This window comes from Coregonus lavaretus (genome assembly GCF_964263955.1).
Source record: "Coregonus lavaretus genome assembly, chromosome: 7".
In the NCBI taxonomy this organism is placed as follows: Eukaryota; Metazoa; Chordata; class Actinopteri; order Salmoniformes; family Salmonidae; genus Coregonus; species Coregonus lavaretus.
Window position 1 is genome coordinate 22,662,336 of NC_139994.1, and position 72,089 is coordinate 22,734,424.

The 72,089-nt window shown below is 45.0% G+C and overlaps 2 protein-coding genes across 2 annotated transcripts; both read left to right on the forward strand.

Moving 5' to 3' along the window:
* Positions 1–18,399: 18,399 nt before the first annotated feature.
* On the forward strand, positions 18,400–32,114 carry LOC311131810 (uncharacterized protein; the record flags this gene model as incomplete). Its single annotated transcript, XM_084164941.1, has 5 exons — positions 18,400–25,992; positions 26,060–26,091; positions 26,372–26,494; positions 29,039–29,266; positions 31,823–32,114. 5 exons carry the CDS (start codon positions 18,400–18,402, stop codon positions 32,112–32,114), a joined length of 8,268 nt encoding a protein of 2,755 aa, XP_084021067.1.
* A 5,085-nt stretch (positions 32,115–37,199) lies between these two features.
* LOC311132404 (uncharacterized protein) lies at positions 37,200–43,975 on the forward strand. Its single transcript, XM_084165684.1, has 7 exons — positions 37,200–39,704; positions 41,364–41,512; positions 41,981–42,111; positions 42,204–42,265; positions 42,419–42,519; positions 42,680–42,816; positions 42,945–43,975. The coding sequence occupies exons 1-7, from the start codon at positions 37,210–37,212 to the stop codon at positions 43,038–43,040; spliced, it is 3,171 nt and encodes a 1,056-aa protein (XP_084021810.1). The 5' UTR covers positions 37,200–37,209; the 3' UTR covers positions 43,041–43,975.
* The last annotated feature ends 28,114 nt before the right edge of the window (positions 43,976–72,089 follow it).

Below are 72,089 nucleotides of genomic sequence, written 5' to 3' on the forward strand. Positions count from 1 at the left end.
GCTGCAGCACCTACGACAACTGCAGCTCCTACGACAACTGAAGCTCCTACGACAACTGAAGCTCCTACGACAGCTGCAGCTCCTACGACAATTGAAGCTCCTTCGACAGCTGCAGCTCCTATGACAACTGCAGCTCCTACGACAACTGCAGCTCCTACGACAACTGCAGCTCCTACGACAACTGAAGCTCCTACGACAGCTGCAGCTCCTACAACAACTGAAGCTCCTACGACAACTGAAGCTCCTACGACAACTGCAACTGCAGTACTGACTACAACAACCACAACTGTAGCTCCTATAACCACTACAACGGTAGCACCTACAACAACAACTGTAGCTCCTACGGCAACAAATTTAGCTCCTACTACCACTACAATTGCAGCACCTACTACGATAACCACTGCAACTCCTACTACAACAACTGTAGCTCCTACGGACACTACAACAGTAGCACCTACAACGACAACTGAAGCTCCACCAACAACAACTGCAGTTCCTACGACCACTACACCTGCAGTACCTACTACAACAAACACAACTACAGCTCCTACTACAACAACTGTAGGTCCTACGACCACCACACCTGCAGCATCGACTATGGCAACTACAACTGCTGCTCCTGTGACAACAACATCTACAGTTCCTACTACAACATCGGTAGCTCCTACACCAACTACAACAGCTTTAGCTCCTACAACAAATACTGTAGCTCCTACGACCTCTACAACTGCAGCACCTACTACGACAACTGCAGCACCTACTACGACAGCTGCAGCACCTACGACAACTGCAGCTCCTACGACAACTGCAGCTCCTACGACAACAGAAGAACCTACGACAGCTGCAGCTCCTACGACAACTGAAGCTCCTACGACAGCTGCAGCTCCTACAACAACTGAAGCTCCTACGACAACTGAAGCTCCTACGACAACTGCAACTGCAGTACTTACTACAACAACCACAACTGTAGCTCCTATAACCACTACAATGGTAGCACCTACAACAACAACTGTAGCTCCTACGGCAACAAATTTAGCTCCTACTACCACTACAATTGCAGCACCTACTACGATAACCACTGCAACTCCTACTACAACAACTGTAGCTCCTACGGACACTACAACAGTAGCACCTACAACGACAACTGAAGCTCCGCCGACAACAACTGCAGTTCCTACGACCACTACACCTGCAGTACCTACTACAATAAACACAACTACAGCTCCTACTACAACAACTGTAGGTCCTACGACCACCACACCTGCAGCATCGACTATGGCAACTACAACTGCTGCTCCTATGACAACAACATCTACAGCTCCTACTACAACATCGGTAGCTTCTACACCAACTACAACAGCTTTAGCTCCTACAACAAATACTGTAGCTCCTACGACCTCTACAACTGCAGCACCTACTACGACAACTGCAGCACCTACTATGACAGCTGCAGCACCTACGACAACTGCAGCTCCTACGACAACTGCAGCTCCTACGACAACTGAAGAACCTACGACAGCTGCAGCTCCTATGACAACTGAAGCTCCTATGACAGCTGCAGCTCCTACTACAACTGAAGCTCCTACGACAACTGAAGCTCCTACGACAACTGAAACTGCAGTACTTACTACAACAACCACAACTGTAGCTCCTATAACCACTACAACGGTAGCACCTACAAAAACAACTGTAGCTCCTACGGCAACAAATGTAGCTCCTACTACCACTACAATTGCAGCACCTACTACGATAACCACTGCAACTCCTACTACAACAACTGTAGCTCCTACGACCACCACACCTGCAGCATCGACTATGGCAACTACAACTGCTGCTCCTATGACAACAACATCTACAGCTCCTACTACAACATCGGTAGCTCCTACACCAACTACAACAGCTTTAGCTCCTACAACAAATACTGTAGCTCCTACGACCTCTACAACTGCAGCACCTACTACGACAACTGCAGCACCTACTACGACAGCTGCAGCACCTACGTTAACTGCAGCTCCTACGACAACTGCAGCTCCTACGACAACTGAAGAACCTACGACAGCTGCAGCTCCTACGACAGCTGCAGCTCCTACGACAACTGAAGCTCCTACGACAGCTGCAGCTCCTACAACAACTGAAGCTCCTACGACATCTGAAGCTCCTACGACAACTGCAACTGCAGTACTGACTACAACAACCACAACTGTAGCTCCTATAACCACTACAACGGTAGCACCTACAACAACAACTGTAGCTCCTACGGCAACAAATGTAGCTCCTACTACCACTACAATTGCAGCACCTACTACGATAACCACTGCAACTCCTACTACAACAACTGTAGCTCCTACGGACACTACAACAGTAGCACCTACAACGACAACTGAAGCTCCGCCAACAACAACTGCAGTTCCTACGACCACTACACCTGCAGTACCTACTACAACAAACACAACTACAGCTCCTACTACAACAACTGTAGGTCCTACGACCACCACACCTGCAGCATCGACTATGGCAACTACAACTGCTGCTCCTGTGACAACAACATCTACAGCTCCTACTACAACATCGGTAGCTCCTACACCAACTACAACAGCTTTAGCTCCTACAACAAATACTGTAGCTCCTACGACCTCTACAACTGCAGCACCTACTACGACAACTGCAGCACCTACTACGACAGCTGCAGCACCTACGACAACTGCAGCTCCTACGACAACTGCAGCTCCTACGACAACAGAAGAACCTACGACAGCTGCAGCTCCTACGACAACTGAAGCTCCTACGACAGCTGCAGCTCCTACAACAACTGAAGCTCCTACGACAACTGAAGCTCCTACGACAACTGCAACTGCAGTACTTACTACAACAACCACAACTGTAGCTCCTACTACCACTACAATTGCAGCACCTACTACGATAACCACTGCAACTCCTACTACAACAACTGTAGCTCCTACGGACACTACAACAGTAGCACCTACAACGACAACTGAAGCTCCGCCGACAACAACTGCAGTTCCTACGACCACTACACCTGCAGTACCTACTACAATAAACACAACTACAGCTCCTACTACAACAACTGTAGGTCCTACCACCACCACACCTGCAGCACCGACTATGGCAACTACATCTGCTGCTCCTATGACAACCACATCTACAGCTCCTACTACAACATCGGTAGCTTCTACACCGACTGCAACAGCTTTTGCTCCTACAACAAATACTGTAGCTCCTATGACCTCTACAACTGCAGCACCTACTACGACAACTGCAGCACCTACTACGACAGCTGCAGCACCTACGACAACTGCAGCTCCTACGACAACTGAAGCTCCTACGACAACTGAAGCTCCTACGACAGCTGCAGCTCCTACGACAACTGAAGCTCCTACGACAGCTGCAGCTCCTATGACAACTGCAGCTCCTACGACAACTGCAGCTCCTACGACAACTGCAGCTCCTACGACAACTGAAGCTCCTACGACAGCTGCAGCTCCTACAACAACTGAAGCTCCTACGACAACTGAAGCTCCTACGACAACTGCAACTGCAGTACTGACTACAACAACCACAACTGTAGCTCCTATAACCACTACAACGGCAGCACCTACAACAACAACTGTAGCTCCTACGGCAACAAATGTAGCTCCTACTACCACTACAATTGCAGCACCTACTACGATAACCACTGCAACTCCTACTACAACAACTGTAGCTCCTACGGACACTACAACAGTAGCACCTACAACGACAACTGAAGCTCCGCCAACAACAACTGCAGTTCCTACGACCACTACACCTGCAGTACCTACTACAACAAACACAACTACAGCTCCTACTACAACAACTGTAGGTCCTACGACCACCACACCTGCAGCATCGACTATGGCAACTACAACTGCTGCTCCTGTGACAACAACATCTACAGCTCCTACTACAACATCGGTAGCTCCTACACCAACTACAACAGCTTTAGCTCCTACAACAAATACTGTAGCTCCTACGACCTCTACAACTGCAGCACCTACTACGACAACTGCAGCACCTACTACGACAGCTGCAGCACCTACGACAACTGCAGCTCCTACGACAACTGCAGCTCCTACGACAACAGAAGAACCTACGACAGCTGCAGCTCCTACGACAACTGAAGCTCCTACGACAGCTGCAGCTCCTACAACAACTGAAGCTCCTACGACAACTGAAGCTCCTACGACAACTGCAACTGCAGTACTTACTACAACAACCACAACTGTAGCTCCTATAACCACTACAACGGTAGCACCTACAACAACAACTGTAGCTCCTACGGCAACAAATGTAGCTCCTACTACCACTACAATTGCAGCACCTACTACGATAACCACTGCAACTCCTACTACAACAACTGTAGCTCCTACGGACACTACAACAGTAGCACCTACAATGACAACTGAAGCTCCGCCGACAACAACTGCAGTTCCTACGACCACTACACCTGCAGTACCTACTACAATAAACACAACTACAGCTCCTACTACAACAACTGTAGGTCCTACGACCACCACACCTGCAGCATCGACTATGGCAACTACAACTGCTGCTCCTATGACAACAACATCTACAGCTCCTACTACAACATCGGTAGCTTCTACACCAACTACAACAGCTTTAGCTCCTACAACAAATACTGTAGCTCCTACGACCTCTACAACTGCAGCACCTACTACGACAACTGCAGCACCTACTACGACAGCTGCAGCACCTACGACAACTGCAGCTCCTACGACAACTGCAGCTCCTACGACAACTGAAGAACCTACGACAGCTGCAGCTCCTACGACAACTGAAGCTCCTACGACAGCTGCAGCTCCTACAACAACTGAAGCTCCTACGACAAATGAAGCTCCTACGACAACTGCAACTGCAGTACTTACTACAACAACCACAACTGTAGCTCCTATAACCACTACAACGGTAGCACCTACAAAAACAACTGTAGCTCCTACGGCAACAAATGTAGCTCCTACTACCACTACAATTGCAGCACCTACTACGATAACCACTGCAACTCCTACTACAACAACTGTAGCTCCTACGACCACCACACCTGCAGCATCGACTATGGCAACTACAACTGCTGCTCCTATGACAACAACATCTACAGCTCCTACTACAACATCGGTAGCTCCTACACCAACTACAACAGCTTTAGCTCCTACAACAAATACTGTAGCTCCTACGACCTCTACAACTGCAGCACCTACTACGACAACTGCAGCACCTACTACGACAGCTGCAGCACCTACGGCAACTGCAGCTCCTACGACAACTGCAGCTCCTACGACAACTGAAGAACCTACGACAGCTGCAGCTCCTACGACAACTGAAGCTCCTACGACAGCTGCAGCTCCTACAACAACTGAAGCTCCTACGTCATCTGAAGCTCCTACGACAACTGCAACTGCAGTACTGACTACAACAACCACAACTGTAGCTCCTATAACCACTACAACGGTAGCACCTACAACAACAACTGTAGCTCCTACGGCAACAAATGTAGCTCCTACTACCACTACAATTGCAGCACCTACTACGATAACCACTGCAACTCCTACTACAACAACTGTAGCTCCTACGGACACTACAACAGTAGCACCTACAACGACAACTGAAGCTCCGCCGACAACAACTGCAGTTCCTACGACCACTACACCTGCAGTACCTACTACAATAAACACAACTACAGCTCCTACTACAACAACTGTAGGTCCTACCACCACCACACCTGCAGCACCGACTATGGCAACTACATCTGCTGCTCCTATGACAACCACATCTACAGCTCCTACTACAACATCGGTAGCTTCTACACCGACTACAACAGCTTTTGCTCCTACAACAAATACTGTAGCTCCTATGACCTCTACAACTGCAGCACCTACTACGACAACTGCAGCACCTACTACGACAGCTGCAGCACCTACGACAACTGCAGCTCCTACGACAACTGAAGCTCCTACGACAACTGAAGCTCCTACGACAGCTGCAGCTCCTACGACAACTGAAGCTCCAACGACAGATGCAGCTCCTATGACAACTGCAGCTCCTACGACAACTGCAGCTCCTACGACAACTGCAGCTCCTACGACAACTGAAGCTCCTACGACAGCTGCAGCTCCTACAACAACTGAAGCTCCTACGACAACTGAAGCTCCTACGACAACTGCAACTGCAGTACTGACTACAACAACCACAACTGTAGCTCCTATAACCACTACAACGGCAGCACCTACAACAACAATTGTAGCTCCTACGGCAACAAATGTAGCTCCTACTACCACTACAATTGCAGCACCTACTACGATAACCACTGCAACTCCTACTACAACAACTGTAGCTCCTACGGACACTACAACAGTAGCACCTACAACGACAACTGAAGCTCCGCCGACAACAACTGCAGTTCCTACGACCACTACACCTGCAGTACCTACTACAATAAACACAACTACAGCTCCTACTACAACAACTGTAGGTCCTACCACCACCACACCTGCAGCACCGACTATGGCAACTACATCTGCTGCTCCTATGACAACCACATCTACAGCTCCTACTACAACATCGGTAGCTTCTACACCGACTACAACAGCTTTTGCTCCTACAACAAATACTGTAGCTCCTATGACCTCTACAACTGCAGCACCTACTACGACAACTGCAGCACCTACTACGACAGCTGCAGCACCTACGACAACTGCAGCTCCTACGACAACTGAAGCTCCTACGACAACTGAAGCTCCTACGACAGCTGCAGCTCCTACGACAACTGAAGCTCCTACGACAGCTGCAGCTCCTATGACAACTGCAGCTCCTACGACAACTGCAGCTCCTACGACAACTGCAGCTCCTACGACAACTGAAGCTCCTACGACAGCTGCAGCTCCTACAACAACTGAAGCTCCTACGACAACTGAAGCTCCTACGACAACTGCAACTGCAGTACTGACTACAACAACCACAACTGTAGCTCCTATAACCACTACAACGGCAGCACCTACAACAACAACTGTAGCTCCTACGGCAACAAATGTAGCTCCTACTACCACTACAATTGCAGCACCTACTACGATAACCACTGCAACTCCTACTACAACAACTGTAGCTCCTACGGACACTACAACAGTAGCACCTACAACGACAACTGAAGCTCCGCCAACAACAACTGCAGTTCCTACGACCACTACACCTGCAGTACCTACTACAACAAACACAACTACAGCTCCTACTACAACAACTGTAGGTCCTACGACCACCACACCTGCAGCATCGACTATGGCAACTACAACTGCTGCTCCTGTGACAACAACATCTACAGCTCCTACTACAACATCGGTAGCTCCTACACCAACTACAACAGCTTTAGCTCCTACAACAAATACTGTAGCTCCTACGACCTCTACAACTGCAGCACCTACTACGACAACTGCAGCACCTACTACGACAGCTGCAGCACCTACGACAACTGCAGCTCCTACGACAACTGCAGCTCCTACGACAACAGAAGAACCTACGACAGCTGCAGCTCCTACGACAACTGAAGCTCCTACGACAGCTGCAGCTCCTACAACAACTGAAGCTCCTACGACAACTGCAGCTCCTACGACAACTGCAACTGCAGTACTTACTACAACAACCACAACTGTAGCTCCTATAACCACTACAACGGTAGCACCTACAACAACAACTGTAGCTCCTACGGCAACAAATGTAGCTCCTACTACCACTACAATTGCAGCACCTACTACGATAACCACTGCAACTCCTACTACAACAACTGTAGCTCCTACGGACACTACAACAGTAGCACCTACAACGACAACTGAAGCTCCGCCGACAACAACTGCAGTTCCTACGACCACTACACCTGCAGTACCTACTACAATAAACACAACTACAGCTCCTACTACAACAACTGTAGGTCCTACGACCACCACACCTGCAGCATCGACTATGGCAACTACAACTGCTGCTCCTATGACAACAACATCTACAGCTCCTACTACAACATCGGTAGCTTCTACACCAACTACAACAGCTTTAGCTCCTACAACAAATACTGTAGCTCCTACGACCTCTACAACTGCAGCACCTACTACGACAACTGCAGCACCTACTACGACAGCTGCAGCACCTACGACAACTGCAGCTCCTACGACAACTGCAGCTCCTACGACAACTGAAGAACCTACGACAGCTGCAGCTCCTACGACAACTGAAGCTCCTACGACAGCTGCAGCTCCTACAACAACTGAAGCTCCTACGACAAATGAAGCTCCTACGACAACTGCAACTGCAGTACTTACTACAACAACCACAACTGTAGCTCCTATAACCACTACAACGGTAGCACCTACAAAAACAACTGTAGCTCCTACGGCAACAAATGTAGCTCCTACTACCACTACAATTGCAGCACCTACTACGATAACCACTGCAACTCCTACTACAACAACTGTAGCTCCTACGACCACCACACCTGCAGCATCGACTATGGCAACTACAACTGCTGCTCCTATGACAACAACATCTACAGCTCCTACTACAACATCGGTAGCTCCTACACCAACTACAACAGCTTTAGCTCCTACAACAAATACTGTAGCTCCTACGACCTCTACAACTGCAGCACCTACTACGACAACTGCAGCACCTACTACGACAGCTGCAGCACCTACGGCAACTGCAGCTCCTACGACAACTGCAGCTCCTACGACAACTGAAGAACCTACGACAGCTGCAGCTCCTACGACAACTGAAGCTCCTACGACAGCTGCAGCTCCTACAACAACTGAAGCTCCTACGACATCTGAAGCTCCTACGACAACTGCAACTGCAGTACTGACTACAACAACCACAACTGTAGCTCCTATAACCACTACAACGGTAGCACCTACAACAACAACTGTAGCTCCTACGGCAACAAATGTAGCTCCTACTACCACTACAATTGCAGCACCTACTACGATAACCACTGCAACTCCTACTACAACAACTGTAGCTCCTACGGACACTACAACAGTAGCACCTACAACGACAACTGAAGCTCCGCCAACAACAACTGCAGTTCCTACGACCACTACACCTGCAGTACCTACTACAACAAACACAACTACAGCTCCTACTACAACAACTGTAGGTCCTACGACCACCACACCTGCAGCATCGACTATGGCAACTACAACTGCTGCTCCTGTGACAACAACATCTACAGCTCCTACTACAACATCGGTAGCTCCTACACCAACTACAACAGCTTTAGCTCCTACAACAAATACTGTAGCTCCTACGACCTCTACAACTGCAGCACCTACTACGACAACTGCAGCACCTACTACGACAGCTGCAGCACCTACGACAACTGCAGCTCCTACGACAACTGCAGCTCCTACGACAACAAAAGAACCTACGACAGCTGCAGCTCCTACGACAACTGAAGCTCCTACGACAGCTGCAGCTCCTACAACAACTGAAGCTCCTACGACAACTGAAGCTCCTACGACAACTGCAACTGCAGTACTTACTACAACAACCACAACGGTAGCTCCTATAACCACTACAACGGTAGCACCTACAACAACAACTGTAGCTCCTACGGCAACAAATGTAGCTCCTACTACCACTACAATTGCAGCACCTACTACGATAACCACTGCAACTCCTACTACAACAACTGTAGCTCCTACGGACACTACAACAGTAGCACCTACAACGACAACTGAAGCTCCGCCGACAACAACTGCAGTTCCTACGACCACTACACCTGCAGTACCTACTACAATAAACACAACTACAGCTCCTACTACAACAACTGTAGGTCCTACCACCACCACACCTGCAGCACCGACTATGGCAACTACATCTGCTGCTCCTATGACAACCACATCTACAGCTCCTACTACAACATCGGTAGCTTCTACACCGACTACAACAGCTTTTGCTCCTACAACAAATACTGTAGCTCCTATGACCTCTACAACTGCAGCACCTACTACGACAACTGCAGCACCTACTACGACAGCTGCAGCACCTACGACAACTGCAGCTCCTACGACAACTGAAGCTCCTACGACAACTGAAGCTCCTACGACAGCTGCAGCTCCTACGACAACTGAAGCTCCTACGACAACTGAAGCTCCTACGACAACTGCAACTGCAGTACTGACTACAACAACCACAACTGTAGCTCCTATAACCACTACAACGGCAGCACCTACAACAACAACTGTAGCTCCTACGGCAACAAATGTAGCTCCTACTACCACTACAATTGCAGCACCTACTACGATAACCACTGCAACTCCTACTACAACAACTGTAGCTCCTACGGACACTACAACAGTAGCACCTACAACGACAACTGAAGCTCCGCCAACAACAACTGCAGTTCCTACGACCACTACACCTGCAGTACCTACTACAACAAACACAACTACAGCTCCTACTACAACAACTGTAGGTCCTACGACCACCACACCTGCAGCATCGACTATGGCAACTACAACTGCTGCTCCTGTGACAACAACATCTACATCTCCTACTACAACATCGGTAGCTCCTACACCAACTACAACAGCTTTAGCTCCTACAACAAATACTGTAGCTCCTACGACCTCTACAACTGCAGCACCTACTACGACAACTGCAGCACCTACTACGACAGCTGCAGCACCTACGACAACTGCAGCTCCTACGACAACTGCAGCTCGTACGACAACAGAAGAACCTACGACAGCTGCAGCTCCTACGACAACTGAAGCTCCTACGACAGCTGCAGCTCCTACAACAACTGAAGCTCCTACGACAACTGAAGCTCCTACGACAACTGCAACTGCAGTACTTACTACAACAACCACAACTGTAGCTCCTATAACCACTACAACGGTAGCACCTACAACAACAACTGTAGCTCCTACGGCAACAAATGTAGCTCCTACTACCACTACAATTGCAGCACCTACTACGATAACCACTGCAACTCCTACTACAACAACTGTAGCTCCTACGGACACTACAACAGTAGCACCTACAACGACAACTGAAGCTCCGCCGACAACAACTGCAGTTCCTACGACCACTACACCTGCAGTACCTACTACAATAAACACAACTACAGCTCCTACTACAACAACTGTAGGTCCTACGACCACCACACCTGCAGCATCGACTATGGCAACTACAACTGCTGCTCCTATGACAACAACATCTACAGCTCCTACTACAACATCGGTAGCTTCTACACCAACTACAACAGCTTTAGCTCCTACAACAAATACTGTAGCTCCTACGACCTCTACAACTGCAGCACCTACTACGACAACTGCAGCACCTACTACGACAGCTGCAGCACCTACGACAACTGCAGCTCCTACGACAACTGCAGCTCCTACGACAACTGAAGAACCTACGACAGCTGCAGCTCCTACGACAACTGAAGCTCCTACGACAGCTGCAGCTCCTACAACAACTGAAGCTCCTACGACAACTGAAGCTCCTACGACAACTGCAACTGCAGTACTTACTACAACAACCACAACTGTAGCTCCTATAACCACTACAACGGTAGCACCTACAAAAACAACTGTAGCTCCTACGGCAACAAATGTAGCTCCTACTACCACTACAATTGCAGCACCTACTACGATAACCACTGCAACTCCTACTACAACAACTGTAGCTCCTACGACCACCACACCTGCAGCATCGACTATGGCAACTACAACTGCTGCTCCTATGACAACAACATCTACAGCTCCTACTACAACATCGGTAGCTCCTACACCAACTACAACAGCTTTAGCTCCTACAACAAATACTGTAGCTCCTACGACCTCTACAACTGCAGCACCTACTACGACAACTGCAGCACCTACTACGACAGCTGCAGCACCTACGGCAACTGCAGCTCCTACGACAACTGCAGCTCCTACGACAACTGAAGAACCTACGACAGCTGCAGCTCCTACGACAACTGAAGCTCCTACGACAGCTGCAGCTCCTACAACAACTGAAGCTCCTACGACATCTGAAGCTCCTACGACAACTGCAACTGCAGTACTGACTACAACAACCACAACTGTAGCTCCTATAACCACTACAACGGTAGCACCTACAACAACAACTGTAGCTCCTACGGCAACAAATGTAGCTCCTACTACCACTACAATTGCAGCACCTACTACGATAACCACTGCAACTCCTACTACAACAACTGTAGCTCCTACGGACACTACAACAGTAGCACCTACAACGACAACTGAAGCTCCGCCAACAACAACTGCAGTTCCTACGACCACTACACCTGCAGTACCTACTACAACAAACACAACTACAGCTCCTACTACAACAACTGTAGGTCCTACGACCACCACACCTGCAGCATCGACTATGGCAACTACAACTGCTGCTCCTGTGACAACAACATCTACAGCTCCTACTACAACATCGGTAGCTCCTACACCAACTACAACAGCTTTAGCTCCTACAACAAATACTGTAGCTCCTACGACCTCTACAACTGCAGCACCTACTACGACAACTGCAGCACCTACTACGACAGCTGCAGCACCTACGACAACTGCAGCTCCTACGACAACTGCAGCTCCTACGACAACAAAAGAACCTACGACAGCTGCAGCTCCTACGACAACTGAAGCTCCTACGACAGCTGCAGCTCCTACAACAACTGAAGCTCCTACGACAACTGAAGCTCCTACGACAACTGCAACTGCAGTACTTACTACAACAACCACAACTGTAGCTCCTATAACCACTACAACGGTAGCACCTACAACAACAACTGTAGCTCCTACGGCAACAAATGTAGCTCCTACTACCACTACAATTGCAGCACCTACTACGATAACCACTGCAACTCCTACTACAACAACTGTAGCTCCTACGGACACTACAACAGTAGCACCTACAACGACAACTGAAGCTCCGCCAACAACAACTGCAGTTCCTACGACCACTACACCTGCAGTACCTACTACAACAAACACAACTACAGCTCCTACTACAACAACTGTAGGTCCTACGACCACCACACCTGCAGCATCGACTATGGCAACTACAACTGCTGCTCCTGTGACAACAACATCTACATCTCCTACTACAACATCGGTAGCTCCTACACCAACTACAACAGCTTTAGCTCCTACAACAAATACTGTAGCTCCTACGACCTCTACAACTGCAGCACCTACTACGACAACTGCAGCACCTACTACGACAGCTGCAGCACCTACGACAACTGCAGCTCCTACGACAACTGCAGCTCGTACGACAACAGAAGAACCTACGACAGCTGCAGCTCCTACGACAACTGAAGCTCCTACGACAGCTGCAGCTCCTACAACAACTGAAGCTCCTACGACAACTGAAGCTCCTACGACAACTGCAACTGCAGTACTTACTACAACAACCACAACTGTAGCTCCTATAACCACTACAACGGTAGCACCTACAACAACAACTGTAGCTCCTACGGCAACAAATGTAGCTCCTACTACCACTACAATTGCAGCACCTACTACGATAACCACTGCAACTCCTACTACAACAACTGTAGCTCCTACGGACACTACAACAGTAGCACCTACAACGACAACTGAAGCTCCGCCGACAACAACTGCAGTTCCTACGACCACTACACCTGCAGTACCTACTACAATAAACACAACTACAGCTCCTACTACAACAACTGTAGGTCCTACGACCACCACACCTGCAGCATCGACTATGGCAACTACAACTGCTGCTCCTATGACAACAACATCTACAGCTCCTACTACAACATCGGTAGCTTCTACACCAACTACAACAGCTTTAGCTCCTACAACAAATACTGTAGCTCCTACGACCTCTACAACTGCAGCACCTACTACGACAACTGCAGCACCTACTACGACAGCTGCAGCACCTACGACAACTGCAGCTCCTACGACAACTGCAGCTCCTACGACAACTGAAGAACCTACGACAGCTGCAGCTCCTACGACAACTGAAGCTCCTACGACAGCTGCAGCTCCTACAACAACTGAAGCTCCTACGACAACTGAAGCTCCTACGACAACTGCAACTGCAGTACTTACTACAACAACCACAACTGTAGCTCCTATAACCACTACAACGGTAGCACCTACAAAAACAACTGTAGCTCCTACGGCAACAAATGTAGCTCCTACTACCACTACAATTGCAGCACCTACTACGATAACCACTGCAACTCCTACTACAACAACTGTAGCTCCTACGACCACCACACCTGCAGCATCGACTATGGCAACTACAACTGCTGCTCCTATGACAACAACATCTACAGCTCCTACTACAACATCGGTAGCTCCTACACCAACTACAACAGCTTTAGCTCCTACAACAAATACTGTAGCTCCTACGACCTCTACAACTGCAGCACCTACTACGACAACTGCAGCACCTACTACGACAGCTGCAGCAACTACGGCAACTGCAGCTCCTACGACAACTGCAGCTCCTACGACAACTGAAGAACCTACGACAGCTGCAGCTCCTACGACAACTGAAGCTCCTACGACAGCTGCAGCTCCTACAACAACTGAAGCTCCTACGACAACTGAAGCTCCTACGACAACTGCAACTGCAGTACTGACTACAACAACCACAACTGTAGCTCCTATAACCACTACAACGGTAGCACCTACAACAACAACTGTAGCTCCTACGGCAACAAATGTAGCTCCTACTACCACTACAATTGCAGCACCTACTACGATAACCACTGCAACTCCTACTACAACAACTGTAGCTCCTACGGACACTACAACAGTAGCACCTACAACGACAACTGAAGCTCCGCCAACAACAACTGCAGTTCCTACGACCACTACACCTGCAGTACCTACTACAACAAACACAACTACAGCTCCTACTACAACAACTGTAGGTCCTACGACCACCACACCTGCAGCATCGACTATGGCAACTACATCTGCTGCTCCTGTGACAACAACATCTACAGCTCCTACTACAACATCGGTAGCTCCTACACCAACTACAACAGCTTTAGCTCCTACAACAAATACTGTAGCTCCTACGACCTCTACAACTGCAGCACCTACTACGACAACTGCAGCACCTACTACGACAGCTGCAGCACCTACGACAACTGCAGCTCCTACGACAACTGCAGCTCCTACGACAACAGAAGAACCTACGACAGCTGCAGCTCCTACGACAACTGAAGCTCCTACGACAGTTGCAGCTCCTACAACAACTGAAGCTCCTACGACAACTGAAGCTCCTACGACAACTGCAACTGCAGTATTGTCTACAACAACCACAACTGTAGCTCCTATAACCACTACAACGGTAGCACCTACAACAACAACTGTAGCTCCTACGGCAACAAATGTAGCTCCTACTACCACTACAATTGCAGCACCTACTACGATAACCACTGCAACTCCTACTACAACAACTGTAGCTCCTACGGACACTACAACAGTAGCACCTACAACTACAACTGAAGCTCCGCCGACAACAACTGCAGTTCCTACGACCACTACACCTGCAGTACCTACTACAATAAACACAACTACAGCTCCTACTACAACAACTGTAGGTCCTACCACCACCACACCTGCAGCACTGACTATGGCAACTACATCTGCTGCTCCTATGACAACCACATCTACAGCTCCTACTACAACATCGGTAGCTTCTACACCGACTACAACAGCTTTTGCTCCTACAACAAATACTGTAGCTCCTATGACCTCTACAACTGCAGCACCTACTACGACAACTGCAGCACCTACTACGACAGCTGCAGCACCTACGACAACTGCAGCTCCTACGACAACTGAAGCTCCTACGACAACTGAAGCTCCTACGACAGCTGCAGCTCCTACGACAACTGAAGCTCCTACGACAGCTGCATCTCCTACGACAGCTGCAGCACCTACGACAACTGCAGCTCCTACGACAACTGAAGCTCCTACGACAACTGAAGCTCCTACGACAGCTGCAGCTCCTACGACAACTGAAGCTCCTACGACAGCTGCATCTCCTACGACAACTGCAGCTCCTACGACAACTGCAGCTCCTACGACAACTGCAGCTCCTACGACAACTGAAGCTCCTACGACAGCTGCAGCTCCTACGACAACTGAAGCTCCTACAACAACTGAAGCTCCTAAGACAACTGCAGCTCCTACGACAACAACTGTAGCTCCTACTACCACTACATCTGCAATACCTACTTTAACAACCACAACTACAGATCCCACTACAAAAACTGAAGCTCCTACGACAACAACAATAGCAGCCCCTACGACAACAACTGCAGCTCTTACTACAACAATTGTAGGTCCTTCGACTACTACAAAAGAAGAAACTACACTGACAACTGTATCTTCTTCGACAACTGCAGCTCCTACAACTGCAGCTCCTACGACAACAACTGTAGCTCCTATGACAACCACACCAGCAGTACCAACTACAATTACCACAAATACAGCTCTTACTACAACACCTACAGTTCTTACGGCCATTACAACTGCAGAACCTACTACGACAACCACTGTAGCTCCTACGGCAACAAATGTAGCTCCTACTACCACTACAATTGCAACACCTACTACGATAACCACTGCAACTCCTACTACAACAACTGTAGCTCCTACGGACACTACAACAGTAGCACCTACAACGACAACTGAAGCTCCGCCAACAACAACTGCAGTTCCTACGACCACTACACCTGCAGTACCTACTACAACAAACACAACTACAGCTCCTACTACAACAACTGTAGGTCCTACGACCACTACACCTGCAGTACCTACTACAACAAACACAATTACAGCTCCTACTACAACAACTGTAGGTCCTACGACCACCACACCTGCAGCATCGACTATGGCAACTACAACTGCTGCTCCTATGACAACAACATCTACAGCTCCTACTACAACATTGGTAGCTCCTACACCAACTACAACAGCTTTAGCTCCTACAACGAATACTGTAGCTCCTACGACCTCTACAACTGCAGCACCTACTACGACAACTGCAGCACCTACTACGACAGCTGCAGCACCTACGACAACTGCAGCTCCTACGACAACTGCAGCTCCTACGACAACTGAAGAACCTACGACAGCTGCAGCTCCTACGACAACTGAAGCTCCTACAACAGCTGCAGCTCCTACAACAACTGAAGCTCCTACGACAACTGAAGCTCCTACGACAACTGCAACTGCAGTACTGTCTACAACAACCACAACTGTAGCTCCTATAACCACTACAACGGTAGCACCTACAACAACAACTGTAGCTCCTACGGCAACAAATGTAGCTCCTACTACCACTACAATTGCAGCACCTACTACGATAACCACTGCAACTCCTACTTCAACAACTGTAGCTCCTACGGACACTACAACAGTAGCACCTACAACGACAACTGAAGCTCCGCCGACAACAACTGCAGTTCCTACGACCACTACACCTGCAGTACCTACTACAATAAACACAACTACAGCTCCTACTACAACAACTGTAGGTCCTACCACCACCACACCTGCAGCACCGACTATGGCAACTACATCTGCTGCTCCTATGACAACAACATCTACAGCTCCTACTACAACATCGGTAGCTTCTACACCGACTACAACAGCTTTTGCTCCTACAACAAATACTGTAGCTCCTATGACCTCTACAACTGCAGCACCTACTACGACAACTGCAGCACCTACTACGACAGCTGCAGCACCTACGACAACTGCAGCTCCTACGACAACTGAAGCTCCTACGACAACTGAAGCTCCTACTACAGCTGCAGCTCCTACGACAACTGAAGCTCCTACGACAGCTGCAGCTCTTATGACAACTGCAGCTCCTACGACAACTGCAGCTCCTACGACAACTGCAGCTCCTACGACAACTGAAGCTCCTACGACAGCTGCAGCTCCTACAACAACTGAAGCTCCTACGACAACTGAAGCTCCTACGACAACTGCAACTGCAGTACTGACTACAACAACCACAACTGTAGCTCCTATAACCACTACAACGGTAGCACCTACAACAACAACTGTAGCTCCTACGGCAACAAATGTAGCTCCTACTACCACTACAATTGCAGCACCTACTACGATAACCACTGCAACTCCTACTACAACAACTGTAGCTCCTACGGACACTACAACAGTAGCACCTACAACGACAACTGAAGCTCCGCCAACAACAACTGCAGTTCCTACGACCACTACACCTGCAGTACCTACTACAACAAACACAACTACAGCTCCTACTACAACAACTGTAGGTCCTACGACCACCACACCTGCAGCATCGACTATGGCAACTACAACTGCTGCTCCTGTGACAACAACATCTACAGCTCCTACTACAACATCGGTAGCTCCTACACCAACTACAACAGCTTTAGCTCCTACAACAAATACTGTAGCTCCTACGACCTCTACAACTGCAGCACCTACTACGACAACTGCAGCACCTACTACGACAGCTGCAGCACCTACGACAACTGCAGCTCCTACGACAACTGCAGCTCCTACGACAACAGAAGAACCTACGACAGCTGCAGCTCCTACGACAACTGAAGCTCCTACGACAGTTGCAGCTCCTACAACAACTGAAGCTCCTACGACAACTGAAGCTCCTACGACAACTGCAACTGCAGTATTGTCTACAACAACCACAACTGTAGCTCCTATAACCACTACAACGGTAGCACCTACAACAACAACTGTAGCTCCTACGGCAACAAATGTAGCTCCTACTACCACTACAATTGCAGCACCTACTACGATAACCATTGCAACTCCTACTACAACAACTGTAGCTCCTACGGACACTACAACAGTAGCACCTACAACGACAACTGAAGCTCCGCCGACAACAACTGCAGTTCCTACGACCACTACACCTGCAGTACCTACTACAATAAACACAACTACAGCTCCTACTACAACAACTGTAGGTCCTACCACCACCACACCTGCAGCACTGACTATGGCAACTACATCTGCTGCTCCTATGACAACCACATCTACAGCTCCTAATACAACATCGGTAGCTTCTACACCGACTACAACAGCTTTTGCTCCTACAACAAATACTGTAGCTCCTATGACCTCTACAACTGCAGCACCTACTACGACAACTGCAGCACCTACTACGACAGCTGCAGCACCTACGACAACTGCAGCTCCTACGACAACTGAAGCTCCTACGACAACTGAAGCTCCTACGACAGCTGCAGCTCCTACGACAACTGAAGCTCCTACGACAGCTGCATCTCCTACGACAGCTGCAGCACCTACGACAACTGCAGCTCCTACGACAACTGAAGCTCCTACGACAACTGAAGCTCCTACGACAGCTGCAGCTCCTACGACAACTGAAGCTCCTACGACAGCTGCATCTCCTACGACAACTGCAGCTCCTACGACAACTGCAGCTCCTACGACAACTGCAGCTCCTACGACAACTGAAGCTCCTACGACAGCTGCAGCTCCTACGACAACTGAAGCTCCTACAACAACTGAAGCTCCTAAGACAACTGCAGCTCCTACGACAACAACTGTAGCTCCTACTACCACTACATCTGCAATACCTACTTTAACAACCACAACTACAGATCCCACTACAAAAACTGAAGCTCCTACGACAACAACAATAGCAGCCCCTACGACAACAACTGCAGCTCTTACTACAACAATTGTAGGTCCTTCGACTACTACAAAAGAAGAAACTACACTGACAACTGTATCTTCTTCGACAACTGCAGCTCCTACAACTGCAGCTCCTACGACAACAACTGTAGCTCCTATGACAACCACACCAGCAGTACCAACTACAATTACCACAAATACAGCTCTTACTACAACACCTACAGTTCTTACGGCCATTACAACTGCAGAACCTACTACGACAACCACTGTAGCTCCTACGGCAACAAATGTAGCTCCTACTACCACTACAATTGCAGCACCTACTACGATAACCACTGCAACTCCTACTACAACAACTGAAGCTCCTACGGACACTACAACAGTAGCACCTACAACGACAACTGAAGCTCCGCCAACAACAACTGCAGTTCCTACGACCACTACACCTGCAGTACCTACTACAACAAACACAACTACAGCTCCTACTACAACAACTGTAGGTCCTACGACCACCACACCTGCAGCATCGACTAAGGCAACTACAACTGCTGCTCCTATGACAACAACATCTACAGCTCCTACTACAACATCGGTAGCTCCTACACCAACTACAACAGCTTTAGCTCCTACAACAAATACTGTAGCTCCTACGACCTCTACAACTGCAGCACCTACTACGACAACTGCAGCACCTACTACGACAGCTGCAGCACCTACGACAACTGCAGCTCCTACGACAACTGCAGCTCCTACGACAACTGAAGCTCCTACGACAGCTGCAGCTCCTACAACAACTGAAGCTCCTACGACAACTGAAGCTCCTAGAACAACAGCAACTGCAGTACTGTCTACAACAACCACTACTGTAGCTCCTATAACCACTACAACGGTAGCACCTACAACAACAACTGTAGCTCCTACGGCAACAAATGTAGCTCCTACTACCACTACAATTGCAGCACCTACTACGATAACCACTGCAACTCCTACTACAACAACTGTAGCTCCTACGGACACTACAACAGTAGCACCTACAACGACAACTGAAGCTCCGCCAACAACAACTGCAGTTCCTACGACCACTACACCTGCAGTACCTACTACAACAAACACAACTACAGCTCCTACTACAACAACTGTAGGTCCTACGACCACCACACCTGCAGCATCGACTATGACAACTACAACTGCTGCTCCTATGACAACAACATCTACAGCTCCTACTACAACATCGGTAGCTCCTACACCAACTACAACAGCTTTAGCTCCTACAACAAATACTGTAGCTCCTACGACCTCTACAACTGCAGCACCTACTACGACAACTGCAGCACCTACTACGACAGCTGCAGCACCTACGACAACTGCAGCTCCTACGACAACTGCAGCTCCTACGACAACAGAAGAACCTACGACAGCTGCAGCTCCTACGACAACTGAAGCTCCTACGACAGCTGCAGCTCCTACAACAACTGAAGCTCCTACGACAACTGAAGCTCCTACGACAACTGCAACTGCAGTACTTACTACAACAACCACAACTGTAGCTCCTATAACCACTACAACGGTAGCACCTACAACAACAACTGTAGCTCCTACGGCAACAAATGTAGCTCCTACTACCACTACAATTGCAGCACCTACTACGATAACCACTGCATCTCCTACTACAACAACTGTAGCTCCTACGGACACTACAACAGTAGCACCTACAACGACAACTGAAGCTCCGCCGACAACAACTGCAGTTCCTACGACCACTACACCTGCAGTACCTACTACAATAAACACAACTACAGCTCCTACTACAACAACTGTAGGTCCTACCACCACCACACCTGCAGCACCGACTATGGCAACTACATCTGCTGCTCCTATGACAACCACATCTACAGCTCCTACTACAACATCGGTAGCTTCTACACCGACTACAACAGCTTTTGCTCCTACAACAAATACTGTAGCTCCTATGACCTCTACAACTGCAGCACCTACTACGACAACTGCAGCACCTACTACGAAAGCTGCAGCACCTATGACAACTGCAGCTCCTACGACAACTGAAGCTCCTACGACAGCTGCAGCTCCTACGACAACTGCAGCTCCTACGACAACTGCAGCTCCTACGACAACTGAAGCTCCTACGACAGCTGCAGCTCCTACGACAACTGATGCTCCTACAACAACTGAAGCTCCTAAGACAACTGCAGCTCCTACGACAACAACTGTAGCTCCTACTACCACTACATCTGCAATACCTACTTTAACAACCACAACTACAGCTCCCACTACAAAAACTGAAGCTCCTACAACAACAACAATAGCAGCCCCTACGACAACAACTGCAGCTCTTACTACAACAATTGTAGGTCCTTCGACTACTACAAAAGAAGAACCTACACTGACAACTGTATTTTCTTCGACAACTGCAGCTCCGACAACTGCAGCTAATACGACAACAACTGTAGCTCCTACGACAACTGCAGCTCCTACGACAACTGCAGCTCCTACGACAACTGCAGCTCCTACGACAACTGAAGCACCTACGACAGCTGCAGCTCCTACGACAACTGAAGCTCCTACGACAGCAGCTGCACCTACGACAACTGAAGCTCCTACGACAACTGAAGCTCCTACGACAGCTGCAGCTCCTACAACAACTGAAGCTCCTACGACAACTGAAGCTCCTAAGACAACTGCAGCTCCTACAACAACTGAAGCTCCTACGACAACTGAAGCTCCTACGACAACTGCAACTGCAGTACTTACTACAACAACCACAACTGTAGCTCCTATAACCACTACAACGGTAGCACCTACAACAACAACTGTAGCTCCTACGGCAACAAATGTAGCTCCTACTACCACTACAATTGCAGCACCTACTACGATAACCACTGCAACTCCTACCACTACACCTGCAGTACCTACTACAATAAACACAACTACAGCTCCTACAACAAATACTGTAGCTTCTATGACCTCTACAACTGCAGTACCTACTACGACAACTGCAGCACCTACTACGACAGCTGCAGCACCTACGACAACTGCAGCTCCTACGACAACTGAAGCTCCTACGACAACTGAAGCTCCTACGACAACTGAAGCTCCTACAACAACTGAAGCTCCTAAGACAACTGCAGCTCCTACGATAACATCTGTAGCTCCTACTACCACTACACCTGCAGTACCTACTACAACAAACACAACTACAGCTCCTACTACAACAACTGTAGGTCCTACGACCACCACACCTGCAGCATCGACTATGGCAACTACAACTGCTGCTCCTGTGACAACAACATCTACAGCTCCTACTACAACATCGGTAGCTCCTACACCAACTACAACAGCTTTAGCTCCTACAACAAATACTGAAGCTCCTACGACCTCTACAACTGCAGCACCTACTACGACAACTGCAGCACCTACTACGACAGCTGCAGCACCTACGACAACTGCAGCTCCTACGACAACTGCAGCTCCTACGACAACTGCAGCTCCTACGACAACTGAAGCCCCTACGACAGCTGCAGCTCCTACGACAACTGAAGCTCCTACGACAGCAGCAGCACCTACGACAACTGAAGCTCCTACGACAACTGAAGCTCCTACGACAACTGAAGCTCCTACGACAGCTGCAGCTCCTACAACAACTGAAGCTCCTATGACAACTGAAGCTCCTAAGACAACTGCAGCTCCTACCACAACAACTGTAGCTCCTACTACCACTACATCTGCAATACCTACTTTAACAACCACAACTACAGCTCCCACTACAAAAACTGAAGGTCCTACGACAACAACAATAGCAGCCCCTACGACAACAACTGCAGCTCTTACTACAACAGTTGTAGGTCCTTCGACTACTACAAAAGAAGAACCTACACTGACAACTGTATCTTCTTCGACAACTGCAGCTCCTACAACTGCAGCTCCTACGACAAAAACTGTAGCTCCTATGACAACCACATCAGCAGTACCAACTACATTTACCACAAATACAGCTCTTACTACAACACCTACAGTTCTTACGGCCATTACAACTGCAGAACCTACTACGACAACCACTGTAGCTGCTACGGCAACAAATGTAGCTCCTACTACCACTATAATTGCAGCACCTACTACGATAACCACTGCAACTCCTACAACAACAACTGTAGCTCCTACGGACACTACAACAGTAGCACCTACAACGACAACTGAAGCTCCGCTGACAACAACTGCAGTTCCTACGACCACTACACCTGCAGTACCTACTACAACAAACACAACTACAGCTCCTACTACAACAACTTCAGGTCCTACGACCAGCACACCTGCAGCACCGACTATGGCAACTACAACTGCTGGTCCTATGACAACCACATCTACAGCTCCTACTACAACATCGGTAGCTCCTACACCGACTACAACTGCTTTAGCTCCTACAACAAATACTGTAGCTCCTACGACCTCTACAACTGCAGCACCTACTACGACAGCTGCAGCACCTACGACAACTGCAGCTCCTACGACAACTGAAGCTCCTACGACAACTGAAGCTCCTACTACAGCTGCAGCTCCTACGACAACTGCAAATAAAGTACTTACTACAACAACCACAACTGTTGCTCCTATAACCACTACAACAGTAGCACCTACAACAACAACTGTAGCTCCTACGTCAACAAATGTAGCTCCTACTACCACTACATTTGCATCAACTACTACGATAGCCACTGCAACTCCTACTACAACAACTATAGCTCCTACGGACACTACAACAGTAGCACCTACAACGACAACTGAAGCTCCGCCAACAACTGCAGTTCCTACGACCACTACACCTGCAGTATTTACTACAACAAACACAACTACATCTCCTACTACAACAACTGTAGGTCCTACTACCACCACACCTGCAGCACCGACTATGGCAACTACAACTGCTGCTCCCATGACAACCACATCTACAGCTCCTACTACAATATCGGTAGCTTCTACACCGACTACAACAGCTTTAGCTCCTACAACAAATACTGTAGCTCCTACGACCTCTACAACTGCAGCACCTACTACGATAACCAATGCAACTCCTACTACAACAACTGTAGCTCCTACGGACACTACAACAGTTGCACCTACAACGACAACTGAAGCTCCGCCGACAACAACTGCAGTTCCTACGACCACTACACCTGCAGTACCTACTACAACAAACACAACTACAGCTCCTACTACAACATCGGTAGCTTCTACACCGACTACAACAGCTTTAGCTCCTACAACAAATACTGTAGCTCCTACGACCTCTACAACTGCAGCACCTACTACGACAACTGCAGCACCTACTACGACAGCTGCAGCACCTACGACAACTGCAGCTCCTACGACAACTGCAGCTTCTACGACAACTGAAGCTCCTACGACAGCTGCAGCTCCTACGACAACTGAAGCTCCTACGACAGCCGCAGCTCGTACGACAACTGAAGCTCCTACGACAACTGCAGCTCCTACGACAACTGCAGCTCCTACGACAACTGAAGCTCCTACGACAGCTGCAGCTCCTACGACAACTGAAGCTCCTACGACAACTGAAGCTCCTAAGACAACTGCAGCTCCTACGACAACAACTGTAGCTCCTACTACCACTACATCTGCAATACCTACTTTAACAACCACAACTACAGCTCCCACTACAAAAACTGAAGCTCCTACAACAACAACAATAGCAGCCCCTACGACAACAACTGCAGCTCTTACTACAACAATTGTAGGTCCTTCGACTACTACAAAAGAAGAACCTACACTGACAACTGTATTTTCTTCGACAACTGCAGCTCCGACAACTGCAGCTATTACGACAACAACTGTAGCTCCTACGACAACTGCAGCTCCTACGACAACTGCAGCTCCTACGACAACTGCAGCTCCTACGACAACTGAAGCACCTACGACAGCTGCAGCTCCTACGACAACTGAAGCTCCTACGACAGCAGCTGCACCTACGACAACTGAAGCTCCTACGACAACTGAAGCTCCTACGACAGCTGCAGCTCCTACAACAACTGAAGCTCCTACGACAACTGAAGCTCCTAAGACAACTGCAGCTCCTACCACAACAACTGTAGCTCCTACTACCACTACATCTGCAATACCTACTTTAACAACAACAACTACAGCTCCCACTACAAAAACTGAAGCTCCTACGACAACAACAATAGCAGCCCCTACGACAACAACTGCAGCTCTTACTACATCAATTGTAGGTCCTTCGACTACTACAAAAGAAGAACCTACACTGACAACTGTATCTTCTTCGACAACTGCAGCTCCTACAACTGCAGCTCCTACGACAACAACTGTAAATCCTATGACAACCACACCAGCAGTACCAACTACAATTACCACAAATACAGCTCTTACTACAACACCTACAGTTCTTACGGCCATTACAACTGCAGAACCTACTACGACAACCACTGTAGCTGCTACGGCAACAAATGTAGCTCCTACTACCACTACAATTGCAGCACCTACTACGATAACCACTGCAACTCCTACTACAACAACTGTAGCTCCTACGGACACTACAACATTAGCACCTACAACGACAACTGAAGCTCCGCCGACAACAACTGCAGTTCCTACGACCACTACACCTGCAGTACCTACTACAACAAACACAACTACAGCTCCTACTACAACAACTTCAGGTCCTACGACCAGCACACCTGCAGCACCGACTATGGCAACTACAACTGCTGGTCCTATGACAACCACATCTACAGCTCCTACTACAACATCGGTAGCTTCTACACCGACTACAACAGCTTTAGCTCCTACAACAAATACTGTAGCTCCTACGACCTCTACAACTGCAGCACCTACTACGACAGCTGCAGCACCTACGACAACTGCAGCTCCTATGACAACTGAAGCTCCTACGACAACTGAAGCTCCTACTACAGCTGCAGCTCCTACGACAACTGCAAATAAAGTACTTACTACAACAACCACAACTGTTGCTCCTATAACCACTACAACAGTAGCACCTACAACAACAACTGTAGCTCCTACGTCAACAAATGTAGCTCCTACTACCACTACATTTGCATCAACTACTACGATAGCCACTGCAACTCCTACTACAACAACTATAGCTCCTACGGACACTACAACAGTAGCACCTACAACGACAACTGAAGCTCCGCCGACAACAACTGCAGTTCCTACGACCACTACACCTGCAGTACCTACTACAACAAACACAACTACAGCTCCTACTACAACATCGGTAGCTTCTACACCGACTACAACAGCTTTAGCTCGTACAACAAATACTGTAGCTCCTACGACCTCTACAACTGCAGCACCTACTACGATAACCAATGCAACTCCTACTACAACAACTGTAGCTCCTACGGACACTACAACAGTAGCACCTACAACGACAACTGAAGCTCCGCCGACAACAACTGCAGTTCCTACGACCACCTCACCTGCAGTACCTACTACAACAAACACAACTACAGCTCCTACTACAACAACTGTAGGTCCTACGACCACCACACCTGCAGCACCCACTATGGCAACTACAACTGCTGCTCCTATGACAACCACATCTACAGCTCACACTACAACATCGGTAGCTTCTACACCGACTACAACAGCTTTAGCTCCTACAACAAATACTGTAGCTCCTACGACCTCTACAACTGCAGCACCTAGTACGACAGCTGCAGCACCTATGACAACTGCAGCTCCTACGACAACTGAAGTTCCTACGACAACTGAAGCTCCTACGACAGCTGCAGCTCCTACGACAACTGCAAAAAGCGTACTTACTACAACAACCACAGCTGTAGCTCCTATAACCACTACAAGAGTAGCACCTACAACAACTACTGTAGCTCCTACGTCAACAAATGTAGCTCCTACTACCACTACATTTGCAGCACCTACTACGATAGCCACTGCAACTCCTAATACAACAACTGTAGGTCCTACGACCACCACACCTGCAGCACCGACTATGGCAACTACAACTGCTGCTCCTATGACAACCACATCTACAGCTCCTACTACAACATCGGTAGCTTCTACACCGACTACAACAGCTTTAGCTCCTACAACAAATACTGTAGCTCCTAAGACCTCTAAAACTGCATCACCTACTATGACAACTGCAGCACCTACTACGACAGCTGCAGCCCCTACGACAACTGCAGTTCCAACGACAACTGCAGCTCCTACGACAACTGAAGCTCCTACGACAGCTGCAGCTCCTACGACAACTGCAGCTCCTACGACAACTGAAGCACCTACGACAGCTGCAGCTCCTACGACAACTGAAGCTCCTACGTCAACTCCAGCTCCTACGACAACTGAAGCTCCTACGACAACTGCAGCTACTACGACAACTGAAGCTCCTACGACAACTGCAGCTCCTACGACAACAACTGTAGCTCCTACTTCCACTACATCTGCAATATCTACTTTAACAACCACAACTACAGCTCCCACTACAAAAACTGAAGCTCCTACGACAACAACAATAGCAGCCCCTACGACAAGAACTGCAGCTCTTACTACAACAATTGTAGGTCCTTCGACTACTACAAAAGAAGAACCTACACTGACAACTGTAGCTTCTACACCCACTACAACAGCTTTAGCTCCTACAACAAATACTCTAGCTCCTACGACCTCTACAACTGCAGCACCTACTACGACAGCTGCAGCACCTACGACAACTGCAGCTCCTACGACAACTGAAGCTCCTACGACAACTGCAGCTCCTACCACAACAACTGTAGCTCCTACTACCACTACATCTGCAATACCTACTTTACCAACCACAACTACAGCTCCCACTACAACAACAATAGCAGCCCCTACGACAACAACTGCAGCTCTTACTACAACAATTGTACGTCCTTCGACTACTACAAAAGAAGAACCTACACTGACAACTGTATCTTCTTCGACAACTGCAGCTCCTACAACTGCAGCTCCTACGACAACAACTGTAGCTCCTATGACAACCACACCAGCAGTACCAACTACAATTACCACAAATACAGCTCTTACTACAACACCTACAGTTCTTACGGCCATTACAACTGCAGAACCTACTACGACAACCACTGTAGCTCCTACGGCAACAAATGTAGCTCCTACTACCACTACAATTGCAGCACCTACTACGATAACGACTGCATCTTCTACTACAACAACTGTAGCTCCTACGGACACTACAACAGTAGCACCTACAACGACAACTGAAGCTCCGCTGACAACAACTGCAGTTCCTACGACCACTACACCTGCAGTACGTACTACAACAAACACAACTGCAACTCCTACTACAACAACTGTAGGTCCTACGACCACCACACCTGCAGCACCGACTATGGCATCTACAACTGCTGCTCCTATGACAACAACATCTACAGCTCCTACTACAACATCGGTAGCTTCTACACCGACTACAACAGCTTTAGCTCCTACAACAAATACTGTAGCTCCTACGACCTGTACAACTGCAGCACCTACTACGACAACTACAACACCTACTACGACAGCTGCAGCACCTACGACAACTGCAGCTCCTACGACAACTGCAGCTCCTACGACAACTGAAGCTCCTACGTCAACTCCAGCTCCTACGACAACTGAAGCTTCTACGACAACTGCAGCTACTACGACAACTGAAGCTCCTACGACAACTGCAGCTCCTACGACAACAACTGTAGCTCCTACTACCACTACATCTGCAATATCTACTTTAACAACCACAACTACAGCTCCCACTACAAAAACTGAAGCTCCTACGACAACAACAATAGCAGCCCCTACGACAAGAACTGCAGCTCTTACTACAACAATTGTAGGTCCTTCGACTACTACAAAAGAAGAACCTACACTGACAACTCTATCTTCTTCGACAACTGCAGCTCCTACAACTGCAGCTCCTACGACAACAACTGTAGCTCCTATGACAACCACACCAGCAGTACCAACTACATTTACCACAAATACAGCTCTTACTACAACACCTACAGTTCTTACGGCCATTACAACTGCAGAACCTATTACGACAACCACTCTATCTCCTACTGCAACAAATGTAGCTCCTACTACCACTACAATTGCAGCACCTACTACGATAACCACTGCAACTCCTACTACAACAACTGAAGCTCCGCCGACAACAACTGCAGTTCCTACGACCACTACACCTGCAGTACCTACTACAACAAACACAACTACAGCTCCTACTATAACAACTGTAGGTCCTACGACCACCACACCTGCAGCACCGACTATGGCAACTACAACTGCTGCTCCTATGACAACAACATCTACAGCTCCTACTACAACATCGGTAGCTTCTACACCAACTACAACAGCTTTAGCTCCTACAACAAATACTGTAGCTCCTACGACCTCTACAACTGCAGCACCTACTACGACAGCTGCAGCACCTACGACAACTGAAGCTCCTACGACAACTGAAGCTCCTACGACAACTGAAGCTCCTACGACAGCTGAAGCTCCTACGACAACTGAAGCTCCTATGACAACTGTACCTCCTACGACAACAAATGTAGGTCCTACGACCACTACAACTGCAGTACTTACTACGACAAAAACAACTACAGCTCTTACTATAATAAATGTAGCTCCTACGACAACCACAACAACAGCACCTACAACAACCACTGCTAATCTTACTACAACAACTACAACTCCTACGACAACCCCAATTGCAGCTCCTACTACAACTGTAGCTCCTACGACCACCACAACTGCAGCACCTACAACGACAACTGTAGCTTTTACACCAACTGAAGCTCCTACGACAACAACTGCAGCTCCCATGATAACCCCAACTGCAGGTCCTACTACAACAACTGGAGCTACTATGACCACTAAAACTACAACAACTCCAGGTCATACAACAACTGCAGCCTCTACATCAAAAACTGTAACTCCTACTACAACAACTGTAGTTCCTACGACAACTGCTACAGCTCTAACTACAATAGCTCCTACGATAACGACAACTGCAGCTCCTACTACAGCAACTGTAGCTCCTACGACCACTACAACTACAGCACCTACTACAACAACTGCATCTCTTACTACAACAACTTTAGGTCCTTCGACCACTACAACTGCAGCTCCTACGACAACCACAACTGCAGCTCCTATGACAACAACTGTAGTTCCTACGACCACTAAAACAGCAGCAACTACAACGACAGCTGTATCTCCTACGACAACTGCAGCACTTACGACAACTGTAGCTCCTATGACCACTACATCTGCAGTACCTACTACAAAAACCACAACTACAACTCCTACTACAACAACTGTAGCTCCTAAGACAGCAACAACAACAACCACAACTGTAGCTCCTACGACCACTACAACTGCAGCACCTACTACGACAACTGTAGCTCCTATGACAGCAACTGTATATCTTACGACCACTACAACTGCAGTACCTACTACGACAACCACAACTACAGCTCCTACTACAACAACTCTAGCACCTACGACAACCATTGCAGCTCCTACCACATCAACCGTAGCTCCTACAACCACTATAACTGCAGCACTTTCAACAACTGCAGCTCCTATTACACCATCTGTAGCTCCTACAACCATTACAACAGCAGCACCTACAACGACAACTGTAGCTGCTACAACAACAACTGTAAATGCTACATCAACAACTGTAGCTCTTCCAACCACTACAACTGCAGTACCTACTACAATAACCACAACTAGAGTTCTTACTACAACAAATGTAGCTCCTACGACCACTACAACTGCAGCACCTTCTACGACAACTTCAACTGCAGCACCTACAATGACAACTGCAGCTCCTTCACCAACTGAAGCTTCTACGACAACTGCAGGTCCTATAACAACAACTGAAGCTCCTACGACAACCACAACTGCAGCTCCTACGACAACCACACCTGCAGCACCCACTACAACAAATGTGGTTCACACAACCACTACATCTGCAGTACCTACTACAACAACCACAACTACAGCTCCTACTACAACAACTGTAGGTCCTACGACCACTACAACTGCCGCACCTACTTCGATAACTACAACTGCATCTCCTACGGCAAACACACCTGCAGCTCCTACTACAGCATCTGTAGCTTCTATGCCCACTACAACTGTCACACCTACTACGATAACTACAACTGCATCTCCTATGACAAACACACCCGCAGCTCCTACTACAGCATCTGTAGCTTCTATTCCTACTACAATAGCAGCACCTACAATGACAACTGTATCTCATACAACAACAACTGTAGTTCCTATGACCAATACAACTGCAGCACCAACTAAGACAACTGCAGCTCTTATGACAACCACAATAGCAGCCCCTACGACAACCACAAATGCAGCTCCTAGGACCACTATAAATGCAGCACCTGCTACGACAACCACAAATGCAGCGTCTATGACAACCACTAGTGCAGCTCCTACTACAACAACAACTGTAGCTTCTACATCCACTACAAGTGTGGTACCTACTACAACAACCACAACTGTAGCTGCTACAACAACAACTGTAGCTCCATCAACCAGTACAACTGCAGTACCTACCACAACAACCACAACTACTGCTATTACTACAACAAATGCAGCTCCTACGACAACCACTGCAGCTCTTACTACAAAAACTGTAGGTCCTGCGACCACTATAAATGCTGCACCTACTACGACAACCACAAGTGCAGCTCCTACTACAACAACTGTAGCTCCTACAACCACTATAACAGCATCATCTGCTACGACAACCACAAGTTCAGCTCCTACTACAACAAATGTAGCTCCTATGACAAATGTGGCTTCTACGACCACTACAAATGCAGAACCTACTCCAACAACCATAACTGCAGCTCCTACCACAACAATAGCAGCTGCAATGAAAACCACAACTGCAGCTCTTAATACAACAATGGCAGCTGCTATGACAACCACAACTGCAGCTTCTTGGACATCTACAGCTGCATCTCCTATGACAACTGCAGCTCTTACGACATACACAACTGCAGCACCTACTACAGCACCTGTACCTCCTACAACCACTACATCTGCAGCCCCTACTACAACACCTGTAGCTCGTACGACCACTATATCTGAAGTACCTATTACAACAACCACAACTGCAGTTCCTAATACAACAACTGTAGCACCTATGACAACCACACCTGCAGCTCCTACGACAAGAACTGTAGCTCCTACGACCACTACAACCGCAGCACTTACTATGACAACTGCTGCTCCTATGACAACTGCAGTTCTAACGACAACAACTTTAGCTTCTATTACAACAACTTTGTATCATACGACTACAAATGGAGGTCCTACGACCACTAAAACTGCAGCTCCTACGACAACCACAACTGCAGCTCCTACGACTACTGCAACTCCTACTAAAACATCTGTAGCTCCTACGACCACTACAACAGTGACTCCTACAATGACAACTGGAGTTCCTACAACAACAACTGTAGGTCCTACAACAACTGTAGCTGCTAAAACAACAAATGTAGCTCCTACGACAACTACAACTGCAGCTCCTACAACAACCACAACTGCAGCTCCTACTACAACAACTGTAGCTCCTACGACCACCACAAAAGCAGCAACTGCAATGACAACTATACCTCCTACAACAACTGCAGCACCTACGATAATTGCAGCTCCTACGACAACTGCAGCTACTACAACAACAACTGTAGCTCCTACAACAGTAACCGTAACTCCTATGACCACTACACCTGCTGTACCTACTACAACAACCACAACTACAGCTCCTACTACAACAATTGTAGGTCCTACGACCACTACAACTGCCGCACCTACTTCGATAACTACAACTGCATCTCCTACGGCAAACACACCTGCAGCTCCTACTACATTATCTGTAGCTTCTATGACCACTACAAGAGCAGCACCTACAATGACAACTGTATCTCCTACAACAACAACAACTGTAGCTCCTGCGACCAATAAAACTGCAGCACCAACTACGACAATTGCAGCTCTTATGACAACCACAACAGCAGCCCCGAAGACAACCACAAATGCAGCTCCTAAGACCACTATAAATGCAGCACCTGCTACGACAACCACAAATGCAGCGTCTATGACATCCACAAGTGCAGCTCTTACTACAACAACTGTAGCTCCTACATCCACTACAAGTTCAGCATATGCTACGACAATCACAAGTTCAGCTGCTACTACAACACATGAAGCTGCTATGACAACTTTAGCGTCTATGACCACTACAATTGCAGAACCTACTCCGACAACCATAACTTCAGCTCCTACTACAACAATGGCAGCCGCTACAAGAACCACAACTGCAGCTCCTATGACAACCACAACTACAGCTCCAACTACAACAATGGCAGCTGCTATGACAACCGCAACTGCAGCTACTACCACATCTACAACTGTAGCTCCTACGATATCCACAACTGTAGTTCCTATGACAACCAAAACTGCACCTACTACGACAACCACAACTACAGCTCCTACTACAACAATGGCAGCTGCTATGACAACCGCAACTGCAGCTACTACCACATCCACAACTGTAGCTCCTACGACATCCACAAATGTAGGTCCTACGAACACTACAACTGCCACACCTACTTCGATAACTACAACTGCATCTCCTACGGCAAACACACCTGCAGCTCCTACTACAGCATCTGTAGCTTCTATGCCCACTAAAACTGTCACACCTACTACGATAACTACAACTGCATCTCCTACGGCAAACACACCTGCAGCTCCTACTACAGCATCTGTAGCTTCTATGCCTACTACAATAGCAGCACCTATAATGACAACTGTATCTCATACAACAACAACTGTAGCTCCTACGACCAATAAAACTGCAGCACCAACTATGACAATTGCAGCTATTATGACAAACACAACAGCAGCCCCGAAGACAACCACAAATGCAGCTCCTAAGTCCACTATAAATGCAGCACCTGCTACGACAACCACAAATGCAGCGTCTATGACAACCACTAGTGCAGCTCCAACTACAACAACAACTGTAGCTCCTATATCCACTACAAGTGTGGTACCTACTACAACAACCACAACTGTAGCTGCTACAACAACAACTGTAGCTCCTTCAACCAGTACAACTGCAGTACCTACCACAACAACCACAACTACAGCTATTACTACAACAAATGCAGCTCCTACGACAACCACTGCAGCTCTTACTACAAAAACTGTAGGTTTTGCGACCACTATAAATGCTGCACCTACTACGACAACCACAAGTGCAGCTCGTACTACAACAACTGTAGCTCCTACAACCACTATAACAGCATCATCTGCTACGACAACCACAAGTTCAGCTCCTACTACAACAAATGTAGCTCCTATGACAAATTTGGCTTCTACGACCACTACAAATGCAGAACCTACTCCAACAACCATAACTGCAGCTCTTAATACAACAATGGCAGCTGCAATGAAAACCACAACTGCAGCTCTTAATACAACAATGGCAGCTGCTATGACAACCACAACTGCAGCTTCTTGGACATCTACAGCTGCATCTCCTATGACAACTGCAGCTCCTACGACATACACAACTGCAGCACCTACTACAGTACCTGTACCTCCTACAACCACTACATCTGCAGACCCTACTACAACACCTGTAGCTCGTACGACCACTATATCTGAAGTACCTATTACAACAACCACAACTGCAGTTCCTAATACAAGAACTGTAGCTCCTACGACCACTACAACTGCAGCACTTACTATGACAACTGCTGCTCCTATGACAACTGCAGTTCTAACGACAACAACTTTAGCTTCTATTACAACAACTTTGTATCATACGACAACAAATGGAGGTCCTACGACCACTAAAACTGCAGCTCCTACGACCACTACAACAGTGACTTCTACAATGACAACTGGAGTTCCTACGACAACAACTGTAGGTCCTACAACAACTGTAGCTGCTAAAACAACAAATGTAGCTCCTACGACAACTACAACTGCAGCTCCTACAACAACCACAACTGCAGCTCCTACTACAACAACTATAGCTCCTACGACCACCACAAAAGCAGCACCTGCAATGACAACTATACCTCCTACAACAAGTGCAGCTCCTACGATAATTGCAGCTCCCACGACAACTGCAGTTACTACAACAACAACTGTAGCTCCTACAACAGTAATTGTAACTCCTATGACCACTACACCTGCTGTACCTACTACAACAACCACAACTACAGCTCCTACTACAACAACTGTAGGTCCTATGACCACTACAACTGCCGCACCTACTTCGATAACTACAACTGCATCTCCTACGGCAAATACACCTGCAGCTCCTACTACATTATCTGTAGCTTCTATGACCACTACAAGAGCAGCACCTACAATGACAACTGTATCTCCTACAACAACCACAACTGCAGTTCCTAATACAACAACTGTAGCTCCTACGACAACCACACCTGCAGCTCCTACGACAAGAACTGTAGCTCCTACGAGCACTACAACTGCAGCACTTACTATGACAACCGCAGCTCCTATGACAACTGCAGTTCTAACGACAATAACTTTACCTTCTATTACAACAACTTTGTATCATACGACAACAAATGTAGGTCCTATGACCACTAAAACTGCAGCTCCTATGACAACCACAACTGCAGCTCATACGACTACTGCATATCCTAATAAAACATCTGTAGATCATACGACCACTACAACAGTGACTCCTACAATGACAACTGGAGTTCCTACGAAAACAACTGTAGGTCCTACAACAACTGTAGCTGCTAAAACAACAAATGTAGCTCCTATGACAACTACAACTGCAGCTCCTACAACAACCACAACTGCAGCTCCTATCACTACAACTGTAGCTCCTACGACCACCACAAAAGCAGCACCTGCAATGACAACTGTACCTCCTACAACAACTGCAGCTCCTACGATAATTGCAGGTCCCACGACAACTGCAGCTACTATAACAACAACTGTAGCTCCTACAACAGTAACTGTAACTCCTATGACCACTACACCTGCTGTACCTACTACAACAACCACAACTACAGCTCCTACTACAACAACTGTAGGTCCTATGACAACAACAACTGTAGCTCCGGTGACCAATAAAACTGCAGCACCAACTACGACAATTGCAGCTCTTATGACAACCACAATAGCAGCCCCGAAGACAACCACAAATGCAGCTCCTAAGACCACTATAAATGCAGCACCTGCTACGACAACCACAAATGCAGCGTCTATGACATCCACAAGTGCAGCTCCTACTACAACAACTGTAGCTCCTACATCCACTACAAGTTCAGCATATGTTACGACAATCACAAGTTCAGCTGCTACTACAACACATGAAGCTGCTATGACAACTTTAGCTTCTATGACCACTACAATTGCAGAACCTACTCCGACAACCATAACTTCAGCTCCTACTACAACAATTGCAGCTCTTATGACAACCACAACAGCAGCCCCGAACACAACCACAAATGCAGTTCCTAAGACCACTATAAATGCAGCACCTGCAACGACAACCACAACTGCAGCTCCTATGACAACCACAACTACAGCTGCTACTACAACAATGGCAGCTATGACAACCACAACTGCAGCTACTACCACATCCACAACCGTAGCTCCTACGACATCCACAAATGTAGGTCGTACGACCACAACAACTGCCGCACCTACTTCGATAACTACAACTGCATCTCCTACGGCAAACACACCTGCAGCTCCTACTACAGCATCTGTAGCTTCTATGCCCACTACAACTGTCACACCTACTACGATAACTACAACTGCATCTCCTATGACAAACACACCTGCAGCTCCTACTACAGCATCTGTAGCTTATATGCCTACTACAATTGCAGCACCTACAACAACAACTGTAGCTCCTACGACCAATACAACTGCTGCACCAACTAAGACAACTGCAGCTCTTACGACAACCACAATAGCAGCCCCTACGACAACCACAAATGCAGCTCCTAGGACCACTATAAATGCAGCACCTGCTACGACAACCACAAATGCAGCGTCTATGACAACCACAAGTGCAGCTCCTACTACAACAACAACTGTAGCTCCTACATACACTACAAGTGTGGTACCTACTACAACAACCACAACTGTAGCTGCTACAACAACAACTGTAGGTCCTTCAACCAGTACAACTGCAGTACCTACCACAACAACCACAACTACAGCTATTACTACAACATATGTAGCTCCTACGACAACCACTGCAGCTCTTACTACAAAAACTGTAGGTCCTGTGACCACTATAAATGCTGCACCTACTACGACAACCACAAGTGCAGCTCCTACTACAACAACTGTAGCTCCTACAACCACTATAACAGCATCATCTGCTACGACAACCACAAGTTCAGCTCCTACTACAACAAATGTAGCTCCTATGACAAATTTGGCTTCTACGACCACTACAAATGCAGAACCTACTCCAACAACCATAACTGCAGCTCCTACCACAACAATAGCAGCAATGAAAACCACAACTGCAGCTCTTACTACAACAAAGGCAGCTGCTATGACAACCATAACTGCAGCTTCTTGGACATCCACAGCTGCATCTCCTATGACAACTGCAGCTCCTACGACATACACAACTGCAGCACCTACTACAGCACCTGTACCTCCTACAACCACTACATCTGCAGCCCCTACTACAACACCTGTAGCTCGTACGACCACTATATCTGAAGTACCTATTACAACAACCACACCTGCAGCTCCTACGACAAGAACTGTAGCTCCTACGACCACCACAACTGCAGCACTTACTATGACAACTGCAGCTCCTATGACAATTGCAGTTCTAACGACAACAAATGTAGCTTCTATTACAACAACTTTGTATCATACGACAACAAATGGAGGTCCTACGACCACTAAAACTGCAGCTCCTACGACAACCACAACTGCAGCTCCTACGACTACTGCAACTCTTACTAAAACATCTGTAGCTCCTACGACCACTACAACAGTGACTCCTACAATGACAACTGGAGTTCCTACGACAACAACTGTAAGTCCTACAACAACTGTAGCTGCTACAACAACAAATGTAGCTCCTACGACCACTACAACTGCAGTTCATACCACAACAACTGTAAGTCCTACGACCACTAGAAATGCAGCACCTACTATGACAACTACAACTGCAGCTCCTACAACAACAACTGTAGCTCCTACTACAACAACTGTAGCTCCTACGACCACCACAAAAGCAGCACCTGCAATGACAACTGTACCTCCTACAACAACTGCAGCTCCTACGATAATTGCAGCTCCCACGACAACTGCAGCTACTACAACAACGACTGTAGCTCCTACAACAATAACTGTAACTCCTATGACCACTACACCTGCTGTACCTACTACAACAACCACAACTACAGCTCCTACTACAGCAAATGTAGCTCATATGACCACTAAAACTGCAGCACCTACTATGATAACTACAACTGCAGCTCTTACAATGACCACACCTTCAGCTCCTACAATGGCATCTATAGCTTCTACGCCCACTACAATTGCAACACCTACTACGATAATTGCAGCTCTTACGATAACTGCAGCTCCTACGACAACCACAAATGCAGCTCCAACAATCGCAACTCCAGCTCTTAAAACCACCACCACCACTGTTGCTTCTACTACGATAATTAATACTGCAGGTCCTACAACCACCACCACAACTGCAGCACCTACAACAACGACTACAACTGCAGCACCTAGAAGTACAACCACAATTGTACTTCCTACCTCGACAACCACAACTGCAACTTATACCTCAACTTCTACAGCTTCAGTGACATCAACAACTAGGTAAGCAAGATAATTTTGTATAATTATTTTATACAATGCAATTAACACTTTGTCAATCAAGGAACCTTTGCAACAATTAACCATGTATATCCATGCTTGTGTCGTTAACTACTGATGTTTTCATAAAAGCATCCCAAAATGTCAGCCTTTCTTTAGAAAAGCTCTTTGTGTACCTCAGTCGGTCGAAAGGCGCGATATAAATCCAATCCATTATTATTAATGTGCTTGCTGAAGGCAAGACCACTAGATTTCTTACATACTTACGCACTTAAACACTTTAAGCTATAAACACGGAACCAACTTTCAAATCTGCAGACGGCCCAAACTTAGATTGCTTTCAAAAATATTTTAGATAGCATTTATACTTTTCGTACTACAACAAAAAACTAATAAAGCAACACATCACGGCACAACGCCTCTCCCCTGTGACCTACTTGTTGTGTGTATGTACTGACATGTATGTTTAACTGACAGATGCACACACACACACACACGTGAATGTTTTTACATGTATGTAAATTGTAAAGTATTTTGTCTGTTATGTATTTTTCGTTATATGTCGGAACCCAGTAAGACTAGCTGTCGCCTAATGGGGATCATAATAAATCAAATCAAACAATATTTCAAATCAGCTCCCAATGGCAATATTAAGGGACATAGACTTACATTTTAGTCATTTAGCAGACGCTCTTATCCAGAGCGACTTACAGTTAATGCATACATATTTATTTTTTTATCTTTTTTCATACCCCCTGTGGGAATCAAACCCACAACCCTGGCGTTGCAAACGCCATGGTCTATCAACTGAGCTACATCCCTGACGGCCGGCTATGACAGAGCCTGGATTCGAACCAGGCTCTCTAGTGGTACAGCTAGCACTGCGATGCAGTGCCTTAGACCACTGCGCCACTCAGGAGATTACATGGGGAACATTTGGCCACGCTACTCCTCCTAAACCGTTTAAGCTATCAACACCAAACCAACGTTGATATGTTCAGACTGACCAAACTTAGATTGCTTTTATACATCTTTTGATACTATTTATACTTGTTGAACTATAACCATTTTAAAGTTGCATAAAACCTCCATAGTCTTTCATGGGAAATATTTGGATTCGCCACTTCTCTTAAACCATTGATGTTACAAAGACCAATGTACAGACTGACCCATCTTTGATAGCTTGTCAAAAGCTTCAAAATCTCTAAAACTTGTATAAACATTAAGCAATTAATTTGCATAAATTAGCATAACACTTCATGGATTCAATGCCAACCATGAGAACGCAGTGGTAAACATTTAAAATGCTGCTGCTCCTTAACCATTTCAGCTACAAATATTTAAAACAGCTTTAACATTTTCAAAACTTTATAAACTATAACAATTGAAATTAGTATAAATTAGCATATAATAACCCACCAAAAATAATAGTAACTCTTGAACCGTTCAATCTAGAGAGACCTAACCAACTTTCAGTCTATCCTATCTTATCATATCATATCAATCAATCAATATTTCCATCTACCTACTTTTTCCAATTACAACCAGTTACTACCATTACTATAACTTATTTCACAACAATAAATACTTTAAGACAAGCTAGCAAGCACACACATTTTCTTTAGGAAATGTACTTTTCCATTTATTATTATTTTCTCTTAGATTTGGCACAGTGGTGGTTTTTGTTAGACTGATGTTCCAGCTCAAAAAACCAGTCCCCACTGAGGATGCTGTCCTTGGTGCCATCAAGAATCAACTGTCTCGTCAATTCAGGACCACTCAAACCACCTACCAGAATGCAACTTATATCAGTGAGTTCAACAAATGAGGCTTATATCATAAAGACATTTATTTCCACTCTATAAAATAATTTCTTAATAAGTAAACATTCAACTGCTCCTGCTATCTAAATTCTACTTGAATGTTTTTCAATGTTGTTGAAACTCCTAAGTTGTAACAGTTCAGGAAATATATTTAAAAAAAGGATATGTATATGTATGTGTGTATATATATATATATATATATATATATATATGTGTGTGTACATATATATGTGTGTGTACATATATATGTGTGTGTATATATATATACATATATTTGTGAGAAAAAAAACATATGGGGGATTGGAAGTGATGCAGACAATTACATTGATGGAAGTTACAATCTATCGGCAATATTAAAGCTGATCTACCCAAAGAAGAAAAAAATAAAAAAAATAAAAAGTTGTAGCAGTTCATTTTGTCTGTTGCTATAGTGACCTTTTTTTTGTGTGCTCACAGAACTTACAGATACTTCATTTGCCATCGACCTTGGTTTCAAAATCACCAATGTAACCCTGGAGTCTCTAAGTAATAGACTCACATTCACCAATGAGACCTACGTCCAGATACAGGATTCAATTAACAGACTAGTAAGATACTGTGCTTCTATACAAAATATACATCCATGGTCATGTTCAGGTCACGATAGTAATTGACAACTTGATGTTTTGTCCCCTTTTAGCTCCATACAATTCTCAGTGAACCAGACGGCAAACAGTTTCCCTTTCCCAAAGCCAACTTCATGTAAGTACAACGTCATGCCCGTGAACCAACCCAGCGTTCTCAACTGCACTCTTTAGAATTTCTGCAGATTTCATACAGCTGCTGTTTGTACAGCTAAACAGGATGAAGGGAACATGTTCAACTCTCACACAAAACCCATTTTTACGTCCACAGCGCTGATGGCACTCAAATCAGGGCAAATGTGATATATGTATACAAAGAGGAAGATGTCAACCTCCCTAGTGGTTTACTACAGGAAGTCTTAAAAGTCTCAGGTATGCTGCTTTTGTCATTTCTATGATTTTTATGACAGTGAGTTATCAAACACCATGTAACGTGTGTAATAATCAATCTCGAAAACACTTATATATCTATGTTATATGACATATTACAAGTTTATATTCCCTCTAAAATATATTTTCATTTATATTCTAGGTCTCCTGACCACCACTGTTGCCCCAACAACAACTACCAGTACCACAAGTGTTGGAGGTTTTCCTGGCTGGGCTTTGGCCATTATCATCCCTTGTGGCATCGCTATCATTCTGGTACCCCTGTGGATCCTGCTATGTGTACGTATAGGCTTGTGTTCACATGTGTACTGTGAAAATAGTTTACAAAGTATTTCATCAAATAAGCTGTTTAATTTCTGCAATGATATTTTGCATGTGAATCATACTTCCCCATTTTTGTTTTGCAGTGCATGCTATGTGGCTGCTGTGCAGCTGTAAGGAGACGCTGGCACAGACGAAGATCTTACAATGTACAGTACACCACCAGAAACGGCCTCTTCTGAGGTGACAACACTAACATCGGTGGGCAACTGTCATCACAAGAACAGCTAATTATCTATCTATCTATATCTGCTAATCAGGACACTTCAGTGGGGACTTTTTTTATCATAAAAATAACATTCATAATAGGCTTAATAGGCCACATGTTTGCTGTGCATTGTATTATTCATCTGATTGTTAATCAAAATTACAGCTGAGCTGAACAGTATGTATGTTTATGTATTTATTAGCTATGTAATTTATGTAGTTTCAAGCTGTGCTGTCCACTGACTGAAACGCTTATCACATATTTATTTAATGTATAATAAGGTAGATTAAAATATTTATTTCCTCTCTTGATTAACTATTAACTAATTAATTTTAAACTGCAATACAGTATTTGTTTCTTCATCGTACAGTTTGACAAATGTAATAAAGACTTTGCAAATCAGTACTGAGTAAAACATTTATGAATAGGTTTGACTCATGAGGGTGATTACAGACAGCACATCTAAACATCAAAGGAAGTCAAGATTGTCTGACCTTGCACCTTACGCTCAGAAATATCTAACACAATTTAATATCTATGTGAAACACAACATTATTAAAGGTCTAGTGCAGTCAAAAACGTGATGTCCTGTGCTTTATATATATTTCCACACTATGAGGTTGAATAGGCGAGAGTGTGGTAAATTGAGCCATTGTTTACATTCAGCATCACTCCATCAAGGGAAATATCGTATTCTTTCTAATAAAGATATCTACGTATATTTCAGGATGTTATGTATCCCTGGAAATAATCAGAATTTCTGTAAACATTTTGAAAACATAGCTTGTCCATGTTGTGGTGTCTTGGCACAATTTACCCTGGGTATGGGTTAAGTTGAGCCACGGGACAGGGTAAATTAAGCCGTCTACACATTTCTGTACTGAATGAAATATTACCACTACCCTTTTAAAACCATGTCTATCTTTATTTCCCAAACACAATTCAACACAATCACTTTTTTAGGGCGGCAGGTAGCTTAGTGGTTAAGAGCGTTGTGCCAGTATCAGAAAGGTCGCTGGTTCTAATCCCTGAGCCGACTAGGTGAAAAAATCTGTCTGTGCCCTTGAGCAAGGCACTTAACCCTATTTGCTCTGGATAAGAGTGTCTGCTAAATGACAAAATATAAATATATAACCCTTGACACCTAACAAACACTTTGTACTTTTCACATAGGCCAGGCCCTGTTCTTACCTCATATCCCAGCGATAATGCATTGCATTACGCCTGGGAAGTAAACACTTCAATTTGCTCAACTTTCCATTGGCTCAACCATTGGCTTACCCCATGGACATTGGCTCAACTTACCCCAAGGCAAACATTTTGACTATGTTAGCCCACACAGCTACAAGGACGCACTTTCATGCTAGGTTTATAATCTCATATTGAAGCTTATAGAGACCCCAACTGATGTACACTTGTGGTCAAAAGTTTTGAGAATGACACAAGTATTGGTCTTCACAAAGTTTGCTGCTTCAGTGTTTTTAGATATTTTTGTCAGATGTTACTATGGTATACTGAAGTATAATTACAAGCATTCCATAAGTGTCAAAGGCTTTTATTGACAATTACATAACGTTTATGCAAAGAGTCAGTATTTGCAGTATTGACCCTTCTTTTTCAAGACCTCTGCAATCCGCCCTGGCATGCTGTCAATTAACTTCTGGGCCACATCCTGACTGATGGCAGCCCATTCTTGCATAATCAATGCTTGGAGTTTGTCAGAATTTGTGGGTTATTGTTTGTCCTCCCGCCTCTTGAGGATTGACCACAAGTTCTCAATGGGATTAAGGTCAGGGGAGTTTCCTGGCCATGGACCCAAAATGTTGATGTTTTGTTCCCTGAGCCACTTAGTTATCACTTTTGCCTCATGGCAAGGTGCTCCGTCATGCTGGAAAAGGGAGTGTTCGTCATCAAACTGTTCTTGGATGGTTGGGAGAAGTTGCTCTCGGAGGATGTGTTGGTACCATTCTTTATTCATGGCTGTGTTCTTAGGCAAAATTGTGAGTGAGCCCACTCCCTTGGCTGAGAAGCAACCCCACACTTGAATGGTCTCAGGATGCTTTACTGTTGGCACGACACAGGACTGATGGTAGCGCTCACCTTGTCTTCTCTGGACAAGGTGTTTTCCGGATGCCCTAAACAATCGGAAAGGGAATTCATCAGAGAAAATGACTTTACCCCAGTCCTCAGCAGTCCAATCCCTGTACCTTTGGCAGAATATCAGTCTGTCCCTGATGTTTTTCTTGGAGAGAAGTGGCTTCCTCGCTGCCCTTCTTGACACCAGGCCATCCTCCAAAAGTCTTTGCCTCACTATGCGTGCAGATGCACTCACACCTGCCTGCTGCCATTCCTGAGCAAGCTCTGCACTGGTGGTGCCCCGATCCCACAGCTGAATCAACTTTAGGAGACAGTCCTGGCACTTGCTGGACTTTCTTGGGCGCCCTGAAGCCTTCTTCACAACAATTGAACCTCTCTCCTTGAAGTTCTTGATGATCCGATAAATGGTTGATTTAGGTGCAATCTTACTAGCAGCAATATCCTTGCCTGTGAAGCCCTTTTTGTGCAAAGCAATGATGACAGCACGTGTTTCCTTGCAGGTAACCATGGTTAACAGAGGAAGAACAACGATTTCAAGCACCACCTTCCTTTTAAAGCTTCCAGTATGTTATTCTAACTCAATCAGCATAACAGAGTGATCTCCAGCCTTGTCCTCGTCAACACTTTCACCTGTGTTAACAAGAGAATCACTGACATGATGTCAGCTGGTCCTTTTGTGGCAGGGCTGAAATGCAGTGGAAATGTTTTTTGGGGATTACGTTCATTTTCATGGAAAAGAGGGACTTTGCAATTAATTGCAATTCATCTGATCACTCTTCATAACATTCTGGAGTGTATGCAAATTGCCATCATAAAAACTGAGGCAGCAGACTTTGTGAAAATTAATATTTGTGTAATTCTCAAAACTTTTGACCACGACTGTATAGAAAAATCTTTAAATGATCTTCTTTGGTTTAGATACAAGCATCATGAAACCTCAAACACAACACATTAATTTGACTTCGTGAAAATCAGTTTTTTGGACCTAAATTGCTTACCACTTTTTCCATGTGGTCTCTTCCTTCACAGACTCCATGACATTATGACCTCTTCCTAAATATTAGGTGAAATTATTAATTTTGTAGGTGGCTCAACTTAACCCACTCTCCGCTAATTCTGTGACATTGTGAAAATTATGATAATGCCCTTTTAGTGTAAGAGCTGTTTGAAAAGACCGCCTGACATTTGAGCATGTTTTGGTGGGATGGAGTTTTGGCCTGCCTGGTAACATCACCAGGTGGTAAATTAGTTGATAAACCAATAAGAAAGAGAGTTCCAAATCTCTCCGCCAATAATGGTGTCACGACTTCCTCCGAAGCTGCCTCCTCTCCTTGTTCAGGCAGGCTTCGGTGTTCGTCGTCACCGGCCTTCTAGCCACTGCCGCTCCATATCTCATCATTCCATTTGTTTTGTCTTGTCTATTACACACACCTGGTTCATATCCCCTCATTAGTACACGTATAAGTGTTCCCTCTGTTTAATGTGAGGAGAGAGTAGCTCGGTTGAGCTACGTGTACGTTGTATTGCCGGGGTATATTTTCCCTGTGTGACTGTTTTGTTCCAGTGCGCCTGTTTGACGCTATCCAGCATTACTCTGTACTACGGAATAAACTCTGTATTCTGTGATTTACCCTCAAGCGCCTGACTCCTTCAAATCACCTCTTACAAATGGCTAGTTTTCAGTTTTCCCCTTCCCACTTAGACCACTCCCAGACAGTCCGAGCAAAATTCTTGCTTGAGAAATTGCTCTTTGCTAAGAAGCTATTTGTGTTTCTTTTTGACCATTTTAATTGAAAACAATCACAGCAAGGTACTTAATTGTTACCCAGAAATGATTTGATATTGAGAACGGCTGAATTGGGCCTTAAAAAAAACAAAAAACTTGTAGGTATTATGGTTGGGCAGTGATAGATAAGGGTGATGCTAGGGGTAAGTCATAACAGTAGCTGCTAGGGGTAAGTCATAACCTACATATGTATTTAGATTGTAGTTAGGTATTGTTGGTAGTTATCGTGGGTTGTTGTATGTAATTATTGTAGGTTAGTATTGTATTCGGCGGCGCCGGGCGTAGCACGAAGCTAGCTGGCTAACCCTCCACCTGGACTAGCTGGCGAGTAGCAATTAGCAACGGTATAGTTAGTTCACGCCTGGGAGTGCCTGTGGTTACACCAGCTGGCTGCCTACAATGATTACATACAATAATTGCCTACTATTCAGCTGTTTTCTAACCTCATGTCTGAACCGTTAACGTTAGGTAGCAAGTGGCTACTGTGCTTGAAATTTAGCTAGCTTGTTGCTACCTGGATAGCTACTGGTAAACAATAGCTGGAACGACCTAGCGAACAGACGCGAACTGGCTGAGTCAATTCAGTGGCTAGCTTTGCACTTGGCTAGCTAACAGTAGCTGCTAGGGGTAAGTCATAACCTACATTTGTGTTTTTTTTTTTTACATATTGATAGCCCGAGTCGTTCAGGGAATTCGGGACATGGGTGACTAGTTAACGTTAGTTTGGCTCTCTCTGTGTGTTCGTGCCGTTCGTGCTGCGCCTAGTTAGCTAGCTGAGTTAGTCTATTCATAGAAAACATTGAACCGCTGTAGTTTACAACAATTATAGTTTCTGAGGTGGAAGTTGGGAGAGTTATATTTGGGAGTTGTGGTGAGGGAGGCCCGCTCTCTCCTTTCCCAGATGTTTAGTTCATTTCATTCCGATCTCCTCTGCATTATTGTAGCCATTTGCTGCAGCCTGTCAACTATGCCTCTGCCTATCCCTGTTCTCTCCTCTCCGCACAGGCTACACAAACGCCTCACACCGCATGGCTGCTGCCTCTCTAACCTGGTGGTCCCTGCACGCACCACTCACCTGGAGTTCCAGGTCTCAGGCAGCCTCTGGAACTGCCGTTCTGCTGCCAACAAGGCAGACTTCATCCCAGCCTATGCTACCCTCCAATCCCTCGACTTCTTGGCGCTGACGGAAACATGGATTACCACTGAAACACTGCTACTCCTACTGCTCTCTCCTCGTCTGACCATGTGTTCTCGCATACCCCGAGAGCATCTGGTAAGCGGGGTGGTGGCACAGGAATCCTCATATCTCCCAAGTGGACATTCTCAATTTTTCCCCTAACCCATCTGTCTATCTCCTCATTTGAATTCCATGCTGTCACAGTCACTAGCCCATTTAAGCTTAATATCCTTGTCATCTATCGCCCTCCAGGTTCCCTTGGAGAGTTCATCAATGAGCTTGACGCCTTGATAAGCTCCTTTCCTGAGGATGGCTCACCCCTCACAGTTCTGGGGGATTTCAACCTCCCTACGTCTACATTTGACTCATTTCTCTCTGCCTCCTTCTTTCCACTCCTCTCCTCTTTTGACCTCACCCTCTCACCGTCCCCCCCTACTCACAAGGCAGGCAATACGCTTGACCTCATCTTTACTAGATGCTGTTCTTCTACTAATCTCACTGCAACTCCCCTCCATGTCTCCGACCACTACTTTGTATCCTTCTCTCTCTCGCTCTCCTCCAACACTACTCACTCTGCCCCTACACAGATGGTAATGCGCCCTCGCAACCTTCGCTCTCTCTCTCCCGCTACTCTCCCCTCTTCCATCCTATCATCTCTTCCCTCTGCTCAATCCTTCTCCCTCCAATCTCCTGATTCTGCCTCCTCAACCCTCCTCTCCTCCCTTTCTGCATCCTTTGACTCTCTATGTCCCCTATCCTCCCGGCCGGCTCGGTCCTCCCCTCCAGCTCCGTGGCTTGATGACTCATTGCGAGCTCACAGAACAGAGCTCCGGGCAGCTGAGTGGAAATCGAAGAAAACTAGACTCCCTGCGGACCTGGCATCTTTTCACTCCCTCCTCTCTACATTTTCTTCATCTGTTTCTGCTGCTAAGGCCACTTTCTACCACTCTAAATTCCAAGCATCTTCCTCTAACCCTAGGAAGCTCTTTGCCACATTCTCCTCCCTGCTGAATCCCCCCCCCCCCCCCCCCCTCTCCTCCCTCTCTGTGGATGACTTCGTCAACCACTTTGAAAAAAAGGTTGACGACATCCGATCCTCGTTTGTTAAGCCAAATGACACTGCTGGTCCTGCTCACACTGCCCTACCCTATGCTTTGACTTCTTTCTCCCCTCTCTCTCCAGATAAAATCATGCGACTTGTGACGGCAGGCCGCCCAACAACCTGCCAGCTTGACCCTATCCCCTCCTCTCTTCTCCAGACCATCTCCGGTGACCTTCTCCCCTACCTCACCTCGCTGATCAACTCATCCTTGACCGCTGGCTATGTCCCTTCCGTCTTCAAGAGAGCGAGAGTTGCACCCCTTCTCAAAAAACCAACACTCGATCCCTCTGATGTCAACAACTACAGACCAGTATCCCTTCTTTCTTTTCTCTCCAAAACTATTGAGCGTGCCGTCTCCAGCCAACTCTCTTGCTATCTCTCTCAGAATGACCTTCTTGATCCAAACCAGTCAGGTTTCAAGACTGGTCATTCAACTGAGACTGTTCTTCTCTGTGTCACGGAGGCTCTCCGCACTGCTAAAGCTAACTCTCTCTCCTCTGCTCTTATCCTTCTAGACCTGTCTGCTGCCTTTGATACTGTGAACCATCAGATCCTCCTCTCCACCCTCTCCGAGCTGGGCATCTCCGGCGCGGCTCACTCTTGGATTGCGTCCTACCTGACCGGTCGCTCCTACCAAGTGGCGTGGCGAGAAGCTGTCTCCGCACCACGTGCTCTCACCACTGGTGTCCCCCAGGGCTCAGTTCTAGGCCCTCTCCTATTCTCGCTATACACCAAGTCACTTGGCTCTGTCATATACTCACATGGCCTCTCCTATCATTGCTACGCTGACGATACACAACTAATCTTCTCCTTTCCCCCTTCTGATAACCAGGTGGCGAATCGCATCTCTGCATGTCTGGCAGACATATCAGTATGGATGACGGATCACCACCTCAAGCTGAACCCTGGCAAGACGGAGCTGCTCTTCCTCCCGGGGAAGGACTGCCCGTTCCATGATCTCGCCATCACGGTTGACAACTCCGTTGTGTCCTCCTCCCAGAGCGCGAAGAGCCTTGGCGTGACCCTGGACAACACCCTGTCGTTCTCTGCTAACATCAAGGCGGTGACCCGATCCTGTAGGTTCATGCTCTACAACATCCGGAGAGTATGACCCTGCCTTACACAGGAAGCGGCACAGGTCCTAATCCAGGCACTTGTCATCTCCCGTCTGGATTACTGCAACTCGCTGTTGGCTGGGCTCCCTGCCTGTGCCATTAAACCCCTACAACTCATCCAGAATGCCGCAGCCCGCCTGGTGTTCAACCTTCCCAAGTTCTCTCACGTCACCCCGCTCCTCCGCACACTCCACTGGCTTCCAGTTGAAGCTCGCATCTGTTACAAGACCATGGTGCTTGCCTATGGAGCTGTGAGGGGAATGGCACCTCCGTACCTTCAGGCTCTGATCAGTCCCTACACCCAAACGAGGGCATTGCGTTCATCCACCTCTGGCCTGCTGGCTCCCCTTCCTCTGCGGAAGCATAGTTCCCACTCAGCCCAGTCAAAACTGTTCGCTGCTCTGGCACCCCAATGGTGGAACAAGCTCCCTCACGACGCCAGGACAGCGGAGTCACTCACCACCTTCCGGAGACATTTGAAACCCCACCTCTTTAAGGAATACCTGGGATAGGTAAAGTAATCCTTCTACCCCCCCCTTACCCCAACCCACCCCCCCCCCCCTAAAAATAAACAAAATAAAAAAATAAAAAAAACATTGTAAAGTGGTTGTACTACTGGCTATAAGGTGAATGCACCTATTTGTAAGTCGCTCTGGATAAGAGCGTCTGCTAAATGACGTAAATGTAAATGTAAAGCTTGAATTGCCTCCGATGTTCTGAGACAATATGAAAATAGGCTATTTCAAAATGCTTAGAACTATTGCCCTCCGTGATAATGGAAATATATGAATACGGGTAATATTGTGATTCTTGCCATCCCCCAGTGATCAGAGAAAATGAACTATCCCTAACTAAAGGCTACTTAGTGGCTATATGGCAATGGGTCTTACACCTGTCCCCGCCCATGCAGCTCCAGTGGACGACAGCTTCCTTCAACACACGCAATATCGCCTCTCCCACAAATTAACAATTTGCAGCTGTGCTCATTTACATTTTTGTTCTTAGTATATCACCTGCAAAAGTTACTGGCTGCAAAAGTTTAGCTTGCCAAGTCAAACAGTGCCCTCTTAGTAAATCTGGGCCTATATCTGCAGATAAAGGTGGTGTACAGTGAGGGAAAAAAGCATTTGATCCCCTGCTGATTTTGTACGTTTGCCCACTGACAAAGACATGATCAGTCTATAATTTTAATGGTAAGTTAATTTGAACAGTGAGAGACAGAATAACAACAAAAAAATCCAGAAAAACGCATGTCAAAAATGTTATAAATTGATTTGCATTTTAATGAGGGAAATAAGTATTTGACCCCTCTGCAAAACATGACTTAGTACTTGGTGGCAAAAACCTTGTTGGCAATCACAGAGGTCAGATGTTTCTTGTAGTTGGCCACCAGGTTTGCACACATCTCAGGAGGGATTTTGTCCCACTCGTCTTTGCAGATCTTCTCCAAGTCATTAAGGTTTCGAGGCTGACGTTTGGCAACTCAAACCTTCAGCTCCCTCCACAGATTTTCTATGGGATTAAGGTCTGGAGACTGGCAGGACCTTAATGTGCTTCTTCTTGAGCCACTCCTTTGTTGCCTTGGTCGTGTGTTTTGGTTTATTGCCATGCTGGAATACCCATCCACAACCCATTTTCAATGCCCTGGCTGAGGGAAGGAGGTTCTTACCCAAGATTTGACGGTACATGGCCCCGTCCATTGTCCCTTTGATACGGTGAAGTTGTCCTGTCCCCTTAGCAGAAAAACACCCCCAAAGCATAATGTTTCCACCTCCATGTTTGACGGTGGGGATGGTGTTCTTGGGGTCATAGGGAGCATTCCTCCTCCTCCAAACAGGGCGAGTTGAGTTGATGCCAAAGAGCTCGATTTGGTCTCATCTGACCACAAAACTTTCACCCAGTTCTGCTCTGAATCATTCAGATGTTCATTGGCAAACTTCAGACGGGCCTCTATATGTGCTTCCTTGAGCAGGGGGATCTTGCGGGCGCTGCAGGATTTCAGTCCTTCACGGCGGAGTGTGTTATCAATTGTTTTCTTGGTGACTATGGTCCCAGCTGCCTTGAGATCATTGACAAGATCCTCCCGTGTAGTTCTGGGCTGATTCCTCACCGTTCTCATGATCATTGCAACTCCACAAGGTGAGATCTTGCATGGAGTCCCAGGCCGAGGGAGATTGACAGTTCTTTTGTGTTTCTTCCATTTGCGAATAATCGCACCAACTGTTGTCACCTTCTCACCAAGCTGCTTGGCGATGGTCTTGTAGCCCATTCAGGCCTTGTGTAGGTCTACAGTCTTGTCCCTGAAATTCTTGAAGAGCTCTTTGGTCTTGGCCATGGTGGAGAGTTTGGAATCTGATTGATTGATTGCTTCTGTGGACAGGTGTCTTTTATACAGGTAACAAGCTGAGATTAGGAGCACTCCCTTTAAGAGTGTGCTCCTAATCTCAGCTCGTTACCTGTATAAAAGACACCTGGGAGCCAGAAATCTTTCTGATTAAGAGGGGTCAAATACTTATTTCCCTCATTAAAATGCAAATCAATTTATAACATTTTTGACATGCGTTTTTCTGGATTTATTTGTTGTTATTCTGTCTCTCACTGTTCAAATAAACCTACCATTAAAATTATAGACTGATCATTTCTTTGTCAGTGGGCAAACGTACAAAATCAGCAGGGGATCAAATACTTTTTTCCCCTCACTGTAATTGTAGTTCATAATACCCAGACTGGTCTCATTGACTAGATGTAGCATAGTTAACGTATATCCAGGACACTCAAATTAGTATGATATGTTACGTTTGGTATGGTTACATAAGATACAGTGGGGGAAAAAAGTATTTAGTCAGCCACCAATTGTGCAAGTTCTCCCACTTAAAAAGATGAGAGAGGCCTGTAATTTTCATCATAGTTACACGTCAACTATGACAGACAAATTGAGGAGAAAAAATCCAGAAAATCACATTGTAGGATTTTTTATGAATTTATTTGCAAATTATGGTGGAAAATAAGTATTTGGTCACCTACAAACAAACAAGATTTCTGGCTCTCACAGACCTGTAACTTCTTCTTTAAGAGGCTCCTCTGTCCTCCACTCGTTACCTGTATAAATGGCACCTGTTTGAACTTGTTATCAGTATAAAAGACACCTGTCGACAACCTCAAACAGTCACACTCCAAACTCCACTATGGCCAAGACCAAAGAGCTGTCAAAGGACACCAGAAACAAATTTGTAGACCTGCACCAGGCTGGGAAGTCTGAATCTGCAATAGGTAAGCAGCTTGTATTTTTTATTTTTTTTATTTAAAAAAAAAAAAAAATTAATTTATTTTTTTACTAATTCCCCTTTATTACTTTTCAACCCCACCATCCTTTCCCTACTTGGAGTAAATTAGTGAACAACAACGCCCAGGCCTCTACTTCCGGTCTATACTTACTATCTACACCTTATGGACAGAGTTAATTTTACAGTAATTCTATATCTATATATATATATATATATATATATATATATATATATATATATATATATATATATATATTTATTTATTTTTTTGCTCCTGAACTTCTTCTACTCTCAACCTCTCCGGTCATTTTCATGATGTCCATCCGGTTTGCTTCTAAATGCCATATCTTTCTAACTGTGCTCTTTCCCAAAAGCTCCCAACATACAACCTATATACTTATTATGGACACAGTATGCTTACATTATTAGCTATCTTTGTTATTATTTGTTGTTATTTGTTATTAGTCCCATCCTTCAACTCTATTCAATACCTCCCATCTATCTCTTAACACCATCCATATAGGATTTCTATTTGCCATATATATTTCAACCGTACTGTGATGTTTTACAAAAGTTCTGAACCTTTCTATTCTCATTGCTTCTACAGATTGTGAATTAAAAATAAACATTTTTGCTAAAAGTATTATTATATTATTGACTGATTGACTATGACTTTTCAGATCACCCAGTAATGCTATCTGCAAGGTTAGTTCCAGGTAAATATTGCAATCCTTTAGCCATTCCTGGACCTGTGTCCAAAAACAAGCTACAAATGGACAGAACCAAAACAAATGATCTAATGATTCTATCTCTTCACAGCAAAATCTGCAGAGCTGGGAAGATTGTATCCCCCATATAAATAACATTCTATTGGTAGCAAGAATTTTATATAATAATTTAAATTGAAAGATTCTAATTTTTGAATCCGGTGTCGTTTTGCGTGTCAGTTCATAAACACTATGCCATGGGATCGGTACGTCAAAGATCTCTTCCCAACTATTTTGCAATCTATATGGGACGGCTGTCAATCCTTTGGTCCTTAAGTGAAACTGATATACTTTTTTATTTATCACAGTTTTCCTTAACCAATTATGTTCTTTAATGCAAGGCCGACAGACAAGTTCCTTACTTTCTCCCCCTTCAACTTTCCTCTTCCACTTTTGCGGTAAGGCTGCAATTATTTGGTTGTAATTCTGGGTAGAGCAGACATTTCCATATGTTTTTGTTAGCTGCATGTGCGACATAACTCCACCAGTCCTACCGATGATATCATTTACGAAGATTATACCTTTTTTAAACATTCTGTCAAAAAATAAAGGTTTTTTGTCAATTAGTATATTTGAATTTAACCACAATATTTGTTGCATTATTTGTTCTGTCGTTTCTGGAGGATTAAATTGAAATTGCAACCAACTTTCTATGGCTTGTTTTAGAAATAGTGACATTTGGGAGATTATTTCCTTTTCAAATAACTGAAAGTGAGAGGTTGTAATCTGAATAAAGGGAAAAAGGCCTTTCTTGAACAGTGGGTGAGACAATCTTACTAATTTGCTTGAGAACCAGTTCGGATTTAAGTATAACTTTTGGATGACTGAAGATTTTAGTGATAGGTCTAATGCTTTAATATTTAATAATTTCTGTCCTCCGAATTCATATTCATTATATAAATATGCTCTTTTAATTTTGTCTGGCTTGCCGTTCCAAATAAAATTGAATATTTTTTTCTCATATAATTTAAAAAACTGTTTGCTAGGCGTAGGCAAGACCATAAGCAAATAGGTAAACTGGGATAATACTAAAGAGTTAATCAGGGTGATTTTTCCACAAATTGACAGGTATTTTCCTTTCCATGGTAGTAAGATCTTATCTATTTTTGCTAACTTTTTATTAAAATTTATTGAAGTGAGATCATTTATTTCCTTTGGGATATGTATTCCGAGTATATCTACATCACCATCAGACCATTTTATTGGTAAACTACATGGTAATGTAAAAATTGTATTTTTTAGTGATCCAATACGTAATATAGTACATTTGTCATAATTTGGTTTTAATCCAGAGAGGTTAGAAAATGTATCTAGATCCTCTATGAGGCTGTGGAGGGATTCTAGTTGTGGATCTAAAAGAAAACATGAATCATCTGCGTACAATGACACCTTTGTTTTTAAGCCCTGTATTTCTAATCCTCTGATATTATTATTGGATCTGATTTTAATAGCTAACATCTCGATGGCCACAATAAATAGATATGCCGATAGTGGACAACCTTGTTTCACTCCTCTTGACAGTTTAAAACTTTCTGAGAAATAGCCATTATTTACTATTTTACACCTAGGGTTACTATACATGATTTTGACCCATTTTACAAGAGATTCTCCAAAATTGAAATGCTCCAGGCATTTATATATAAATTCCAGTCGAACTTTATCAAATGCCTTTTCGAAGTCTGCTATGAATAGCAGGCCTGGTTTCCCATATTTTTCATAGTGTTCTATTGTTTCCAATACTTGCCTTATATTATCTCCAATGTATCTTCCATGTAAAAAACCTGTCTGATTAGAATGAATAATATCCGACAATACCTTTTTAATTCTATGCGCTATACATTTTGCTAGGATTTTTGCATCACAACACTGAAGTGTAAGTGGCCTCCAATTTTGTAAATGGACTGGATCTTTATATTTTCCACTTGTATCCTGTTTCAGTAATAATGAGATCAGACCTTCTTCTTGAGTGTCAGATAATCTACCATTTACATAGGAGTGGTTAAAACATGCTAATAACGGTCCTCTTAGTATATCAAAAAAGGTTTGGTATACCTCGATTGGTATGCCATCCAACCCTGGAGTTTTCCCGGACTTAAAGTCTTTAATTGCATCCAGAAGTTCCTCCTCTGTAATTTCACCTTCACATGAGTCTTTCTGTGTGGCTGTTAATTTGACAGTATCAATAGAAAAAAAATCTCTACAATTAGCTTCAGTTAGAGGAGATGGAGGCGACTGAAAAGAAAACATATGCTTAAAATACTTTGTTTCTTCCTTCAAAATATCATTAGGTGAATTATGGGTGACTCCGTCAATTGTAACCAGTTTCATTAAGTTCTTTTTGGTAGCATTCCTATGTTGAAGATTAAAAAAGAATTTTGTGCATTTTTCCCCATATTCCATCCAGTTTGCTTTATTTTTATAATATATTACACTTGATCTTTCTTGAATAAGTTTTTCCATTTCTTTTTGTTTTTCCTCTAATTTATTCTGAGCCTCTATGTTACAGTTTTTATTGCCATCTATCTGTTCTGTTAGACTTTCTATTTCCTTTCTTAGTATAAACTCTTTTGACCTAAATTGCTTTTGTTTTCGAGATGAGTACTGAATTGCATGGCCTCTAAAGGCACATTTAAAGGTGTCCCATACAATAAGGGGATTCGCTGTACCTATGTTATGTTGGAAAAAGTCAGTTATAAATTCCTTTGTTCTAATTATAAATAAATTATCATCTAATAGGCTTTGATTAAATTTCCAATAACCTCGCCCACGTGGAAATTCAGTCAGAGTAATGTATATGCCTATTATATGATGGTCCGACCGCATTCTGTCCCCTATCAACACTTTTTTTACTTTTGGTGCCAACGAGAATGAGATAAGAAAGAAGTCAAGACGACTAGCTTGATTCAGTCTCCGCCATGTATATCTCACTAGATCAGCATATTTAAGCCTCCATATATCTACTAGTTCTAATGTATCCATGACATTCACAATTTCCTTAAGAGCATGTGGGTGATTGTTTGTGGTGTGATTTCCTTTTCGGTCCATTGAGCTATTTAAAACAGTATTATAATCCCCCACCATAATAATATTGTCTTGAGTTGCTTGCAGGCTTGATAATTTATTATATATATTGTCAAAGAATTGTGGATCATCATTATTTGGTCCGTAAAGGTTAATGAGCCATATCTGTTTATGGTCCAATACCATATTTAAAATAATCCATCTACCTTGCGTATCTATTTGGATAATTTGCACATTCGGATCGAAATTACTATTAATTAATATCATCACCCCTTTTGAATTTCTTTGCCCATGGGAGAAGTATATTTCCCCCCCCCCCCCCCATTCTTTTTTCCACGCTACTTCATCTCGAATTGTTGAATGAGTTTCCTGTATACAATAGATATTATATTCCTTCTCTTTGAGCCATGTAAATATTGTTCTTCTTTTGTTATTATCAGCTAAGCCATTACAATTATAACTGGCTATACTTATTTCACCATACACCATAATGAGATACAAGTTTCAAGTCTATTTATCATTATATATGTTTGTAAATTTACCAATAACAAATAGCGTAATGATTGAGTGTCCATATAGCTGTACCGTGATATTTGCATTGCTACGGAGTAACCCTTCAATTGTTCTCCACTAATTCCCCCGCTAAAGCCCCTCCCCATCCCAAGTTGAGCCGTCATCCCAGTGATCAGCATCCCACCCACGTCCCTCCGTATCCCTAAGGCCCCGAGAGGCCAGGACCCATCCATCGAAAACAGCACACAGTGCCACGCACAAAACAGAAGCAGGTTAACCGCCAAAAGCATTTCCAATGCTTTCACCTCTATATATATATATATCTATATAATATTTTTTAAATTATGCATATCCTATTTTCCATCATTATCAATTAATATGCGTAATAATGTCGGCAGTTCACGCATAGGATTCTAACATATAACCAGGATTGCCATTGTATTACATTTAATTCATTGACAAGCAATTATTATCCTAGCAAATAATTCCCGCGGTCCATCCCATACACCCCCCCCCCACAACAGATGCCAGACAAGCACACACGCACATACTCACATACTCCAACACACTCAACCCCCCTCCTCCACAATCCACCATAAAATCCGATACTCAACGGCTGTTATATCCCAGAGCCCAACTCGAGAAATAACTTGATCTACGAGTGCACATACAGTTAAAGCTGATTGAGAAAGCATGCAGATTGAGCAGAAATTGATTTGATTAATCTACTTAATCTATGTCAAGTCCTAGGTGATGGAGATCAGATCCACCCTCTTCACCTGAGACACAAACACTCTGATCCCCTGTTGTAACCATTTTCCCAAGCATCTCCATGCGGTCAGACCTTTGATTATTTTGTGCCACCTGGGCCACAATGATAAACCCCCTCTCTGATTGTCCGAGTGTGACCCCCTCCCCATGGGTTACTGCAGCCAGTGTTGCCAGCACTGCCACTACCTGGGTGGGCGTACCCCACCGGAATCCCCACCGGCTAGGTAAAAGGTCGTCAAGGTTCTCATTAGCAGCTTTGAGAATTTCCTTGTATATTATGCTCTCCCATCAGGGGGCTCTGGCTTTGTAGGACCAACCCTGCCAGGCAGGCTCAGAATCTTGAGGGGGCGGTGCTGCTCAAGTAGGTCTCTGACCGCATTTATTTCTCTGTTTAGGCTGCATATTCACAGCAGGTCCATAAAATAGATGGGAACTTCTCTTTGGTGTATGGGTCGCTCAGGTGGGTGTCCAGGTTATAGGGTTATGGATCTTTCCATCATGATAGGACAATGAATAATTAGATTAGATGTATACTATTTTTAAAAATGTATATCCCTCATCTACACAAAATTGAAAGCTCTCTCTCTCACTACCCCTGTTCATAGACCCCCGGTCGGCACTGGGATATGCAACCATTTCCCTTCTCACTCACTTAACGCCGCACCTTTTCAAACACAAAAATGCACACCACATGGTTGACTGCGGAATAAATGGGCCGAGCGTGCAAACGCACCCGCATCCACATCTGCTGCAAGGGGGAAAGGACGCCAGAGAGAACACAGGACCAACCACAACAACCATCCGACAAAACAACAACCTCCCGCCAAAAAATCCATGTTCTAATTATTTGTATATAAAGATGTATTATTCTGCTTGTTATATCGTTTTATCCATTTATAAAATACTATACTTACTATAAATGTTATTTAATATTACAATCCCTATCATTGCTAGTATCAGGTGCTCCAATATTTGACTCCTCTATTACAACTTTTAGAATAGCCATGGAGTAGTCTTTGTGTCTCTGAACATTTGGTTGTCAATATGTAATTTATCCACCACTAGTGCAACACGTTTCCCTTTTAATCTGTTTTCCTTGAAGATTGGATACAGAACTTTGCGCCTAAGCAGCTTGGTTTGAAGGAATCAACTGTGGGAGCAATTATTAGGAAATGGAAGACATACAAACCACTGATAATCTTCCTCGATCTGGGGCTCCACGCAAGATCTCACCCCGTGGGGTCAAAATGATCACAAGAACGGTGAGCAAAAATCCCAGAACCACACGGGGGGACCTAGTGAATAACCTGCAGAGAGCTGGGACCAAAGTAACATAGCCTACCATCAGTAACACACTACGCCGCCAGGGACTCAAATCCTGCAGTGCCAGACGTGTCCCCCTGCTTATGCCAGTATATGTCCAGGCTCGTCTGAAGTTTGCTAGAGTGCATTTGGATGATCCAGAAGAGGATTGGGAGAATGTCATATGGTCAGATGAAACCAAAATAGAACGTTTTGGTAAAAACTCAACTCGTCGTGTTTGGAGGACAAAGAATGCTGAGTTGCATCCAAAGAACACCATACCTACTGTGAAGCATGGGGGTGGAAACATCATGCTTTGGGGCTGTTTTTCTGCAAAGGGACCAGGACGACTGATCCGTGTAAAAGAAAGAATTAATGGGGCCATGTATCGTGAGATTTTGAGTGAAAACCTCCTTCCATCAGCAAGGGCATTGAAGATGAAACATGGCTCGGTCTTTCAGCATGACAATGATCCCAAACACACAGCCCAGGCAACAAAGGAGTGGCTTCGTAAGAAGCATTTCAAGGTCCTGGAGTGGCCTAGCCAGTCTCCAGGGAGTTGAAAGTCTGTGTTGCCCAGCGACAGCCCCAAAACATCACTGCACTAGAGGAGATCTGCATGGAGGAATGGGCCAAAATACCAGCAACAGTGTGTGAAAACCTTGTGAAGACTTACAGAAAACGTTTGACCTGTGTCATTGCCAACAAAGGGTATATAACAAAGTATTGAGAAACTTTTGTTATTGACCAAATACTTATTTTCCACCATAATTTGCAAATAAATTCATAAAAAATCCTACAATGTGATTTTCGGGAAAAAAAATCTCAATTTGTCTGTCATAGTTGACGTGTACCTATGATGAAAATTACAGGCCTCTCTCATCTTTTTAAGTGGGAGAACTTGCACAATTGGTGGCTGACTAAATACTTATTTTCCCCACTGTAGGTTACTTAAGGCAAAAATGAAAGGAGTGTGGTTGGTCAGGGTGGATGGATGGACGGGTGGGTGTATAACATGAACCCAAAGCTTGCGTGCTTGAATCTCATCACGGACAACTTTAACATTTTAGTTAATTAGCAACTTTGCAATTACTTACTACTTTTTAGCTACTTTGCAAATACTTAGAATGTTAGCTAACCCTTCACCTAACCCTACCCTTAACCCTTTTAGCTAACCCTTCCCCTTCCCCTAACCCTGACCTTAACCCTTTAACCTAAGTCTTAACCTTAACCCCTAACCCCTAGAGCTAGCTAATATTAGCATTAGCCACCTACCTAACGTTAGCCATAACAAACTGGAATTCGTAACATATAACTTTTGCAAATTCGTAACATATTTTATGAATTGCAATTCATAACATATCATAAGAAATGGATGATGGACATCCATAAATTAATACTTACCATATGAAACGTAAGATACAGTATCATACTAAATGGAGTGTCTCGGATTTATGTACAGAATAATACGAAATGCTCTGAGACCACATTGGAATACATGTTGCTGAAATAATGAGACAACTGAGTAATGTTATGTTGTAACCCATCAAAATGCTTAATGCAGGAAATGCATTAGAAAATAATTTGCTTCACAAAAAAACATTGTTGTATTTCCCTCAATGTCTGTTCTATACTTGTTAACAAAAAAACATAAAAGCTTGGTTTGACCCCCACCAAGACCAAAAATATCAAGCAATCATTTGAAATCTTTTATTTAATTTTATTTTTATTAAAGATATGCTCCAGAAATTTGGGGACTTGTAAGTATTTTTTTAAACCTCCCACTTTGGGCTGGATGTGTCAATGTGTAGTTCATACATTCATAATTTATGAGCAGAAATACTCTCTTACTTCAATTAGCCACAAAATCTCTTGTTTGAAGCTGTGCAGCGCCATTTCCCCTACATTTTCCACTACATGCCCAAGCGGGAAAAAAAGTATATTTTAATATATTACAAGTATACTAAAGTATACTTAAATATGCTAAAAAAAAAAAATCTACTTCAAATACGAGATGTATTTTTCTAGTATATCTGAAATATGCTATAAATCTAATATAATTACACTTCAACACACTTATTAAAAGTGTACTTTATATTCATTGTTTTTTCAGTCATTAAGTATACTATTTTTAATTTTTTTTTATTTCACCTTTATTTAACCAGGTAAGCCAGTTGAGAACAAGTTCTCATTTACAACTGCGACCTGGCCAAGATAAAGCAAAGCAGTGCGATAAAAACAACACAGAGTTACATATGGGGTAAAAAACATAAAGTCAAAAATACAACAGAAAATATATATACAGTGTGTGCAAATGTAGCAAGTTATGGAGGTAAGGCAATAAATAGGCTATAGTGCAAAATAATTACAATAGTATTAACACTGGAATGCTAGATGTGCAAGAGATTATGTGCAAATAGAGATACTGGGGTGCAAAAGAGCAAAATAAATAACAATATAGGGATGAGGTAGTTGGGTGGGCTAATTTCAGATGGGCTGTGTACAGGTGCAGTGATCGGTAAGGTGCTCTGACAACTGATGCTTAAAGTTAGTGAGGGAGATAAGAGTCTCCAGCTTCAGAGATTTTTGCAATTCGTTCCAGTCATTGGCAGCAGAGAACTGGAAGGAATGGCGGCCAAAGGAGGTGTTGGCTTTGGGAATGACCAGTGAGATATACCTGCTGGAGCGCAGACTATGGGTGGGTGCTGCTATGGTGACCAATGAGCTAAGATAAGGCGGGGATTTGCCTAGCAGTGATTTATAGATGGCCTGGAGCCAGTGGGTTTGACGACGAACATGTAGTGAGGACCAGCCAACAAGAGCGTACAGGTCACAGTGGTGTGTAGCGTATGGGGCTTTGGAGACAAAACGGATGGCACTGTGATAGACTACATCCAATTTGCTGAGTAGAGTGTTGGAGGCTATTTTGTAAATGACATCGCCGAAGTCAAGGATCGGTAGGATAGTCAGTTTTACGAGGGCATGTTTGGCAGCATGAGTGAAGGAGGCTTTGTTGCGAAATAGGAAGCTGATTCTAGATTTAACTTTGGATTGGAGATTCTTTATGTGAGTCTGGAAGGAGAGTGTACAGTCTAACCAGACACCTAGGTATTTGTAGTTGTCCACATACTCTAGGTCAGACCCGTCAAGAGTGGTGATTCTAGTCGGGTGGGCGGGTGCCAGCAGCGTTCGATTGAAAAGCATGCATTTAGTTTTACTAGTGTTTAAGAGCAGTTCGAGGCTACTGAAGGAGTGTTGTATGGCATTGAAGCTCGTTTGGAGGTTTGTTAACACAGTGTCCAATGAAGGGCCAGATGTATACAAAATGGTGTCGTCTGCGTAGAGGTGGATCTGAGAGTCACCAGCAGCAAGAGCGACATCATTGATATACACGGAGAAAAGTGTCGGCCCAATAATTGAACCCTGTGGCACCCCCATAGAGACTGCCATAGGTCCAGACAACAGGCCCTCCGATTTGACACACTGAACTCTATCTGAGAAGTAGTTGGTGAACCAGGCGAGGCAGTCATTTGAGAAACCAAGGCTATTTAGTCTGCCAATCAGAATGTGGTGGTTGACAGAGTCGAAAGCCTTGGCCAGGTCGATGAAGACGGCTGCACAGTACTGTCTATTATCAATCGCGGTTATAATATCGTTTAGGACCTTGAGCGTGGCTGAAGTGCACCCATGACCAGCTCGGAAACCGGATTGCATAGCGGAGAAGGTACGGTGGTATTCGAAATGGTCGGTGATCTGTTTGTTAACTTGGCTTTCAAATACTTTCGAAAGGCAGGGCAGGATGGATATAGGTCTGTAGCAGTTTGGATCTAGAGTGTCACCCCCTTTGAAGACCATATGTTCACTAAGTTTTAAACTTAAACACACTCATTAAAACTATACATCAATTTCAAACGCTTTAATTATAATTTGGTATATTAATTCAAAATACAGTTGTTTTTAAGTTAAAGCATTTTTTTTCTTCCATGAAACTCTGTGAGTGATCAAGTACACTACAAGTGCCTTGCAAAAGTATTTATACCTCTTGGATTTCTTCAAATTTTATTGTTTTATGAAGTGGGGTTAAAATTGATTTGTCATTTTTTGTCAACAACGAACTCAAAATACTCTGTAATGTCAAAGTGGAAGAATATATATATATATATATATATATATATATATATATATATATATATATATATATATATTTTAGATTAATACAAATTAGATAATTAAAATATAGTCATTGCATAAACCCTTTTTTAGGCAAGCCTAAATTAGTTCAGGAGTAAACAGAGTACATTTTGGCTTAACAAATCACAGAATATTGTTACATGGACGTGTGAAATAATAGGGGTTGACATTATTTTTTTATGACCCTTCCTCTGTCCCCCATTCATACAACATCTGTAAGGTCCCTCAGTCAAGTTTTGAATTTCAAGCACAGATTCAACTACAAAGACCAGGGACCCTTTCGAAAGCCTCATAAAAGTGCAGTGATTGGTAGATTGTTAACAATATCAAATCAGACATTGAATGGCTCTTTAAGCATGGTCAAGTTAATAATTATGCTGTGGATTATATATTAAACCACCCAGATATATCAAAGATACAGTTGTCCTTCTGAACTGACCTGCAGGACAGGAATGAAACTGCTCAGGGATGTTACCATGAGGCCATTGGTGTTTGTAAAACAGTTACAGAGTTCAATGGCTGTGATGGGAGAAAACTGAGGATGGATCAATAACATTGTAGTGACTCCACAATAATTATTTAAATGGCAGAGTGAAAAGAATAATACAAATATACAGAATAAAAAAAACATACATCTTGTATGCAACAAGGCACTGAAGTAATACTGCAAAAAAATGTTTTGGCCTAAATGCAAAGCCTTATGGTTGGGGCAAATCCAACACAACACATCACTGAGTAATTGCCGCCTTATTTTCAAGCATGGTGGTGGCTGCATCATGGTATGAGTATGCTTGACGTTGGCAAATACTGGAGAGTTTTTCCGGATAAAAGAGGAAAACCTGCTTCAGTCTGCTTTACAACAGACACTGGGAGAGGAATTCAACTTTCAGCAGGACAGTAACCTACAACACAAGGCCAAATCTACACTGGAGTTGCTTACCAAGAAGACAGTGTATGTTGACAGAGCTTGAAGAATTATGAAAATAATAAAGGGCTAATATTGCACAATATAAGTGTGTAAAGCTCTTAGAGACTTACCCAAGAAGACTCACAGCTGTAATCGCTGCCAATGACTATATTTCAGTTATTTAATTTATATCAATCTTAAAAATAAAAAAAATAGAAATCTTCCACTTTGACAGAGTATTTTGTGTAGATTGTTGACCAAAAAATACAATTAAATCAATTTTAATCCCACTTTGTAACAATAAAATGTGAAGAAATCCAAGGAGTATGAATAATTTTGCAAGGCAGTGCCAATAATGAGTTTAAGTACTTTCTGAATTCCTGTTCTGAAGAGTGCAGAGAAAGTTGACAATTATAACGATTGTTTATTCCACATAAGGAAACATATAGTCTGGAATATGCATCCTGAGAGTATACTTTTTCATACTTCAAGAAAATATACGTAAGTAGTTTTTCAAAAAAGTATATTTAACTTAAATGTCCACAAAATATATTTAAAGTATACTTTTAAACATTTGCACAAACATTTGCACATTCCCCAGCATCCTTTTTGTAATGAATACTCGGACAGAGTGGTAAGATCCAATCGCAGAATTGCGATGTTTTATTAAAGTACAGACAAGGGAATTGCTTAATCGTGGTCGGGCGAGCTGTGGTCAAAAACCGGGCAAGGCTAAGACAGGCAGAGGTACCAAGGGAGCGGGCGTAGTCGTAGTCGAGGGCACAGGCACAGTATCAGAGTACGGTAATCACTGGGATAGACAAGCAGAGGATTAAGCAATTCGGGGAGTCAAACAACGAAGCACAGGTCGGATACACTGGTAATCAAAAACAACAAACTTTCTCTCTCTCTGAACAAAACGCTTAGCAAGTCACAATGGAACAATACCTCGCACCAACTGAACTTCTGAGCACACCTTATATCCTACTCTAATTACTGACAGGTGTGCTCAGAACTCAGGTGAAACAGATCGAGTCTGATGACTCCCCCTCTCTGTAGATCGGGGGAGTGTCAGACTCTGTCTAGACCCAGCCAAACCCCGATCCCTTATACTTTTCTGCAGCTGAGGTTTTGATTTATAATATGATATTGTTTCTCATATCTAGCTTATTCTAATGTTTTGATTTTGATTTTCAAACTGAATAATGTTGTACTTTTAATTACACATGACATATTACACATTACACATTTTATTAAAATGTTAATTTCTTACCGTAATATGAACAACTAAAGTGTGAAATTGCTGCTCCAGCCACAACTGCTTTAAAAGTAGCAAGTTAACAATAGCTTGGAAGATGTGTTGGTCAATCAAAGTAACCATTACATGTCTAATTATAATAGTTTATGTGGTTGGTTAGCAGAAGTGTATTTGTAAAAGTATACTTCAAACACATTATAAATACACTTCTTTTTTTTTGTAAAGAAAATACAGGAATTCTAATATCATTTTAGTAAAATTCTAATTTATGAGAAATATATATAACATTTACATTTTAGTATACAGTGGGGAGAACAAGTATTTGATACACTGCCGATTTTGCAGGTTTTCCTACTTACAAAGCATGTAGAGGTCTGTAATTTTTATCATAGGTACACTTAAACTGTGAGAGACGGAATCCAAAACAAAAATCCAGAAAATCACATTGTATGATTTTTAAGTAATTAATTTGCATTTTATTGCATGACATAAGTATTTGATACATCAGAAAAGCAGATCTTAATATTTGGTACAGAAACCTTTGTTTGCAATTACAGAGATCATACGTTTCCTGTAGGTCTTGACCAGGTTTGCACACACTGCAGCAGGGATTTTGGCCCACTCCTCCATAAAGACCTTCTCCAGATCCTTCAGGTTTCGGGGCTGTCGCTGGGCAATACGGACGTTCAGCTCCCTCCAAATATTTTCTATTGGGTTCAGGTCTGGAGACTGGCTAGGCCACTCCAGGACCTTGAGATGCTTCTTACGGAGCCCCTCCTTAGTTGCCCTGGCTGTGTGTTTCGGGTCGTTGTCATGCTGGAAGACCCAGCCACGACCCATCTTCAATGCTCTTGCTGATGGAAGGAGGTTTTCACTCAAAATCTCACGATACATGGCCCCATTCATTCTTTCCTTTACACGAACCAAATCGTATTTAACGAGGAAAAGTATAAAAACCACTGCTGTGGTCATCACTATCCTCTTGCAATAGGATCAGCTGGATGGCAAAAACAGTGCTAATAGTACCTCAAAAGTAATATTAATATTTTTTTTTAAATAAAACTATTGACCATGCCAAAAGAGTTGAAAAGGAAAGTTTGGAGTGAGGAAAAGAAGGGTTCAATTCTGGCTTTATTGGCAGAGGGATAGAGTGAGCGTCAGTTTGCTTCCATCCTTAAAATTTCAAAGACGGCGGTTTAAAAGAACAAGGTCAAGCAGCAGACATTGGGGACAACAAAGCTACAGACCGGCAGAGGGCGAAAACGACTCTCTATTGACCGGGATGACCGCCAACTCATTCGAATGTCACTCAACAACCGTAGGATGACATCAAGTGACCTACAAAAAGAATGGCAAACGGCAGCTGGGGTGAAGTGCACGGCGAGGACGATTCGAAACAGGCACCTAGGGGCGGGGCTGAAGTCGTGCAAAGCTAGAAAAAAGCCCTTCATCAATGAGAAGCAAAGAAGAGCCAGGCTGAGGTTTGCAAAAGACCATGATTGGACCGTAGAGGACTGGAGTAAGGTCATCTTCTCTGATGAGTCCAATTTTCAGATTTGCCCAACACCTGGTCATCTGATGGTTAGACGGAGTCCTGGAGAGGCCTACAAGCCACAGTGTCTCGCACCCACTGTGAAATTTGGTGGGTGCTTCAGCAAGGCTGGAATCGGGCAGATTTGTCTTTGTGAAGGATGCATTAATCAAGCCATGTACACGGTTGTCCTGGAAGAAAACTTGCTTCCTTTTGCTCTGACATTGTTCCCCAACTCTGAGGATTGGTTTTTCCAGCAGGACAATGTGCCATGCCACACAACCAGGTCAATCAAGGTATGGATGGAGGACCACCAGATCAAGACCCTGTCATGGCCAGCCCAATCTCCAGACCTGAACCCCATTGAAAACTTCTGGAATGTGATCAAGAGGAAGATGGATGGTCACAAGCCATCAAACAAAGCCGAGCTGCTTGAATTTTTGCACCAGGAGTGGCATAAAGTCACCCAACATCAATGTGAAAGACTGGTGGAGAGCATGCCAAGACGCATGAAAGCTGTGATTGAAAATCAGGGTTATTCCACCAAATATTGATTTCTGAACTCTTCTTAAGTTAAAACATTAGTATTGTGTTGTTTGAAAATGAACATGAACTTATTTTCTTTGCATTATTCGAGGTCTGACAACATTGCATATTATTTGTTATTTTGACCAGTTTGATATATCAATATTTTTTGGGGGAATTTGGGAGAAATGTTATAGAATAAAACAAAACTGATAATTTTGCAGTGGTCTCTTAATTTATTCCGCAGCTGTATATACAGTATACTCTTCATCAGCGCCATGCAATATGTTACATATTCCACTTATATTCAAATAAATATATAATTATCATATGTAGCCACACTCCTTATTTCCTTAAAAAAAGGAAATAAATCCCTTGATTTTGAAGAACAATAGGTAACTCTGTATGTGTACTTAAATTTGCATTCATAAATACTTTATAGCAACTATATTACACCTTTGGACATTAGTCATAAGCTGTCAAGTAGTTTTAAATAGTTATGAGTAATGGCATAAGATGTTATAAAACGAATTATAATGGGTGTTATAGGTTATTGTTCATCCTGTTGTCATTTACTCTGCTATTACTGTCACGTTCGTTGAAGGACGGGTCAGACCAAGGTGCAGCGTGATATGCATACATGTTTATTTAGAACAAATAAACACACGACAAAACAACAAACCAAACGAAACGTGAAGTCCAGAGGCTGAACACAAAACTAGCCTAAACACGGAACAAGATCCCACAACTAAACAGTGCCAATAGGCTGCCTAAGTATGATCCCCAATCAGAGACAACGAGCGACAGCTGCCTCTGATTGGGAACCACACCGGCCAACAGATCTACACATACTAGAAAGAAAACATAGAACTACTAACATAGAAACATTCACACCCTGACTCAACATATAAGAGTCCCCTGAGTCAGGGCGTGACAGTACCCCCCCAAAGGTGCGGACTCCGACCGCACAAACTTTAAATAACAGGGTAGGGGCCGGGTGGACATTCCGCCTCAGAGGCGGATCCGGCTCTGGGCGTGACAACCACATACTCTCCGCCTCCCTGTTGCGCCCCTGGTCTGGTCTGGACCTTGGCGCGCTGCTTCCCCTCTCCTTCCTCCCACGATGTACCAAGCCCTGTCTGGACCCTGGTGTGGGAGACCCCGAACCTGGAGAGGGGCTGCCATCTGGGTCTGGACTGGAGCCGCTGACCGGAGCTGGACCAGGCCCCGGTGGAGCGGACAGCTCAGGCTCCGGACTGGAGCTGCTGACCGGAGCTGGACTGGACCCCGGTGGAGCGGACTGCCCTGGTTCCGGAGTGGATCCGCTGACCGGAGCTGGACTAGACCCCGGTGGAGCGGACTGCCCTGGTTCCGGAGTGGAACCGCTGACCGGAGCTGGACTGGGCACCGGTGGAGCAGACTGCTCTGGCTCCGGAGTGGAGCTGCTGACCGGAGCTGGACCAGGCACCGGTGGAACGGGCACGGGCCGTGCCGGACTGGACACATGCATCACAGGCTTGGTGCGAGGAGCAGGAGTGGGCCAGGCCGGACTGGCGACACGCACCACTGGCTTGGTGCGAGGAGCAGGTACAGGCCGGGCCGGACTGGGAACACGCACCACTGGCTTGGTGCGAGGAGCAGGAACAGGCCGGACCAGACTGGCGACACGCACCACTGGCTTGGTGCGAGGAGCAGGAACAGGCCGGGCCGGACTGGGAACACGCACCACTGGCTTGGTGCGAGGAGCAGGAACAGGCCGGGCCGGACTGGTGACACGCACCACTGGCTTGGTGCGAGGAGCAGGAACAGGCCGGTCCGGACTGGAAACACGCACCACTGGTCTCGTGCGAGGAGCAGGAACAGGCCGGGCCGGACTGGCGACACGCACCACTGGCTTGGTGCGAGGAGCAGGAACAGGCCGGGCCGGACTGGGAACACACACCACTGGCTTGGTGCGGGGAGCAGGAACGGGCCGTACCGGACTGTGGAGGCGGACTGGAGGTCTGGAGTGGAGAGCTGACACAACCCGTCCTGGCTGGATGCCTACTTCCGCACAGTATGTGTGAGGCATTAGCACAGGACGCACTGGGTTGTGCACGCGCACTGGCGATACAGTACGTAGAACCGGCGCAGGATATGCGGGACCGAGGAGGCGTACTGGAGACCAGGAGCGTTGAGCCGGCACACCCTGTCCTGGCTTGATGCCCATCTTCGCACGGCACGTGCGTGGTGCTAGCACAGGACGTACAGGACTGTGCCGGTGCACTGGCGACACAGTACATAGCTCCACATAACACGGAGCCTGCCCAGTCACACGCTTCCTCGCATGAGTACGGGGAATTGGCTCTGCTCTGAAACTAGGCTCCGCCAACCACCCCGTGTGCCCCCCCCCCCCAACATTTTCTTGGGGCTGCTTCTCGGGCTTCCTCCTCGACCGGCGCCCTCCGTGTTGCCGTTGCTCCTCTCCTGCCTGGGCATCTACCTTCGCCCATGGTCCTTTTCCCGCAAATATCTCTTCCCACAACCACATCTTCCCCACCTGTGTCCAGGGTGTTCGGTCCTCCTGGGCACGCTGCTTGGTCCGTGTTTGGGGGGATCTTCTGTCACGTTCGTTGAAGGACGGGTCAGACCAAGGCGCAGCGTGATATGCATACATGTTTATTTACAACGAATAAACACACGACAAAACAACAAACCAAACCAAACGTGAAGTCCAAAGGCTGAACACAAAACTAGCCTCAACACGGAACAAGATCCCACAACTAAACAGTGCCAATAGGCTGCCTAAGAATGATCCCCAATCAGAGACAACGAGCAACAGCTGCCTCTGATGGGGAACCACACCGGCCAACAGATCTACACATACTAGAAAGAAAACATAGAACTACTAACATAGAAACATTCACACCCTGACTCAACATATAAGAGTCCCCTGAGTCAGGGCGTGACAATTACACAATATGCATGAGAACTTATATCATATGTAATTGCTTGCTACATCAGTGTCTACATACCAGATGTTTTAACAGGGTGTTATGTCATTTACCAACCTCTGTGTCACATTACTACATTGAATGGAATGATGGACGACATAACCATGTCATATGCCGTTATAGAGTGTGTGCAGACACTTCAAAGACATGTCTCTACCTTTGATTCTCCCGAACCCATTGAGAAGTTACAGCGATGAGACAAGGTCATAACCACCAATCGGGATAAAAACACAAAATATAATGTATAAAATGGAAGCAAATAGCATTTTACAACAAAATCAGTCGTGACAGCTGTGAAAAAAGGAAGATACGGAGGCTACAGTAACAATGACAGCAATATTATAAAGAAAATGGGTTGTCTGGTAGCTAGCTGCTAGTTAACTAAATAACTAAGTAGATGATGTTGCAATTGCAACATGTAGCTCTACAGGAACAGAGTTGGCGAGCCCTGCTCTTTACAATCCAAGCAATGTGTTTTGTTTGACAGTATAAGTGACATTATTGCCTCTAGCTAGCTAGTCATTCACACCCGTAGGGCCATGACATGAGCACGAGCAGCAACACTGTGTCCCCATCGATGCATAGCTAGCTATCTAGCTAGAGCTTGCTAGCTACAGGAGGAATTTTGAATTATAATGCTGCCTTTGCAGCACATCACGCAATACATTCTCTTTCAGCACACT

Excerpts from the sequence above, each read along its gene's own strand:
- LOC311132404 (XM_084165684.1), top strand. The coding sequence starts at position 37,210 with ATGACAACTTTAGCTTCTATGACCACTACAATTGCAGAACCTACTCCG. Across the intron at positions 39,705-41,363 it reads TCAGTGACATCAACAACTAG|ATTTGGCACAGTGGTGGTTT; the intron begins GTAAGCAAGATA and ends ATTTTCTCTTAG. Across the intron at positions 41,513-41,980 it reads CCAGAATGCAACTTATATCA|AACTTACAGATACTTCATTT; the intron begins GTGAGTTCAACA and ends GTGTGCTCACAG.